Raw genomic sequence first — 72,089 nt, 5'->3', positions numbered from 1 at the left:
ACTAAGGCCTTCCCACGTGGAATTAAATCTGATGAGGGACATTGAGGAAAACAAGAAAGGCTTCTTTAAGTATGTCAGTGGCAAAAGGAAGGCTGGAGAAAATGTATGTCCTCTGCTGAATGAGGTGAGTGCCCTGGTAGTAGAGGACACTAGGAAGTCAGAATTGCTGAATACCTTCTTTGCTTCAGTCTTCAGTGCTAACACTGCCCCTTGGGAATCCTAGACCTGCAGGTAAGAGAGAGAGTCTGGAGAAAATAAGACTTCCCACCAGTTGAGGAGGATCTGGTCAGAGACCATCTAGGCAAACTAGCTGCACAAACCCATGGGCCTCGATGAGATGTACACAAGTGCTGAAGTGACCACTCATTATCATCTTTGAAAGGTCATGCAGAATGGGAGAAGTGTCTGAAACCTGAAGGAAAGCCAATGTCACTTCAGTCCTGAAAAAGAGCAAGAAAGAGGACAGGAAAGTACAGCCCTGTTAGCCTCACCTCCATCTCTGGGAAGACGATGGAACAGCTTACTTTGGATGTCATCATAAAGCAAATGGAAGAGAAGAAGGTTATCAGGAGTAGCCAACATGGATTCACCAAAGGGAAACCATTCTTGACCAACCTGGTAGCCTACTATGATGCCATGACAAGCTGGGTAGATGAGGAAAGAGCAGTGGATGTTGGCTACCTTGACTTTAGCAAGGCCTTTGACACTGTCACTCATAACTTCCTCATAGGAAAGCTTAGGAAGTGTGGGATAGACAAGTGAACAGTGAGGTGGATTGAGAACTGACTGACTGGAAGAGCTTGGAGGGTTGTGATTAGCGGGCATAGCCTAGTTGAATACTGTAGCTAGCAATGTTCCCCAGGAGTCAGTACTGAAACATCTTCATCAGTGGCCTGGATGAAGGGAAAGAGCGAACCCTCAGCAAATTTGCAGATGATACGAAGCTGAGAGAAGTGGCTGAGGCACCAGAAAGATGTGCTGCCTTTCAGTGAATTATGGACAGGCTGGAAAGTTGGGCAGAGAAAAACCTTATGAGATTCAACACCTGTGGAGGAATAACCATGTGTCAGTACTGGTTAGGGATGGCCTGCTGGAACAGAGCTCTGTGGCAAGAGACATAGGTGTTCTGATGGACAACAGGTTGGCCATGAGCCATCAGTGTGTCCTTGTGGTCAAGAAGGCCAATGGTATTCTATAACACACAAAAATGAGCGTGGCTAGCTGGTTGAAGAATGTGGTCCTCCCCCTCTTCTCTGTCCTGGTGAGGTCAGAGGAGCGTTAGAGTACTGGTGAGGCCTGGAGTATTCTGCTCAGTTCTGGGAACTTTTAGGGAGTTTCCAGCACAGTGCTACCAAGATTACTAGGTGCTTGGAGTATCTTCTTTATGAAGAAACGGGGAGATCTTATCAATGCTTATGAATATCTAAAAGGCAGAAGTCAAGTGGATGGGGCTATGCTCATTTCTGCAGTGTGCAGCAACAGAATAAGGGGCAATGGAAACAAACTGGAACACAGAAGTTCCATACAAGCAGGAGAAAAAATTCTATACTTTGAGGGTCACACAGCACTGGATTAACTTGCCCAGAGAGGTCGGAGAGTCTCCTCTGGAGATAGTAAAAATCTACTTGGACACTTTCCTGTTTACATGCAAAAAATAGTAAGTCAGACATTAAAATGAGAGAGAACAGGAGAGGTCAAGGATGTTGAGATTAAAACATGTTCATTCTGAGAGCTGAAGGAAAAAGGTGAAAAGTAGGAAGAAGAAAATCAGCAAAATGAAGACTGTGACAAGAAACTTCACAGGTAATTTAGAAGAGACCAACCTATAAGGAAAACACAATGAACTCAAGTCACTTGATTTTTATCCCTTAATAAGCCTGTCATTACATGTCTCAACAGTCACATTGGGAACTCTGCCTTATTTGCTTCCTTTGCGGCTCAACTCCCCTAAGAGTTTTACACTATAACCTATACACATTCTAAACCCTGATGCAAGTTAAAAATTTTGATAATTGACATGAAGGATGCTGACAGTGTTTGAACTGTGTTAACAACAAATTTACAGTGGTTGTTGCACTAAAATGCACTGATAGCTCTGCAAGCATTTCTTAAAACCTATGAAGCCACAAAACACCCAATGGGATATAAGTGACTCCTCGAGATTGAGGTCATAATCTTGTTAATACCTAGGATATCCACTCCTGATTTCTCTTTCCTGCTTGCCAGCTACTCTTTAAGAACTCTCCTTCCTACCTACTCACCAGCATTGTGCTTACACATTTAGTGTTTGCATCAAGTCACCTCATAAGTTGCCAGCAAAATCTTCATTCCAACAAGGAAATTGTATAGATTTTGATCAAGTAAGCAATGCGGTAAGAACCATGAGAAGAACTGCTACCTAAAAAAGTTGTTTGAGATCTCACATAATGATTATTATCTGAAAAACAAACAAACAAACAAACAAAAAAAAACCCACCCAGAAAACAAAACAAAGCAGAATGGGCTTGAGTAGAACTCCGTACTGTCAGAATTGTACCCACGAACAACTCAGTATTTGCTGACTTGCTCTTTTGCTTTTTACTTGCAAAGAGCGTAGTGGTTCCTTTTCTTTTGCCTTAACAAGGCAATTTCATGGCACCTCTGAAAAATTTCTTAAAGAGGCAGGTAAGCTTCTGTTTTAAGACAGTAAGTACGTGAGAAGTTCTGAAGTAAGTAGCCACAAATAAATTTCTCAGTCATGTTACAAATAGGCGTTTGGTGAAGGATTACTGTTTGGAATTAAATAAACTTCTGAAAAACACTGTCCAGAACTGGAATATCTGAGCTTCCAACTCCAAGACCTCCAGAGTCACTTCAGATACGAGAAGTCACCAGGAAACAGGTGCAATGTAGAGAATACATTTAGAACAGAGAGAGATGAAGGTGTTATTTTGTTTATTGATACACCAACGCTCAAGGTTTTTAACTAGCCGACAGAGGAAGGGCAGGTGGCAGCGACCCATCCAACTGTCACTCTGCAAGAAGCCTGCACAATCTCTCTCCCTCGGGCCGGCCAGCTCAGCCGCCTCACACGCAGGCGGTCTCCCCGCCGTCCTCCGGCCGCACCGGGCCACGGCGAGGTCAGGGCTCGGGGCGCCGCGCAGCCGTTCCGGGCGGCCCCGCCCGCAGTTGTTGGGCGCTGCCCGCGCTGAGCGGGCCGGCCCAGGGGAGCGGGGCCTGGGGGCGCCGCCGTGCGTAGCGCTGCGGGCGCCTCCTCTGAGCTCCCTCGGCGCCCGGCTACTCACCATCTCCTGCCTCAGGAGGCGAAGTTTGGTCTCCAGACGCGCGAGGGCGGCGGCGCGGCGCCGGCCAGGGGCCGCAGCGGGCTCGGCGGCGGCGGCGGCTGCGCGGCCCGGGTGCTCCTCCCCGCGCAGCGGCCGCGCCAGGCTCTCAGGCACTTTGCGTCCCAGCTTCTGCTCGACGTCGCGGAGGTCGGGGGCCGCGCCGGGCTCCATGGCTCGCCTCGCAGGGGCCGCGGCGCCGGACGGCGTTAGCGCTACCCGCGGCCGCCCGGCCGCTCCACGGGCGCGGAGGCGCGGTAATCCGCGGCAGCGCCGGGGCCGGCGCCCGAGCCGCGCGGGTGACCTGCCGCAGACATGAGGTTTCCCCCCGCCTCCCTCCGGCTCTCTTTTGCCACCAAAAATCTAGCGAGCGGGACCGAGAGGAAAAACCTCCCCCGAAGTTACGGGGTAGGACGCGCCCCGTCCCTGCTCCCGCAGCGGAACCGCGGTACGCCCTGGCGGCTGCCCGCCCGCCCCGGGCTGCGGGATCCGAGTCATCGCGCGTCCCGGCCGCCTGCAACTTTAAAGCCCGCTGGCAGGTGGAAGAGGCGCGCCCCGGCCCTCCTACCGTAATGCCTAGAGAAGAGGCGCGGCTGCGACGCGGCGCCCCCGCATGGCCAACGGGGCAACTCGGGCGGCGGCTCACGGTGGCGCTGAAGGCGCTGGGGGACTGCGTGCTGCTCGGGGGAGGGAGGGAGGCAAGGGGAGCTTTCTCAGGTACGGAAAAGTGAAGTGAAATAAGAAAGGAAAAAGAAAAAGAAAAAGAAAAAGAAAAAAAAAAAAAAGAAAAAGAAAAAGAAAAAGAAAAAGAAAAAGAATGGAAAAAGAAAGGAAAAAGAAAGGAAAAATAAAAAAAGAGGAAAACAACAAGAAGAAAGTAGAAGAAAATGAAAGAAAAGGGAAAAGTAAAAGGGGAAAAGGAAAAAGAAAAGGGAAAAGAAAAAAGAAACGTCCAGGTAAAAGCAAAGTAAAGAAAAAGGAGAAAAAAAACCTGAAAACAAAAGGATTGAAAACTATAAAAGAAACAAAAATAAACAAAGGCAGCTTGCAGTGCTCTGTGACCTTAGATCACTTTCTTACAGGGCTAGGAGTGTATGTACAGAGTGAATGTTATTCCCAGTTCTTGAGCATGTTTCACTGCAGGAAGGCTGATTTCTCCTTATTCCACCACACTATTATTATTTTTGTATCTTCTTCCCTTTAAAAAGCAAAGTGTGTTAACTGCACAGGTGACTCTAACTGATAACAACTTATGTACTAGCCATGCTGATAGCAGAGCTAGAAGCACTGTGTCATTCCTTGGCATGATGTATTGCTCTGTAACAGAGTTCCAGCACTAAAAAACTTTACACAAGAATCATGCCGTGTGACCAGACCCATCTGTGGGGCTACTTTCTACATATTAGGGGTGTTGAGTGCGAGGCCAACCACAAGAAGTGGTGTGGTGAACTTGGGAAAACAAAATATTGTTACAACAATCTAGATATTACTTGTCCACTAATTTAATCAATACTGTAAGAGTTACTGATCAGAGAACTTTGGAAGGGTTTGGTACAGTAAAGCAAAAATCCTGTTGGCATGAATGAGAACTTCTCAGGTGCACTGATTTAAGGCCTGGACCTTTTTAGTCAATATAACAACACCATCTGGAAATCCTTTAAATGAGATTTAAGCAAAGACATTTATTACCCCTTGTGTTTTCTAGGACTGTTAAATTCAGATGACAGAAAAAGCTCACATTTTCCTGTCAGGAAAGAAAACCCAAAGCAACCACAAACAGAGAATCAGAATTGTCCTTACTCCTTCCCCCTTCTCACAATATGTGTTCTAAAGATCTGTTTTAATTTCTGTCTACTCGGACAACTGTTTCTGTATATACTCTAATCAAAATGGTTTGTACTGTTTTGTAAATTAACAAGGATTGTGCTGAAGATCTTCCTATGTGAACTACGAACATCTCGTTAAATGAAAGTTTATGTTACTGTTGCCACAGTACTGAACTATGAAAGGAGGCTTTGTTATATGAGAAACTCATTATAAAAAAAAAAGTATGGTTCAAATATATTTGAACTTTTATTTTAAAATGAAAGTTAAAATATGAGAAGAAACTATCCTAATTTTCATGTTAATTTTTAGTGAGTGTTGCTATATCCAGATGAGCAACATTCAGACAGTCTTACTAAAGTAACTTACACATTTGTGAATTTATGCTTTACTGTCTTGTGCTGTGATTCTCACCCCTTTGCATTAGTATAACAGTATGCAAATCAATGGCTTTACTCTTAAATTACAAAGATAAACATTTATGCATATGTTAAATCCACCCTCTCAGATCCTCAGGGCTATCAGATATATTGGTAGACGAATCTATTTTTCACGGAAATACATAGATTTTTCTTTAAGTAAACAAAAAATTGTCTAAATTGCATTTTCATCCACTATCTTCATTTTAATATTATTGTTCTCTTCTGCACTGTGCACTTCACTCTTCAAGTGAGATATGGCATTGTTTTGAATCCTTTGCTCTTTGAGTAAGGCCATGTAGAGCAATGTTTTCAGTGTTTTTAGCTCACCTAGCTCCCTCTATCACTTCTTTATTTCTGTATCCAGAAGTCTTGATATTTCGCTCTTTCAAAGAGTGAATTTTTATGTACACAGGAAATGAATCTATTCAGTCTCTTGATGGATAGGCACTCAACTGTCAAAACGTTTCCTCTGCCTCTCTTACTGGATATAAAAGCCAAGGAATAAAAGTTAATTCATATTTCTGTACTGAGCACTGCTTCAGACTTCCCTTAAGTCAAACCATGGTTTAACTTTTTCTAAAATAAGAAGTTGGAGGGTGGGTATTCTGTTAAATACTTTGAAAATAAACCAATGGTTTACAGAGAAGAAATGATTCTTCTCTGTAGTTTTTATTGACATCTTAAGTCTATGAGATCTGGAACATGATACTGTGTTTGTCCAGATGGATGAAAGTATTGTAAGTAAACCCTAGTGCCATCATGTAGTACCTACATTTTCCAAATATTACATTATTAACCTGATTTTGTGAACCTTAGGTTCATGGGTGGCCAGGTTGCTGCTTTTTTTATTTCTGTGACCATCCTTCGTAGGATTTAGCACTTAAATGATTGCTGAGTCTGATCACATAGGAGGAGTATGGGCAAAGGTCACTGAACAAGACAGAAAAGAGCATTGTAAGGAGAAAGAGTTTTTCAGTTTATGCTTACTTTTCCTTTCTATAAAAGATAATGCTTATCAAGGAATACTAGAATGCAAAGTGTAAAAGGAGCTGCAAAACAAATGCAAATTCATTTACAGGCATGTAATGCATAAGGGATGAGCAGTATCAGGTTATTTATATCATCAATTTTAATAATACATATATTTATAATACATTTCTTTTTAATTTGTAGTAAACAAAGTATTTAAGATGTCTTAGGGCTGAAAAGTAGTTGGAATATAATCCTGCAGTACAGGAATTTTGTTGAAGCCATATGCAAAAGGGGCATGTATAGTCAGGCCCTCCCTCAGCTAGAGTGCTATCCAAGATGAATTTGACTTAGTGATGCTGTAAATATTAGCTCAATACAAAGACTGCTCAATGGTTTCCACTTAGCTGGATGGACAGTCAGATGAATCTGGACCTTGGACCACATAAAATGCTTAGCCATACTGAGCCAGTGCTCAGATGTTGTCAGCATAGGTTTACAATTTTATGAAAGTTATTCAGGAAGAATATCTTGGAAAGTGATCAGCAAGTGTCTAGGGTCCAATTGGGTTTTCTGCTTCCTTATTCTGCTGATTATATCAAACATGTTCCTACGGTACAGCAAAATGTTTGGTTGATATTTAACTTGAGGTTACATCATATCACATCCATGGATGAGTAAGGACTGGGAAAAAAAAAAAAATAAATGTCGAGGACAGTCAGTTTTGTAGTGGTTATTTTCATGATGTAACATTTTTTTTAATTATTATTATTATTTTTATTAAATGGTTAAATGATTCTCAGTAATAAAGGATGCTTCTTATAAGTGTTAGAATAAGACAATGCTGTGTATAATGAGGAGAAAATGTTTTTTTGCATTGCTCATGCCAAAGAGCTGGGAATCCTGATGAATAAACAATAACAGATGTGTTTTTAGTAATCTAGGTTCTGAACAAATCCTACATTTTCTCTGAAGTAAATAAGTTTTACATCAATAATTTTTGTTAGTGGACCTTCCCTGGAAGGTTCAGAGCTACTGAAGTGGGGCCTTTGTCTTCTCTTCAAAGGTTGTAGGAGATTTAAAAGAGTTCCAGGTACATGAGAACACAGGGTGTGGTAGACTGGAGTCCTGCCTTACCTGCTTTTAAGCAGTTACCTCACTAATGATGATATTCTTTGTCAGAAGCTTCTAGGAAGCAATCATCATTTGTTTATTCAAACCAACACCCAAAGGAGGGTGAGGTGATGTTAGCTGGGTGTTCATTGGTCATGCTTTGGTGCCATGTTGTATGATTCCTACTGGGGCATGATAATGCTGAGTTTCTCAAATAGGTCTATTAGGAGAAATGAAGGTACTTGAGAACTAAAGAAACACTGCAGATGAGTAAGGCTGGATGAACTAACAGCATAAGCCTAACAGTAACCACTAAGGAGCCTGCATTATTTAAATCCACCAACTAAGCCTGGTTCTTGCTTACATAGCAGGAACAGGTCATACTGATGTTAGTAGTTTCATCTGGGAAAATGCAAGAGGAAGTACTTGGATAGTACTCCCCGAAGCAGGCTTTCCCCAAATTTAAGACTATAACCACTTTTAAGAAAAAGAACTCTGAAAGACCTCAATGGCTATCATGGGCATCCTGCGCATAAATATGCTATCTCAGTAGGAGCAGCTGGAGTACTGCTGCAATGCATTGCTCTCTGGTCAAAGTCCTCTGAACAGAGGAACATTGTTGCAGGTGTGGAGGAAGGAGCAGAGCATTTCATCTCTGTCAGTTTTCACACATTGTCTCAGTGATGCTTTCTAAAAGTGATTATTTCCTTTTTGCTGATCTCCTTACCATGGGCTAGAAAAAGAGAGCAAAAATAAGCACTCAAGAACACAGTTTCATATTTTGTTGGCTTTGTTTAAAGGGAGGAGGTGAGACTGCTACACTTACTGTTTCACTTGCTTTTAAAAGAAGCCAAATGAATCAGAACTGAAGGCAGAGAAGGTCCAAGTTTTTAAATTTGTTCACAGCAACTTGTATTCATACATCCTGCTGACTTCAGAGACATTAATTACTGCATGTAAAGGACATACAAGAATATCAAATGCCTTGTTATTCTTTCTCTAATACTTTGTACATGTACGTATATTACTTCATTAACTATTACAGCCACTGAGTAGAGATTGTAGATATCAGTCATATGTAGGTCGCTCTGAAAATAATGCTGCTTACTTATTTCTATAGAAACGATGACAGATAAAAAGAGTAAAACAACACTATTTGATAGAGAAAATTATCCACTACAAAACACTTTTTTTTTTTAACGTAGGATCCACCATTAGCTATACATTTTCTCCAGCAATGAACAAGAGCCTGCATGCCTCGCAAAAATTTGTAGCAGGGGAGGTGACCCACTGTTGCAGTCACCACTGCTGAAACACACCACCACAGATTCACCGTGCTCACATCCACTGCTTGGTCCCCAGAAACATCCAGCAAGTGCTGATGAATGTCAATGGATGTCATTGTTTCCGTGTGGAGGAACTGTTACATACCTTCACTTCATATGCACTATTTTTATCAAATGCCATCTGTCAGACTGCCCTTCTGCTGCCATCTGTCACATGGTAACAACATGTAATGAAATGTTGGTGGTAAGGTTCATCCTCTGCTGCCATATCACCAACATCTGCCTTTGATGTTGTGGGCCAACATAATAAAATAAGAGGCATTACTTTCAGAGCAGCCCTCATACGTTTCAATCTTTACTTGAAAATATATATACTGAAAGTGAACTTCATCTTTGATTGCACTTAGTATAAATGCCCTAGGGGGTTAGGGGGCATGGTAGGCATATATCTCAGATGTTACTACCCTCAATTGTATAAGGCTTCAAACAATCCTAAAGACAGTAGAATAGTGGGCAACCCAGGAACACGCAAGCATCACAACAACCTCTAAGTTCAGTGGTTTAATTTTTTTTACTTTTACCCATATTACAAAAATCATAATGTTTTCCTGCCAAATTGTAGATCGTGATACAAAAGTTTTAAATCTAATGACAGTGCTACTTGCAAGAAAAGCCTAACACAGTCACTGATAGAAAATCTACTCCTGTGAGCTATATTTTCAGTGCATAAACAGAACTCCTTTAAGTGCTGTGAAATTCATACTTTGGATGACTTTTATAAAGAAAATGAACAGGAGAACTCTAAGCAATGCTACAGTCCAGACTGAAGGCTTTTTTTCCTGGAAAATAAAAAATATCCTGTTTCCCCTAGAGCTGTGCTCAAATCCTCATATCAGACTCAAGTGTTTGATTACATTATATCTACAGCAGAGAGCAGTGGGATCCGACACATGAGGAAGCAGTAGAATAGCAGCATCCTGTGAATCGTGCTCAGCCCTTACTGTTTTGACATATCACAAGAAGAAATGTGAGAATTGCCAAGGGAAATTTCTAAATTTCTCAATTGTCTCATTTTTGTTCAAATGTCACAAATTAATCATAATGCAATGGATGAGTTTGAGGACAGCCTTTGCTGTGAAAGAGAGTGTTACTGTTTTATTCCAGTGCAATTTCCAGACAGGGCCACTTTGGAATTTTGGAGCCATTTTCACTTTTGCTGCTGAATAAGTTACACGCACACAAGCACTACATGCTTTATTCTGATAAAATTCTGGCCTGTGCAGTGATGTCTACAATGAAACATATCTAGCACACTAGAAAAAACCTGAGAGGATAATTTTTAGTTTCTGCCATATTGAAGTAGAAATGTTGCTTGAAGATGTCTTTGATCCTGGAGAAGAAAGAACAATCAAGAGAACAAGCTAGGTGCATCAGCATGGCACAGATAGCCTAAAAATACCGGGATTCAAGAGACCTTCTGAACACTGGGAAAATTACTTGAGATCTGTTTGTATCACGTCCCTGTCTGTAAAATGAATTAAGTGGGGGATGGGTGACCTCATTTAGGAAGCTGATTCTAGTTAGGGTAGTTCTTGCTTGTCCAGATGCAGAATAATTAAGAGTGTTGTTATTGTAAGATATTATCATTTGGTTTCAGGTTGATTCCAAAGCAAACAAACAAGCAAATAAATAAATAAATAAATAAATTTAATCTATCTTTGTCTACAAAGTTAAGGATTTTCAGTGATACTGAAAACTCACTCTCCCCTGTGTGGCCTAGAAATCCAGGGTCTTTACTCACATAATTCCCACAGATTCCAATGAAAGCATTCCATGTATTTCACACAAGAGCCAAAAACACCCTTGCAAATGGTAACAGCTTTTGTTTAACTTGTACGAGAGAAGAGCAACTTCCAGTCCTTCTAGCAAGTTATACTGAAGCAATAAAATCCAGTATGTTTCTCAGAACTTTTTGTAGCACCATGCAGAGGAACTGTTCAGCTGACTGACAGTTTAGTAGGGTAGTTTCAGAAACTGTACTCTTTTGCATGTTCCTTACTCTAAAAACCAAAGCAAATAAAACAGAAAATGTTTGGAAGAACCGGCCCTGTGCACCTTTCCCTTCCACCACTATTCATATTTTTCTTCTTGTTGTAGAAGTGTCAGCAACCTTGCATTCTGTTTTCAGCCTTACACAGTTGAGTTTTGGTCACGTGCAGTCCCATTCTTTTACTTCTCTGAAAAACAGCTGCTTTGCTTCAACCTCCATTTCTGTATTACCAGCTTTCTACATTACCACATCTATTGCAACTGCTTCTGGTCTACTATAAGTGTAGGAAATATTTAACTGTAGAAAGATTGGGAAAGTATACTATGGAACAAATATGCTCATGTAAATGGTTCTTTTGCTCACCATCTCCAAGACTGGCACACATGACCAAATAGTAGACCATCTAGTGCATGATGTTTTCACTCCTTTGAATGAAAACATTCAAACTATCTGTACTACAATTACTTGTACAACAAGTAATCCCTCCTATTTATTTCCATAGGTAATTACAGCAGCTAAAAAGAATGCAATAACATTATTTGATAGAGCAAATTCTCTGCTACAAAACAGCTTTTCAACATAGTCACCACCATTACCTATGCATTTTTGCCAGTGATAAACAAGAGCCTGCACGTTCATTAAAATCTGCATGGTCATCCACAGTGTAGCATGTCTTTCACACTGCTGCTGTCACTGATGAAAGTCACCACCCACTTCATCACTATGCTCACATCCACTGTTTTGTCCCCATAAACATTCAGCAAGCACCAGTGAATGTGAATGGGTGCAATTTTTTCAATTCTTTCAACCCTTTGCTTCAAATACTCTTCCATGTCAGATGTCATTTTGTCAGACTGCCCATCTGGTGCCATCTATTGCACAGCAATAAAATGTAGCAGAATACTGGTGGGAAGGTTCAGCATCTACTGCCATTCCATCAACATCTATGCCAATACCACAGGCTAACATAATAAAATAGGAGTGTCAACGGTTTACGGGCTGGTTCGGCCCGGTTCCGTGACTAGAAGGGCGGAGGGATCCGCGGATCCGCGCCCCCGGAAAAAAAAAAGAAAATAAGGGACCCCGAAATAATTGAAAACAGTGGCAACAATCTGAAGTAAAACAAAGTAATTTACTAAATATGGTATCAACAGAATTTTATAAGGAGAGAGAATGTGAAATTGATGGTGGATCGGCCTTACCACAACGCTGAGATGAGAAGCGCAGGCAGAGAAGCGCAGGCGAGAAGCGCAGGCAGAGAAGCGCAGGCAGAGAAGCGCAAGCGAAGCAGTGCAGGCAAAGAAGAGAGCATCAGGTGACCTTGCTGGGAGTTATATCTCCTCGCTGACCGCAAAGCCCCCTGGGGAAACGTAGCTGCTCTTCTCCTCTGGACAGGCACCCGGAACTTGAGCATCAGCAGTCAAACCCCCAGTGCATTGCATGATGTTATGATGTGGAACACCGATAATGAAAAATCATGAAACCATGACAAGGAGGCAATACTTTGAGATCTGCCTTTGTATATTACTGAACTTAGTGACTTGACATCTTACTTCAAGTATTGGGAAAAAATAAACATTTTCTGCTGTGACAACTACAAGTGAAGGGCCTCACTAGACTTGAGTTTCTACTTATGATTTTGCCCTCCTGCCCTACTCTTTGGTAAGAAATAACTTCTTTCTCTAGAGGATGTATCCACTTCAGTAGCAGTTCCAGAAATCAAGTACTTAGAAGTTTGGAGAGTGTTGCAAGAATATATATAAATCTGTGCACATCAAATCAAATTGTCTTGCTCTGTACTTTCTTTAATTCTGTGATTACAAGCTTTATTTTCACCCACATCTGACCTCTTCCCATTCAATTACTTCTTGATTTAACCTTATTTCTCTCACCAACATCTTTTAACTCCTATACTCATCTTACTTATTTCAGTTTTGCATTTTTGCCTTGTTAGAATTGATCTCACTGCTGAATGTCTGATTTCCCTTTAATTAAATCTCAGTACAAATCTAACAATATCCCATTTCTCCTTCTTTCTCCTTTTCCAGTTAGAGATGAGACAGCTGTTATATTCTCCATTTTACATCCCAAGCGTTAAGAACCATTATATAAGGTCAAGGTGCCCTTTGTTTTACATCTTGCCTTTTCTGTTTGCTTAATCTCAGTTCTTTTACACATCGGTTTCCAGCATTTGTTGTGCTCTGAATCTCCTTCACTTTTTGTCTGAGAGCTCTTGTTTCCCTTGTCTTTCGCTTGACTTCTTCCCTTACACTCAGTCTCTCTCAGTCCTTAATCCACATCTGATTTATGATTATGGACATTATGTATTATTATATAATTGTTGTTGTTATTCCTTTTGCAGCATATAATACATTTTTAATTCTCTCACTTCCTGAGGTTAACTATGATAGGCTTAGTAAAAAAGGAAGGAGAGGGTCGTTTTCTGCTTTCAGACCTTGCACCTGACTCCTCATAATACTTGCTAAAAGCAAGCATTCAGATCTGTACCAACAGTCAGTCACCAATGTAATTTTGCATATGCCTTCTCAATGGACATATGCAGGGCAAGGGGATAGATTAGGCCTCTCTAGCCCTACTCTCTGAGGGAGTACTTTACATGAGGAAGCATATAAGCAAGCATAAATTACTGATGGCTTTATGAGTTCAGAGTGGAGAAAGCCAGAGTGCACAGGTGAGTTATTGTTCTCAGCTGCAGTCAGGTTTATAAGATATGGCAGTATATTATACATGTTTTAACTGGAAGGCAAAGAGGTGCTAGTGGAAAGGTGCTAAAAGAAAAGCAATAGTTTCCAAAAGGAAAAATTAATGCATCTGTCTGTCTAAACAGAAGAAATGTGCTTGTCTCCTCCCTCCCAAGTTCATCCCCACTCTTTCCCTTATTTTCTTCCGCAGATAAAAAGTGTTAGATTGTGTTTTATAACTCTTGATTGAATTTTCATTTCTATCTCTACCTCGTCAAATAAGAAGGAAAAACAAATAAAATAGATTTCACTTATCATTTCATTAGTTGCCAGGAAAATCTACCCTTTTACTAGATGTCAAGATACAACAAAATTGCCTGAGGCTGTTGCAGGTGGAGAATGCTCAGAAGGCCGAGAGGGCATATCAGTGCCATGACCACTGCTCTCTGGCAAGCCCATTTTATTATTCCCTTCAGCTTACTTCCTGTTTTAAGGATGCCAATATTGTCAAATGTCTGGTGAACTTGTTGTTTTAGTACTGTGAAACAGAGTTTGTAATGAATTTACAGAAACAAAAATCATGCTGCTATACATTTATCACACAATCTTCACAAATATCATTTATAAAATAAAATAAAATAAAATAAAATAAAATAAATCCTCCACACTGGCATCAAAATAATCACAACACTGACAAGGATAAACAACTTACACACACTTGACACCTTGCCCCTTCATTGTATTACAACAGCACAGATTCTTCACCAGAAGCCATTGCTATGGATTCATGGATTTAGGAGTCATGGTTTGACCCTGCAAAGTATTACAACAAAATAACCTAAGGTATTGCTCTATGATACAGAGGATTACTAAGGAGTTGACACAATAACTTCTCAAAAACAAAAACTTTTTTGCCAATTTTATGCATATATTTTCATATTAATCTACAGACATTTGCCCAAGTTCAATGGAGTTACAGAAGAAAGGTTGTGTTTTAAGAGAGGGCTATCATTATTGCTAGGCACAGAACTTAACTGAAGACAATGTGAACCTAGTGAGAGCTTCCAGAATTGCTAAGTAGAGCTTATATGCTCACTAAATTATTCCTGGGAGAACAGCCATTTTTGTACTCCAGAGAAGTACCAAAGGAGCCAACTACAGTTAAGTTCAAGCAGAGGTCAGCTAGGTCCAATATACTGGGTACAGAATAGAATCTACAATGTCTTTTTTTCCTGACAGACCTGAGTGGAAGCATCTTATCATATTACACTGAAGTGAAATCTATTTGGAAAGTGGTAGCAAAATAGTTAAATCACGTCTGAACTGAGAGATGAAAAGAGAAAGCATGGGATGCAAAATGATAAATACAAAGAACAGCAACAAAAATAATACATACATGCATGGTGCCAATCCAACCAATAAACAGAGAATAATACAAGACTATAATTATTAGACTGATTCATAAGGAACATCTGACTTGCAAAGCCATTCAAATTTGTTCTGCTTCATCTTGGTTAGACAGAGGAAACTTTGTGGCTTTATTACCCAATTACAATATTTTACTACTTTCTGGCATGATTAAGATGTTTAGGATCTTGAAAGTTTTGTTTGACGTGAAAATGAGTCATTTGAGGGCGTATATTTTTGGTTTCAGAGAAAGCACAGTGAGCAAATTCCTATTTTTATTGTTCCTGTAGTATATGTGAAAAGTATTCCATGTTAGTTGTGTTAAGAAGTGGAAGATAGGGTTGTTCTTGCTCCATAATTATTTATCACCATCGTTATGCTCATTTCTAGTCTTCAAAATAAAAGGTAATTCCTCACAGCAGGAGTTGGGCAGATATTCAAGGAGAAAAATGACTGAAAAAAAAAAAAAGAAAGAAAGAAAAAAAAGAAAAAATGAACCATAATTACAATAGACAAAACTTCATCATCAGAATTTATACAGTCTCAAGTGTAGCTAAGACATACTGTTGTGAGATTCCATCAACTCAGTCTCAAGATAGGGTACCCATCAGTTCCTTTTATGTAAATATATTATTGATTTCTAAGAAGTCCCAATGCACAGAATCTATAAGAGATACTTTGAGACCCACTGAGACTGTCTAAATGCATCTGGAATTGTTTTCTATCATGCACCATCCATGCAAAGCCTGCTGGATGCCATCATTTAGCAACTGTCTCCTTGATTCTCTTTCTTTTTCTACCTCACAAAACTACAGATCATTTGCAAAACTACTTCCTTTGCTATTTTATGTACTCAGAGCCTTGGACAGGTCTTGCAGGGCAATGGCTCCTACATGATATCTGAAAAGATTGAGTGTGTTGCGATCCATATTTAGTTTTACTAAAAAAGAGTTAGTATATTCTTGGCTATCAGCAAAAAATCAGTGTCTAACCACTGAGAGCGAGGGTGCAGGAAGGAAGACTCAAGGGTACAAAGTGCTCTTTATAGTACCAGAATTTGTACAATTTGTAAAGGAGTATATTTTACAGTCTATCTCCAAATATATAAGTTCAAGTATGACAGCTTCTCCCCCTTTATGTGTGAGTCAATAAAGAGGTTTCATTTTCAAGAAATTGTATTGGATACATTTATTGATTTATTTTGTACTACATCTTCTGTGTTCTGATATAATACTGGTATTTCAGTAATTAAATATATTCATTTTGGTCAGTAAGTTAAATACAACCTTGAATTTTCAGGAATTTCATAACGTACATTAAACTTCTCTGTTTGCTGCTAAGACAAATCTTAATTCTGCAGAAATTTCAAGGTGATAACAGAAGTGCTGTCTCTTGAGCTAAGAAAGCAGTACTTTTCTTGAGAGCACATTCCTAGTTTTGCTACCAGTTCTGTGTTTTGTAAAGAAGTGAAGTCTCCTGAGGAGAGGGTAGCAATCCAAACCCAGACCTGGCACAAATCTTCTGGGCTCTCCTACGAGAGATATCATATTCATTGTTCAAAGTACAGTGCTTTCCCAGCAGTGGATGAGCATGGAAGGTCAGGAAGTGCATGTAAAGAGGGTCATGAATGCTGTCCTACTTTATCTTGCTGCTGAAAGATTCACTATTGACATTATTTATTTAAGATGGCTTGTGCGTCGTCTCCCCTTTTCTCCTTTGTACCCACTTGATGTCAGCTAGTCTTTACTTATTAGATAAACTATGCAGATGTTTATTCACTGAAGGACTGGCTATGCAAACAGTCTCCAGACTTTACAAAAACACCATGGGCTCTACTTAGAGTTACAGAGATAGAGAACACAAGATAGATGTCAGTGAATGTGGTGCTGAAGGCTGATTCTATTTGTTGTTGTAAACAAGCAATGTTCTCACAGCTGCCAGGTATAGAAAATTCCTTTATTATAGACAGCTTGGAGGAATGAAATAAAGTAGATCTATTCAATTATTGGCAGGAATGACTCCTTGTCCTCTCCCAAAACTATTATTTTAAGTGCTGGAAAGAGAGGAAGTAGCTCATTATTTTAAGTAGCTTAAGTATGTTTCCAACCCTCCTGTTCCTGCTGGGAAAATATTAAACATGGAACAAACACATTGGGATCAATAGTTTTCCTGCTGTCAGCTTCTAGCAGGAACTTCATTAACATTTATGGGCAGGAATCAAGGGGAAAATAATACCTAGGCTGAATTATCTCCTGCCTAGATAGGTAAAGCATACCCAAAATGTAACACATTCCTGATTTGATTACACACAATTTTCAGCTGATGTTTTTCAAATTATACGCTTGTGATGTAGAAACACCAAGCACCGCCATGCATAGTGTCTATTCAGCTCAGACAAAATATCCTTATCTGTCAAAAGAATACTTTGTTTTGATGTGAAATGTAGGTCTGTTCTGATTGTAGTAAATTTGAAGCAGACCTCCAGCCTCAATTTAGCTTCAGCACTGTGGCTCTATTTCATCATCCAATCAGTAAGTTCAACCAGGATTGCCTGTAGATCCAACCCAATGGCCTCCTCAAACTAATTTTGCCTCCCAGTCTCAACCTCATCCCCTGACTGAATCTTATCCCTAGTAGTTAGTCATAAATGATCTTTAGCCACTCACTTGACATTTTGAAGTCTATCAGTTTCATTTGCTCTGTTTCGTGTTTCACGTGCTATCTACACTCATGATGTAGATTTTACTTTTTGTTGTTGTTGTTGTTGTTTTGTTTTCCATCTCCTAAATCAAATTCTGCTTGCTCAAATTCCACCTGTCAGATCAGCAGATGATTTCTTACTGATCAAGTCCTTATATCAGGATAAACCAGTAACTATCAATAGTTCCAATGGATTTTATCACCAGATTTATTTTCTTTAATATTGATCTAATCTAAGTTCATCTCTTTCACCAGACAACCCCAATTCAGACCAGGAAACCTGTTTCAGAGATTAGCATAGTACTTGTCTCCCCCTTAAAAGCACTCACTTCATCACATACTCATCAAATTGAGACAAGACCACAATGACATATATTCAAATGCTTCTTTACGACCTTAGCCACCTAATCTTCCCAGGCACCTTCACCAGGCACAGAATTAGATCTGAAAGCTCTTCTCTTTAAAAAATAATTCTTACCACTTTTCTGTCCTACCAGCATTAATGTTAATCTCCATACTATTATTGCTTTAGTTAATCAACTGCCTAGAAACTTACCTTACACCTTTACTCAAGTCAGAGTAAACTCACGAAATCATTTGAGTTGGAAGGGAGCTTTAGGGGTAATCAAGTCATAGAATCATAGAATCGATAGATATTCATAGACCTCAGAGAGGTCTCCCAAAGACTTATTTTCTCCAAGCTAAACAACCACGACTCCTTCAATCTTACTTCATAGGTGTGGTGCTACAGCCCTACTCCCCTGCAATTAATAGGGACATCTATGGACAGATCAAGTGCTCAGAGACTTGTCCAGTCTGACCTTGAATGTCTGTCAGATTGGAGCATCTACTACATCTCTGCGCAACATGTTCCAGTGCCTCACCACTGTAAAGAAAGTTTTCCTTATATGCAGTCTAAATCTCCCATGTTTTAGTGTGAAACTGTTTCTCCTTCTCCTGTCACAACAGACCCTGATAAAACTTCTTCACTTCTTTCTCATAACCTCTTATAACCTTTGAAGAGCCTCAGCTCTCTCAGCCAGTTCTCATAGGAGAGGTGTTCCATCCCTTGGACCATTTTTTGTGGCCCTCCTTGGACACTCACCAACAGGTCCATGTCTCTCCTGCCCTGATGACTCCACATCTGTATGCATCTCCAGGTGTGACCTCACCAGCACAGAGAATAAGGGCGGTATCACCACCCTTGATCTGTTGGCCACGCTTCTTTTGATGCAGATCAGGATATATTTGGCTTTCTGGGCTGCAAGGGCACATTGCTGGCTCATATCCAGCTTGCCATCCACCAATACCCTCAAGTTCTTTTCGACTTGGCTGTGAGCCCAATCCTTTCATTCCAGCTTTTACAGATAGTAAAGGTTATTGTGACCCAGGTGCAAGACTTTGCACTTGGCTTCTATGAACATCATGGTGACCCCTGACCCCCATTTTTCAAGCCTGTCTAAGTCCCTCTGGATGAAATCCTATACCTCAGGTTTGTAGTCTGCACCCCACAGCTTAGTGCCATCTGCAAACTTGCTGAGGGTGCACTTGATCCCACTGTCAATGTAACTGATGAAAATATTGAAGAGCACTGTTGCCAGTACTGACACCTGAAGGATGCCAATTGTCAGTAATCTTCATTCAGACACAGTGCCACTGAGCCAGTTTAAATCTCAGGCAAGATGCCCTCATTTCTTGTAGTCGCCTGTCAGTGTCCTGCACACATTCTTGATCATGGTAGATCTAACCTATCAACAATAATCTGTAATTACATATACGTGACCTGTGATATCATCTCCATGGCTTATCCTTAGCTGCTGGTGGCTATGTGCACTAGACATGCAATTATGTTGTTAACCTAAATGACTGTAAGCATTGAATTTGTCTGGGCAGTCCCTGTAAACCCTAAATTTAACTCCAATTGATTCTCTCCTTCTGGCTTTGATAGTTTAATTCAAAATCTGACTCAGGCACATACTCTGGCACGTTTTAATAGCCCATAATAGAACCAGTTGCCTAGCACAAACTGTAGCCCTAGTCACGTCTCCTGGAATTTCCTGGTTCTAATTAGTCTGCCTGCCTCAGGATGAGAGTCAGATTTCAGTCTGGCCAGGTGACTAAATCTCAAGTTCAGGTTTGATTTTAGGCTAAGGTTAATTACAGCCACTTGATTGTTACCATTGGTGATCTTAACTTTACCAGATGACTCTGTGCATGTCTGTCGAGCCCTAAATATAGTCAGAGATTTCAGACATCTGCCAAAGCAATTCCTGAGCTTAATTTTCCTATCTTTGTGAACTATAACTGCAGTTGTTCAGAATCTCCTATTTCCTGGCACAAACCCTTCTACGAACTGATCTGCTCTCTCTTAGGTTAAATCTAGCAGGGTAATGTCAGAAAGCACCCCTATCTAGGTACAGCTAAGGAAAGTACCAACTTTCCTTACACTAGAGCAGAATTAGGAATTTAAATTCTGTATCTGTGTTGAATGGAATTTATCTCCTGTGCTTCACAAAGAGGCCTCCAGAAGTAAGATCTGTGCTGATAAATAAGCTTATCAGCCAAGGATATGGAGAAGTGGAAGGAAGATCTACAGATTGGCTCTCTGTTGATTAGACATTTGGAAGATTTTTTAATCCAGATAGTAAAGGCATTTTCCTTAGTAAATGATTAATTCTAAACCCTGATCTATTAGGGAGTCAGTTAAAATACATATAATCTTGTCAAATTAATACACGTCCAAGCATTTGACTTACAAAGCCACAAGGCATTATTCTGAAGTTGTTCTAGATATTAAAACACTCTCTGTCTACAGATAGTTTTCACTGAAGTTCAGAAAGAAGTGGAATACCTCATTGAATAGTTTATGGCATTACAGATATCCTTTCAGACTCTCATACCTATGGATAGAGTAAGGCTGTAGAAAAAATGCAGCCATGATCTCACCTTTTTCCTGGCTTCTTGGTTTCAATCTCCATGTATCAAAGACCGATCTCTACATGTGCCATCAAAAATGTATCCATCTCTTGGGAAGTATCATCAGTGTAACCCCTAGACAGGTTTAAATGAAAATTCAACATCAGCGTCTGATTCTGGATAATAGAAATTCCCTTTTCTTTCCCAGACAGCACGAGTGAGACAGCAATACAATTTTACTTAACAGCTATTGGACTCCATTTGCTTGCCGGGGTTGGAAACACAGTGTAAGCCAATTGAGAAACCAGGTGTTTTGCGAGGGAAAGGGCTGGTGAGCTGGCGTGCGGTAAGCGCTGGGGCTGGAGCAGTCAGAGCTGAGTACCTCCTGCATCAAGCGCAGCCCTGCTCCCCGGCGTGCCGAGTGGAACTGAGGCAGCGCCGCCTGGTGGCGAACTGGGGGCAGGGCATCACTTCTCTGCCTTCCGCCTCCACCCCGATACGTCAGGCTGCAGGGGAAAGGAGTGGACTGGATGATCGGGAAGACATGCGAAAACACAAGGTTGATTTTCTTCTGAGACTTCTGAGAGGCTGTTGGCTGCAGAAAATGATGATTAGGATTAGGAGAGGTAGCTTCTGCTTGGATTAGGAATTTTTAGAAATTTCTCCCTCCCCCGCACAAAGCACATACATGCCAATCAATAAACAAGTTTATTTGTTATTCTAAAAACAAAACAGTTTTAGAGGTGTAGAAGAAAGAGCTAAAGAACTGCTTGGAGTATGTCTGTATAAAGCACAGAATTGTAGAAACAGAATGGTTGGAAGGAACCTTTAAGATTACCTAGTTCCAATCCCCTGCTACAGGCAGCAGTATCTCTCAATAAACCAAGTCGCTGTTTAAAATAATTCATTTGAATTTTAGCTCTCATTTCTCCTTATTGCCTCCCATCCTTCACTTGTTCTTCTTATTCATTTATTTATTTGTTTGTTTGTTTATTTTTATTTGTCAGCTCTTTTGGAAATAACTTTTCATGTCAAAACTTTGTATGCAACAGTTCTTCCAGAAGGCAGTTTTTTTCCCCTCATGTATGTGAGTTCAGCCATGTGCAGAAGGCCTGCTTTCAGCAGGGTGTGATGCCAATCACCACAGTCCTTCAAAAACTCAGATAATGAATGGGTGTTATACATGAAAACGAGTTTCCCCTTGAATGAGCCATCAGTAATTACTTTCTTTATCTGACCTTATTAACAGAGGTCTCCTGAGATGTCCAGCCATCCAACATTGACATCATCACTCTAGTTCAGGTGTATTCCACAGGCAGACTATTTGAAAATGTTTGAAAGACAAACTCTTCTCTTACCTGTGGGCTGACACATTTGTCTCAGCATTACTGGGCTGTGTCTGAGCAAGGGTTGAGACAGGAGGCAGAAAAGGAGGTTTTTACATATTTTTTTATGTAGCAAAAGGGTGAACTATAATGATTAGTCAGGGTATGTAGCTGCTGCACACTTGCGTGACTCAAGCAAATGACAAAACTGAGGTTCCTGATCCAAGGGTTCAATATGCAGCCCCTGGGGTTGGTAGAGGACATGACCCTGAGGTACTCAGCCATGGACTATTCAGGCCAGATAGCCACTGTTGGGTGATTACCCTTATCTCATCTTCCATAGTTAAGAGGACAGGCTCTATCATTCCTGTCATTTGGTTGACATCTAAAGGGCAAGAACCATTATTAACATTTATAGCCATTTGTCTCTAGTTCAGAGAGGTTTTTTTCTTCACTTTTTTTTTTTTTTTTTTTTTCTTTTTCTTCTTTTTCCCCAGAAGCAGACAGCACTTATGGTCTGTGATAAAGGTAGAATGTGAAGTACTCTACTCTTTGACTCTAAATCTTCTCTATTAGAAGAAAAATTTTAGAGCCATTAAAAGTGATTCTGACAGTCTTCAGATTGATGACAAAAAGAGAAGTTATTCAGAAAAGAAAACTCTATCAGTGATATATTGTTTCTGCCTCTTTTTTGTAGTCCGTAGCTTAATTTTATCCACTTCCAAATTAATTTGATTAATAATCACCATATGGTTTACAATACTTTTTGTTAGAATGTTACAAAGAGTGGATTTACAAGTTTTCTGCCAGGCTGTAACCTTTTCACTCACTTTTGCAGAGGATAGCACAGGATAGCAGTGCAGTGACATTGCTCAGATGGAAAAAATCTGTATCCAGTCACATTTGTGCCAGGTTAGTCATCATCAGCATCACTTTTCTGAATTCTTTCTTGAAAGCGCTAATAAAGTTTTGTTTGTTTGAAGGCTCTGCTGTTCGTTTATCTTCCAAGACTGTCAGAAGAAAAGTATTAGCAGTGTTAAAAGACAAACTCATCATAATTTTCCAATATCAAATAATATCAGTTTTTGCTAAACCCATGGTTTCTTCTTGTTTTCACAAGGAGGACCAAAATAAATAAATAAATAAATAACAATATCTTTTCTGCCTCTACTGGGTTAAAAAAAAAAAAAATCAGACTGATTTTTTTCTCCCCAATAGTTTTTGTTTACTTTTTGTCATGATGAAATAATTGTAGATATTAGACAGGCAATATTATTTCTTTTAAGGATTTGTATTTAAAATAGTAAGCCTAGAAAAATTTGAATAGTTTCAATGGGTTCCCAAGTACAAAGTACTCTTAGAGTAGGAAGCTGAAGAATACACATTAACAGCAATTTTTAGCGAATTGCTTCTAGAATTTAAAATCATTTTCTTTAAGTTTGCAGATAGGGAATTTTTCTGTCTCAGGATGGTTGTTTGGTGCGTCGCCACCCAGCGGCAAGTAGCAAATCCTGTCATAGCAGGCGGCCCTCTGCTGTACTCTCCCTTCTTGGGTGCGTGAAGGAATCTTGCTACAGGCGATCTTGAAGGCGTGGTGTAAGAATATTGTTCATAAGGATATATGAAGTGGAAATTTCAACCTACTTCAAAAACAATTGCTTTTGTTTTATGCTCCTTTTTAATGCAATTCCGTGGTAGCTGTTAGAATGGGTGACATTTTATGCTATGTAAATTAAAAAAGTAATACTGATGATCCCTGTCATCTACGTCCAGCCTAAATCAGCATTTGCTCCTTGGATTCTTGTGTGGAATAATCTTTCAATTGAACAGTTCTATTTCCTTTTGTTTTATTCTTTGGCTTTAACTATGCTGCTCATACTGCGAATCATTCCTATTTATTGATTTGTAGAAAGTATTACAGATAGGAAAAATTGTTCTTGGAGGCCCAAGGTGCCTTGATATTGTTTGGAACTACTTTTTTTTTTTTCTTCTTCTTCTTTTTTTTTCCCCCAGGTATATTATTGTGTGGTAGTCTAGAGACGAATATTGTTTTTCCTACAAACTTCAAGCTTAATAGCCTGAGACCATTTCAGTTACAAAACAACTTTCAGCTCCTCAACAAACACTTTCTTCCCCTCTCCCTTTCTCCCTTGAGATTTTTCTGGTGGGAAAAAAAAAAAAAAATAAAAATAAAAACATTCTTCAGGAGAAAGCTTTTTATCAATATCAGTAGTTTATTTTTAACCTTTCTGAACTGAAGCAAAATAAAACTTAACACCAGTAGTAAGCAGGAAGTTTGTGTGGACATCTTAAAATCTTCATAGGCACAATCCACAAATCAATCATGAGTAATCTTGCATTACTACTTCTGCCTTACGTATTCGTCTTCCTTGTCCACTCAAAGTACCATATTTCCCTGTTCTACTGAACAGAAGTATTGATTTCAGGAAGACATAGGACTTGTTCCGCGATGGGATTGATTTTACTTGTTATCAAATCCAAATCCATACTTGTCTGATTGACAAGGCTCTTAAAGTCACTTTGTATGTGCAAGCAAACATAGCATTCTGCATTAAATTATTATTTAGATTGCTTTATCTGGTCCTAGAATTTGGAGAGACAAAGGGAAAAAAAAATACAGGTAATTTGCAGTGGCTTATCTCATATATCTTTGAATATCAAGGATAAGAATTGCAGGATGACATTAAGTGATGCACATAGTTCTCTATATTTGAAAAGCGATACCTAATCAATGAAAGCTTACTTTCAGTTGGAATTCTGACTTTTTCATTCCCTCCAGAGAGAATCAAGAAGCAGATATTGTGGCTGCCATTCCCTTTACTATCTCCATAAAACAGCACCTGAACAAAGCACCTGCTGAGGCCAAGAATTTCTAAATTGGAGGTTAAATGAGATTTGAAGTTAAGATTAAATATTTAGAGAGGAGATTCATAAATTCAGATTCAAATTAATATTCCAATATTGATATTAATAATTCAAATTAATAATAATGTCATTTTTAATCAGACATCCTTGTCAAATTATTATTTTGTTAATAAAATACTTAGTTGTGATGTACTTTCTGAAGAATAAAAATACTGCAATGATTAACTAAATATATTTCAGCGATGTCTCTTGAGGGTCATTCCAATTCTATGTCAACATAATGTCATTTTTAACCAGCACTTCCAAACAAGAAGAGGTGAAACTTTCAGGTTCAGGAATATTTCTCTTGGGTAAAAAATAGTCTCTGTCCAAAGCAGAAATTCATCTTTTAAACTGAAGGGAGATACAATACATCTATTGAACAAACTATGCTACAACATGCGAACAATTACCTTTGCTATTTTCATGCTAGCATCAGACTAGTAGCATAAGATTTTCTCCACTAAACTTGTTTTATTTAAAAAAAAATAATATATTCCTCGCTAGCAAACTTTGCATGTGGGAAAATAAATCCATTTTACCAAAATATGGGGCAGGAGGGAAGATGTCATTACTGTGCCATCTCAGTTTCTCTTAATGATCCTCAGTTCATATAGAGATTTCTTCAGGTTTTCTTTATGAATTTGTGTGATCATTTTCAACACTGTCCTAGAGGTGACGACTAGCCATGCACTGATGTTTTGTTTTTTTGGGGAAAAGCTAAGTAAGTATGACTCAGTCTTTGTAATTCAGTAATTAAAAGGCTGCAGGGGCTGGTAGGTCTGGCATTTCTTCTGATACTGTATGACTACCTCCCTGCTCAGAGATCTCAGATCCCACTTTGATTCCTAGCATTTCATGGCTAAGCACATGATAATTTATCAAAGATTTCACTATCAATATAATTCCTGACTAAAATTTGTAAATTATAATATCAAAGGAAGCTATTAAGTGTAGTAACACAGTGTAACTTTGATAAATCCACACTGTATTTTATTCCAATTGTATTATCATGTTTATTATTATTATTATTATTATTATTATGTAGTGTGTCATGATATCGATTCTAAATTAATAAGCTTGTAGTTGCACAGAACTTTTCTACCTTACCTTCCCCATAAAATATCACTGTTCTCAATTACATAATCATTAGCTGATTTGATAAAATACTTCAAACACCTTACAGATGTGCTTAAGTTTTTTTGTAGTTCTTGAACAGAAGTTCAAGTGTTCTTGATTTTAAGTGTTCTTGAACAGAAATCACTTGCGGTCTTGATGCAGAAATACTACTAATAATTTCTTTATTGTAAGACAATTTCTGTACTCTCACTCCACATTGCCTATTTATTTCCAAGGCTAGTAAATTCACCTTACAGAAAATGGAGATTAATTATCACTGACTTAGAAAAATATACCTGGATCATTCTATCTTGGCTGTTCATTACTGTACTATCATCTATATAGTCTCTCTTCTTGCAGATTCCCTAAACCTTTATCTGCTTAAAGGTCTGGAAAGAATCTGAGTTGCTTTTTCTTTATTTTAATTCTCAAATTACTATCTACTTTTATTTTTTTTTTAATAAGAAAAATAAATTTCAAAAGACAAAACTTAGAGAACTAAGAAGGTAAAACTCATTAACATCCTCATTTAAGAGGACTCTTAAGAGGCCTAAGCATATATATTTTTTTCATGATGTAGTCACTGTTATCTAAGTGAAAGCAATGACAATATGGTAGTTTATTAAGCTAATAACTTTTTGTGAAAGAAAGCCCTATCACTATTTGCATCAAGGGTTTCAATTCACTTTACATCATACCAACTTTTTCATCAATTTCTGTGTGATACATATGTTTCTTATTTATGTGTAAGCTTCTGTTGAGCAGTACATCAGAGATCTTTGCTCGCATCCAATTCTGAGCTTCCTTTCAGTTTTTTCCTAGTGGAGCCAATTTCTTATTTCCGACGTCGCAGCTTCTTTTTTTGGATTGCCATCTCTTCAGCATTAACTTTGTTCTATTGTTTCATCACTTCAGCTAACTCTATTACAACCCCTATACTAAGAAACCCTCCCACGGATATCAAACCCTTCACAATGACTGCACTTTGAACTTCTTAGTTACTATATTTTCAAGTTCTTCTTGTCTCCTCTTCTCTTTGTGATTTTTTGCTACCTGCTCTTGCCTTCACAAAGCCAGCGAAAGACTAAAAGTTATCTAATTTCTGGTGCATTTTTGGCTTTCTTAATTCTGCTGGCAGTTTGAAATCTCAAGCCTAAACTAGATTTCCAGTCATATTAGTTCAGGAACAAACACCAAATAACTTCAATGGAAAGTAGGAATGTTTTTCACTAAAGCCAAGTGTAATTCAGAGTACTGCAAAAAATCACCAAAGAACTGACTTGTAAGATTCTTATCAAGAATGTGTAACTGACACAGTTCTCCACATTTCTTTTTTCTTTAATTCCCATGCTTGCTGTTTCTTTTCTTTATAAATCTTTCATAAATATCTGCCTTGCCTCCTTCATTTCTGTGTGGCAGTGCAACTAGTAAGCAAGTTCCTCTTAGTCATTCAGCTACAAGACTTATGACCTCCTCAAAATATGAGTATGTTTCCATTTTAAGTATTGAATGACTTTAATGTCCAAAGTCCTCTCCTATTTTGCCATGCCATTTTCCTTCTGTAATCAAGCTGTGCATTTCATTTCATCCATAGAAGTAAAAGAAATCTATAAGGAAAATTTTATTATCCCCATTTTATAACTGAGTAAAATGAGTCACAGTGGTAAAAATACATTAACTAAGAACATTCAATAGGTCAGTAACAGAACTAAGAAAAAATTCAGATCTCTTGACCTTGATCCAAAGTACATTGGATCACCCTATTTTAATCCTCTGAAATCACTGCAGTGGATGATTTTTTAGGCTGCTACTCAGTATAAACAAGAATGGCAGAAGCAGGCATTTAAGATGAAATCTGAACTGCTGTTTGTGTAACTGCTATAGTAATTGGCTGAACTGTAAGTAAATCGAAAACTGCAACCCAAAAGTCTGTTCTCCAGTTTACTTTTGTGACTTGAGGGTCACAGATGAAAATTTTCTGCCTAAATATTAGTTGCTTACATAAAATTTTGCTGTTGTCCATGTCTCCTGGTTTGTAAATTAAGTTTTGAGTGCTTTTTTTTACTATTTGTATCACTGTCAAGATATAAAATGTATCCCTTTGCATCCTCTGTGTGCTTCAAGCACACCTCGTAAGTCACTGTAACCATAGCGTTTAGCACATCAGATAGAAAGAATGTCTGGAAAGAGCTGAGTGACTCTTTGTTTTGCCTCATAACTTACCGACTAGGATAGCTGTTGCTTACTGTAGGAGTTCAACCCAGGAGTGAGCTCAACTTTATAGTTTGATGATTAGAGGACTGTGTATGTGGTATGGGTTTCATTAATCTGACCCCAGAAATGTCTCTACATATAAAATATGTGTACACAAATAGATTCTCTAAAGCCAACATGAGAAGGTGATCAGGTAAATTTTATCAAGTACGATGAGAGAGAGGAGGTGAGATGTGAACCCAAAGTTCCTCAAGCACTTCCTCAGGATGCAAAAGCAGGCTTCAGATTGTTATACGTTCAACAACATTTGAATATGACAGTTTTTCCAAATCAATTTTCAGCATTATACCAAGGGACTTCTGTTAACATACAAAATGTATAACTTTAAATTCTCTCAGAAGGAGGGAATTGAATTAATTTCTCTCATTGCTGTGGATAATATAATCTGTAAAGGAGATAATAGGAGAGAGAAAGTGAGTAGTTGAGTGAGTAATAATAACAATAATAATAGTTGTTAATAATGTTCATGATAGAAAAAAGGCTGCTAACAACTGTCCTTTCAAAGGGATGCATTCTTCAAGCAGTTGTGTTTGAATGCAGGGCTGAGGTGTCCAAAGGCTGGAGTGGGTTATCAGTGGTGATCTCTTTTCATAAAGACACTCAGAAACACTGAGTATTCCAAGAGGAATGATGGATTCCATGCATAACCTTCCTCTCGGCATTCCCTTGTAGCTCATGTCTAGCAAAACAGAAGCACATTTCTGCTAACTTAGCTGAGAATTCTGACTTGCATTTTGGATTGTGCTTTTGAATCAAGTTGCCTTTGATACTAAGCTCTGCAAATACTCAGTCCCATTCTTGACTTTGCCTTATGCTTTCACAAAAATACCCTGCAAAAGAATTCTGGATATAGAGGCTAAATAAAGTCAAATGACATTGAGTTTCAGCATGTTATTAAATTTTACCAGATCTTTTTCAGAAATGTACATGAAGAGAGCCCTGAAGAATGAGTGAAATTCTACTAAAGTCAACATAAAATTAGCATTTCAAAGGATGATTTATTGACATCCAAGTGCGATGAGGGTGGAGGTGAAGCCTGAAAAAAATATAATCAGGACAGCTGACAGTTTATGCTCTTTATTTTAAAGCGGTTGGATGACAAACATTTAAAAATATGACAATCAGTTTTAGTCACAGGCAAAAAATGCCATCTCTTCATACGACAGACTGGCTTGGTGTTGATATGCCATCATAATCATCTGAATAGTGTTGATACTGATCAGTGAGAAGAGGCTGATGCAACTCATCCCTATTCTTCTTGGCACGTACAATGCATGCAGCAGCAGCAAAGACAATTGCAACAAGAATGAGTGCAGTCACTATTGCAATAGTTATCATTTCTGTTACACGGAGAGCCCGACCTAGAGGAAGCAAAGCATAAGAAAAAATAATTAAAAGTAACTGTTATTAAAGGGACAGGCCAAAGCTCAATATCTGTCATGATTTACTGAATTTTGAATTAGAAGTAGCTGAAATTTTGTTTGTTTTTTTTTTTATTCCAAAATGTGAGAAATGGGCCTGGACTTCTCTTCTGCTATCTGGCTTGCACTTTCTCAAGTAACTTAAGGAAGACACATGGCACAGGAATAATGACATAATGCAAATAATACATACAAATAACTTTCTCAACAACTCTGTTGGGTAGTGAGAGCTGTTTGCAATGGCTAGCTATGAATTCGAACTAAATCTCAAATGCAACTGATTTGGAAGATCAGAAGAGCAAAGAGAAATAGGCCTTTACAAAGTCATCAAATATTATGTAATTTGAATAAATTTTGTTCACATTTTTTATATGATATATGAGATTTAAAGGAGAAAAATGTGGTGAGAGAAAAAGAGTTAACACCTAGATTGGATAGTTTACCTGGCCACTCAATGTCATAGCTGTATCCCAGGTTTTCTGGTGCAGTAACAAACATTTCATTATTTGTAACTGGAGGCCAGAAAGGCACCATGTTGTACTCCCGGTTATGTCCAATAGGGGCATTCTCCAGGGGATATGTAGAGATATCTAAATCAGAAATTTAAATCACATTTCTGTAAATAAAATTGAAATCATTATATCATTTGCAAGATTTCAGTTTTTTTAAATAGTGACTCAGGGCATTTGAGAAGCTTCTTTCTTCTCCTCTCCTGCCCCCTCGGTAAATTGTTAAGAAGTAGGCCTGTGGTAGACTTCTCATTTCTTTCTGCTTGAGTAGGAAGAGTACAAACATGAGAACAAGGAAACCCTTTTTGCTGTTATCTAATACTGCAACTGCGTCAAAGATCTCTTGAGCATTTCACATGGCAGCTGATATGATTTCCAGTGGAAGTTTTCTGGAATTTTATGGTAAATCAGGAAAAGGTCAGCTGAAAAAAAAACAACAACAACAAAAAAAAACCCCAAAACCCACAAACCAAGCTTCTATTCAGTAATATAATGGAAAAGCTTGTAATGTCATGTAAGTACCACAAAGACGTACAGCTTTTTTTTTGAGAGTTGGCATGGGAAAGCTCATGCTGCAGGTTGTGGAAGCTACACAAAGAAGCCTCAGTTCTGCAACAGCAACAGTGGGCTAGATTGTTCAAGAGTAATACAGTTCTTTGTGCAGACCAGAGCATAAATGTTTGAGTAACACAAAACTCTCTCCCCAGTTCACTGATGCCAACCTTTTTCCTTCATTCTTTTCGTTTTTGCTTCCTTCTTTCCTTCCATCCTTCTTTGCAGTTCCTTCCTTCTTCCTTCTCCCTTCCTCACTTTCATTCACTTTCTCCTTTATTCCCTTTCTTTTTGTATTTCAGAGTCGCAGGAGAATAGGCAGCAACAGTTACAACAGTTATCGTAATTTAGATATGAAATATCTAAAGAGGAATAGCTATAGATATTATGGTTCTGGAACTCTAGTAATGAATAAAAGGTGTGGTCAGAATCAGTGGTGAGGATGTGCAAGGCAACTGATTTTTTTTGTCAGGAGGAAACACAAATATTTACCCCTAATAGTAAGGGAAGATCCACAGTGCATTGAACTTAGATGGTTACACTGTCAGAGATCATACTTTTGCACACTTTATTTTGTTGAATTATGTCTGGCATCTGTTTCAAGTTCTTTCACAGACAGTGATTTGAAAATGGATGTCAGAGGGGTGAGGAAGTGAGCTTACTTGCTATTACTCTGTCTTCATTAAATTTATTAACTGCTAGAATTCTAGTCTGCTCTCCTGAGCGTGGAGACATCTTGCTGTCCCACTAGAAGCTCCTAATATCTTGTGACTACAAAGACAAACATTCTTTCCTCCCATCTCTGTCCATGAGCACATCTTACCAGCTGAATATCTTCTCAGCCACTCATCAAAAACAGCATCTGTAAAGGTGTGCAGGAGGACAAAAATAGGATCATTTGGTGATAAATGTGTTTGCCCTCCAGTTCCATTCAAAAAGAGATGAGCCAGGTTGTGAAGGCTTCGAACTGCTGGGTCGTATTTTCCTGAAGGATCACTGTACCCTGAATATGCAAAAAAAGAACAATACAGAAAATTCCAGTGAACATTTTGTTTGGAAGATGCAGACCAACTGGATATTATTTTTTCTCTGAAAGGCTTTCATTTGTTGTGCTGCCTTGTTTGACATAAATGAGTAGCTTATTCTTTATCTACTGGCATTTGAGAAATGTCCCTAGGATGCATAATTTCCAAGCGTAATTCCCATGTGCAACTTTCAGACTAAAATATGCTTTAAAAAGAATGCTGTGAATGTGGAGTGCAAGGCTGATGGGATCTAAAGTAAAAACAGCCAAAATAAAGCATATAATAACATGAACATTAAGTTTTATATTTTGAACCCAAACATCTCCTAGTGTAAGTGAAATAACTTTCAACTGTAGGATTAATTTTTAAGATGTTAACTTCTATTGAAATTTTCCAGCTATTATATTTTTACCAATCATTTCCTTGTGTTCTGCTAGCACACCTCAGAGAGCTTCACATGCTGTATTTTTTTTCAAAGAAGTGCCCTACAGAACACTATCGGTATCAACCACCTGGTAACTCCACTGCCATAGGTCAAGATCTGAAGCATTCTGAAAAACTTTCCAGTATTCAAGCAGGTCAGTCTTTCTGGAGGCAGATCAATAAATTGGCTGAAGCCATTCTTAGGTACTTAGAAACACTTTCCAGATGTGATAAGCATCCCAAACTTTTATATATACTTAAAAATTTGTTTCGGATATTTGTTTTTGCTCTCCAACAGCAAGAAAATGGAGCAGATCCTACTCTGTCATATGAATGATGTTCTTCAGGAGTGTCAGAATATTAGTATGTTTATATTAGACAGTGATCTGAACTGTCATTTCATAACTCTTCTTATAAATTTCAAAATTCCTTGCATAAGTCTTTCCATTTAAAAACTCTGGATTATTAAACTGCAGAAGAAAACACCAAGATGCTGGCTGAATAATGTGGCTCAGATCTTTAGACTGGATTCTATGCTGGGATATCACAGAATGGAATCACAGGATGGCCCGAGTTGGAAGGGACCTCAAGGATCATCAATCTCCAACCCCTCACCACAGCAAGAGCCACCAACCTCCATATTTAATACTAGACCAGGCTGCTCAGGGCCCCATCCAATCTGGCCTTGAATACCTCCAGGGACAGGGCATCCACAGACTGTCTGGGCAGCCTATTCCAGCACCTCACCACTCTCATAGTATAGAACTCCCCTTGACATCCAAACTAAATCTTCCCTCTTTCAACTTAAAACCATTTCCCTTTGTCCTGCAGTTATCTACCCTTTCAAAAAATTGATTTCCCTCCTGTTTGTAGGCTCCCTTTTGGTACTGAAAGGCTGCAATTAGCAGCCTTCTCTTCTCCAGGCTGAACAAGCCCAGCTCCCTCAGTCTGTCTTCTTAGCGGAGGTGCTCTAGCCCTCTGATAATCTTTCTGGCCATCCTCTGGACCCTCTCCAACAGTTCTGTCTTTCTTGTATTGGGGCTCCAGACCTGGATGCAATACTCCAGATGGGGGAATATCACCTCTCTGTCCCTCCTGGCTACCCCTCTTCTGATGGAGACCAGTATACCATTTGCTTTCCGAGCTGCAAGAGCACACTGCTGGCTCATGTTAAGTTTTTCATCCATGAGGACCTCCAGGTCCTTCTCTGCAGGGCTGGTCTCAAGGACCTCTCCTTCCAGTCTGTATGGATGCCTGGGATTCCTCTGGCCCAAGTGCAAAATCTTGCACTTTGCTGTGTTGAACCTGATTAGATTCACCTGGGCCCACCTTTCAAGCCTGTTGAGGTCCCTCTGAATGGCATCCCTTCCTTCCACTGTGTCAGTCGTACCATTCAGCTTGGTGTCATCAGCAAACATGCTGAGGGTGATATGTGTGTTCATACCCCAGTGACTGAAAATTTAAAGTGCAGAGTTTGAGAAAGAAGGACAGAGCTATATGGCTGAGAGAGAAGGACAAGTAAATTGCAGCATGTCCAGCAGTTAATAAAGGAGTCCTCAACTACTATTACTTCAATGTCATTCCAACATGTACTACCAACGCTTTTTCTTTCCTTTGTTTGTTATAATTAACATACAAAAATAGCTTCTGCGAGCACATTTGAGTTGCTTAAGGATGATAAAGCTTCTGCATCTTTTTGTGGTCAAAGGCTATCTGTTCTCCTTTACAGCAACTTATTACTAGGAGAATTGTATTCAGGATGGATCTTTCCTAGATTCTACTTAGTATATCTGTGAAGCACTTTTAGGGATTTTATGTACTTGAAGAACTGACATATAGTATCAATTTATTTAGAGTAATTATCCAGTAATTAATCCAGAGTTATTTCCATTAATAAGCTAATACTTGATTCTAAGAACAGTGTATTCTTACTACCCTGTAAACTATCTCCAAGTTTACTTTCAACAGGAAAAATGCTGAGTCTGCTCCCCTGATGTATTTGGAGCTGTTCCAAGTCCTTTTGTTTGCATTGCTCACCTTCTACTGTGTTACGGAAACTGTCTGTTGAATTCGAGTAAAAAGGAGGAGTGTCAAATATACCAACTTCCAAACAGAGAGCAACATCCTCAGGCTGTGGGAGACGTTGTACCATGGGCCGTGCAACATTTCCAGCAGGATTTCTGCGGATAGGACCACCCTCAGTGCCTGGGGGTGGAGAGAAGTGAGAAAACAAAAATGATGTAGAACACTAGACCGGAGGATGCATTCTCCTAACAATTAAATTGTGGGGAAAAAAAAGAAAAGAAAAAAAAAGATCACACAAATGACTTTTAAACTAAACCAAAAAGTCAGATCCTTCAATCAGGAAAATAACCTGAATCCTCATAAAGTTTTGTGTGCTAGCCTGTGTGTTAGTCCTTTACACAAGTGATTTCAGAAAGCATCTAGATGCCTCTTACTGAAATTTGTGGTTCTACAAGTGTTTTGGGAAAATTTCCTGTAGTTTATCATGTGATCTCTTGATGAGATCTAGAACGGTATTTTGAGGGATGTCCTCCTGGTAAAATAGCTAGGGAAAGGAGAATAGATATCTAGGTAGGCATTGAATTCAGTATTACTAATTAATAATAATAATTATGTACTATATAATAGTCTATTTCCATGCAAATACAGAATTTTTAGCTTTTGTAGCTGAGATGTGTGATAGGATTCTGTACCCCTCTTATGCAAAATACACTCCACATAGCTAACATATGTATTTACATATTTTTTCTCTTTAGAAATATAAACCTTGAAGGTTGTAAGTGGAGAAGTAAGCTTAAGCTTCAGCTAAAACATGACACTGCCATTTCAAATTATACATGGCACCAGAGTTAAGCAGGCACTGCTTAAGAACAAACACCTCTCTTACAAGGACAGACTGAGAGAGCTGGGGCTGTTCAGCTTGGAGAAGGCTCCAAGGTGGCCGGATAGCAGCCTTTCAGTATCTGAAGGGGGAAGGGTATAAGAAAGAAGGGGACAGAATCATTAGCAGGGCTTCTTGTGGTAGGACAAGAGGAAAAGTTTTCAGTCTAAAATGGGAAAGATTTAGACTGGATATAAGGAAAAAGTTTCTTATGATAAGGATAGAAGAAGCACTGGAAAATGTTGGTTTCTCAGAGAGTTGGTGGATGCTCCACTCCTGGAGACATTCAAGGTCAGGCTGTACAGGGCTCTGAGAAACCTGATCTAGCTGTAAATACCCATATTCATCACAGGGGATTTGGAAAAGATGACTTTTAATGGTCTCTTCCAACTCAAATGATCCTATGATCCTGTAATGTCTTAAGAAGTGAAGTCAAAGCATTAGGCTCTTTCTCTGTTATGAGCTATTTAGTGCCTCAGTGAAAGATAGGTGATAACTGCTATATCAGAAGATTGGTGCATGAATACTGAGTCAAAAATATCCCAAAGACTCTTCAAGTCTTTTTAAAACTTTTTATAGCTGGAAAGATCCATTGCCATGTAAAATCTTACAATTAAAGGAATAATAAACATCCAAAACATCTTTCACTAGTCATACTTACTGTTACAAATGGTTCCCAAGCTATCATAGTCTTCTATGCTTTCACACAGGACACGCCACTGAGAGAAGATTGAATTCTGGCTGATCAGAGAGACATCAAAATTGCTTCTAGCCCCCATCAAGTCATCCGAGCAGATATCACAGGTGTTTTGTCCTGTTGCAAAGTTCCAGTAGGGAAGGCCAAAAGTGGGATCCTGTAGCATATTCTAAAATACATAAGCGTGGTACTAGTAAATCTCTGTTACAGGCATCCATGATACATATTGCTAGAGGGATATTCAAAATCCATTAAATATATCTTAAAAAGTACAGGAGTACTTCTTCATGGAAAGGAGAAAATGTAAGGAAATTTATGGAAAAGCTTTCAGTAGCTTTTCACTTTGATACCTTTGCCTGTTCACCAAAACAAATTTTTAGACCACTGAACTGAGTTCCAAATCCCTCTCTAATAAAATCCCCCACTTCCATGAAACCGTATTGCTAGTAGTAAGAAACATCATTTAATATTCATACCCTATTTTTTTCCATATATTTTAAAGGCCTGACAACAGCAGTGATGTTTGTAGAACACTGAAAAAATTAACCAATTGCGGAATAACTGAGCAAGTAGAAAAGGAAGGAAAAGGAATACTGATCTTTCAGATAGTATTATTTGGTTCTAGTATGGCAGGGAATTTAACAACTCTGGGGCATTCCCTCATTTCCAGTGTGTATTTACTAGAATGTGTTGGCCAGAAAATTCAGTTTAACTAATGATCTAGTTTACCAGCACAAGCAATAATTGTCATCAAGATCTGGAACTCCTCCAGGCTTCTACATAATGAAATGCCAATGATATCACATGTGAATTTTGGTTTTGAAGGGAGTTTGACCTTCTAGAACGTGAAAGCGGCACCTCTTAAAACAGTGAAAATACGTGAAGTGATTACATGGGCCATTTAATCACAACCTTGAAAACTCAATTTTCTCTTCTTTAAAAAGAATGATAGTCAATCAAATATTATTTTTTATGAATAATTCTACACAAAGAAAGGGAAACAAGAGAACCACTTGTTTATGAAACAGAGTCTCACAAAACATTAATTTGTCTAACCAGTTGCACTAATTATAGAAATAATGCCATTCTGAATCTCTACAATACTTTTCTTAAGAATTTCTGCTGCCTTTGATTAGTTTAAGTTAGTCAAGAATCGTGATCTTGGTACAAAACTAGCAATTATCTTTTTTGGTCCAGTAAAATGCTTTCTATGGGCTAGTCCAGAATATGTATCCACTTTTATCCACATGTTTTACATAACATGTATTTTTGTTATTACTTTAATTGAAATATTATTACTATTAGCATTTTTATAATGTCTATCTAAAACTTAAATACATTCCAGTAAATTTGGTATAACTTTTTTGATACTGATATTGAAGCAAAATTTCAATGCATGGTAAAAGCTGCTATAATTTTTGTCTACTATGAGATAATACGAGAATGCAAAATTCATCCATACAATGCACAGTAGGAGCACATGACTCAACATTTATGCCATCCTTACCTGCATGTCTCTTTCAAGTTGCAGTAGATGATACCTATGCCATGTGACGAAAGCTGGTCCCTCATGTGAGAAATCAACTCTTTCAAAGCTCTGCTGCCCTGCACCAAGGAAAGTCTTCCTGACAGAATAATAATGAGACCACACAAAGTAGTTATAAATGGAGATATTTTCAAACTGTGGTGTGTTGCCATCTGGTCCAAATATTTCTTCACGTCTCCTTGTGGCAATGACAATATCAGGGTGGATTGTCACCTTGGCTTGGTGAAGAGCATTCACAAAACGCCTTCTCTCTTCTGTGCTAAGATCCAAAAGATTCCTTCTGACTACGAGGATACAGAAAAAAATGTTAACATAGACTTGGAAACTGAAGTCTGATTTCGGAAGACTAATTCATTTTGTTCTTAATAAATCTGAGTAAGTCTCTTTCTCTTCAAGCACTCCTCGAGATTTTGTTGGGGCAAATCTTTGTATTGAATAGAAAATATTATCAGAAAAGTTAATTTGAGTGAAAAAAGTCTGAAACCTTACTCATCCCTTTTGAATGTCAGTATCTACTACTGTTAAAAGGAGTGGTTATATCCCCAAAATAATGGGGGCTGTTCTGGAAGAAATACCTCCTACTTTTATTGCTCTATCCAATAGCGGTATTGTGCTCCTTGTGTCCGCTGTAGTTTCCATGGAAATAAATAGGGGACATTAACTGCGGAGCGACCTATGTATTTTAAATTATTTTTATCCACATAGAAACTGAGAAAATTACAAACAAGGAGAGTGGCTGACTTTTTGAAATATCAGAGTATCAGTAAAGGAACAGTCATCTCTAAAGCAGTCTCACAGGTCTGAAAAGATTTCATGCTATGTCTGGACTGAAACCAAGATACAAAAACACAAAGCTGTTCTTCACAGTGAATTCATTTTCAATATTAAATGTACTATGCAATCCATAATAGCCAAATGAGTTTATATTGATAAAAGAAACAGTATGTCTCCAGCATGAATAAAAAAGCTGAGAAATAAATGTAATTCACTGTGTAAAAGGAAGTTGATTCAGTGAAGGGTACTTGAGCCTCACTGAGGTTTATAGAAATGCTGTTCTCAAGCATGAATTTCCTCCAAGGACTGAATTCTGAAACTTGTGCTTTTCTTGGATATCCTAACTGGTATTTTTTGTTGTTGATTTCAAGTAGGTTCTCAACATATTATTTTCCAAAATACATGTATGATCCTCCATAATAACATTTTTGGACTATTACTAAATTTAGGCATGGATAGAAGATTAGAAGATTTGAAGGCACCAAAATGCATTTTAAAGCTATTTTATACAGACATGTCAAAATAATCCAATATTTTTTATGTCTAAGCAACAGAGGCCAGCTTTATGGATGGACAGACGATGTGGCCTCCATACAAAAGCATAAAACATTATAAGTTAATTTTTCATCTTTAAATTTATATTATTATGCACAATAAATGTGATTTGTCTAATATTTTGGAGAAAAATAAAGTTCTTACATCTACTACAGTTGCTTTTAGTTTGCCCTCAGATTTACTGTTCTAAGTTTCTGTGTGCTAACATTTTGTTGTTGTTGTTGTTGTTACTTTTCGGAGTTATTGTCATTGTTAATAGAGGCTAAGAGAATCAGAGGGCGGCATTAGACTTAGCCACTTCAATATATGAGTCATGTATTCTGCTGTCTAGTTTGGTTATTGGAGCTCAAAGGATAAATAAAATATTAAGGTCTTTCCCATAGCCCTCTATAAAATGCTTTTTGGAAATATGATTATTAATATTTGAACTGGTAAACTTTAATTTGTTAACTGTTGCTGGAGTATGTGCTCACATTCATGAAGAATTTCCTATTTGGTGAAAATAATGGCAGTGCTGAGTTTTGATTCTGCAAAGGGCATTGCACTTTTATGTCAGGGACCTGTTGCTTCTCATGTCAATGGAATCCATCATTCATTTGAGGGATTATGAATTTTACAGCATCTCAGTGTCATCTATAAACTTTCACTGATAAACAATAAAATCTTGTTCACTCATATGGCTTTTCAGTTATGAAAAAAGATATAGTATCATCTATTCTTTCTTTCTTTCTTTTTTTTTTTTTTTTTTGAGATATCTGTTTACTGATAGCCAAAACTAAATTGAAACTGCACAGTGCTCAGAAAGGCCCATTAGTCACTACACTGTTTCATCTGAATATCTTACAGTTTTGTGTTAAGGCTTTTAAAGATATTGGTAGCAACTAGGTAAGTAAAAACTTAGGTGAAGTGTGTAGACTGGAAATATATTATGGGACTGTGAATCAGAAGAGCTGTTATCATACTTCAAATATTTACAAGATACTGATTAGGATTTATAGATATGTATTCCTAGATATCCTCACAAACACACATAGATGTCTATACATATGATTTTACTACTAAATAATTCCAAAGAATACAAAATTTTAAACGTGCATATGTTCTATTCTTTAGTGGTATTGGTCTTAATCTTGCTCTGACTACAGGTTTTTTTTCCTTCCTTTTACTGTGTAGTCAGTGTAGGTGCTTTGTACACAAGTTAGACGGCTCACTTAACATCTGCCTTAATAACACCTATAATAAATTTTTATACAAATATAAGGAGCATTTTATGTTTTAAAGAAAAAAAAAAAATCTAGATGCATTTAAAATCAAGATGCCTACAGGAAGTTTTTGTATCATATTTCTGATGTTCTTACCTATATTGATTTGCTGGCTACACGTAGGTCCAGTCCATCCAGGGCGACATGACCCGCAGTTGTAACCAGAGAAATTACCATTGCACCTGCAGGTTTGGTTGAAAAAGCGTATGGGCCATTGCTCGCGGTCATCCCTCCCATCATGGATGTACTGTGGGCCATGGGGTCGCGAGTCTACTGTCACCTGCACACACCGGCCCCTCCCTGTAGACACTCCACACTGATCGGTACCAGGTCCAAACACAGGGAAATAATCTGGGCAACACTTTCCGCTTCTCAGAGACTCGATTGTAGCGCACTGACGAGGGAACTGAGCTCCAGCTGGTTCAAATATGTTAAGAAGTAGTGGCAGGGAAAGGAACAGCAGCACGGGGAGCTGCATGGCAACAGGTTCAGCAGGGCTGGATCGTTCTGAGAACTTTGATCCGTATACACTTCTGTCTCCTCTCCAGTGTCAGGACACCCAGCTCCCTCTACACCAACAGAAAAACAGATGAAGAATGAAAATAAGCAATACAAACCTTCAGTCCATTCCTCTCATCTCAGCAAATACTTCTGAAACACGTACTTTGATGGCCTAATGAGAAAAAACAACAATTTCTACTAATGTTATTTCCTTCTCTAATTATCTATGAGAAAGATAGTAATAAACTGCAGAGATATATTTACACATTGACTTCTAAACAATTCCCAAATGTTCACTCATGTTGCATATCTGCCAGCCAGATTTACATCACTACCACAAAATACTTAAACTTCTCCAAAGCACCTATTTTTGAATCTTTTTTTTTTTTTAATTTCACATTTTTTCCTCCTGCATTTAACTAGTATATCCTGTTTTCTAGCTTGTGTTATCTCTCTGAATCTCTTGCTGTTCTTAAAGGCAGCTCCACTGGAAAATAAAACTACAATTCTCCACGCACTGTACCTCTTCTGTCTGAGAGGTGTCTTTCTGGAACCTCTTCTCTGCTGAAATCCTGTTGTATCTCTCTGTGTTCTGGGGCTAAATCTGTGTCTAACTCAAAATAAGCACTGCTAATTTCTTTCCTGTTACAGTCTGCCTGCTAATCCGTGTTCTACCAACACAGCATGGCTTGGCCTCACTCTCCTATTAATCTCCCTTTCTACTTCAGTGCCTTTCCCTGGACTTTAAGTACTTGAACAGCACATGATTTCTTTCATGCTTATCTCCTTGTGATTTTATAAGTTTTAGCAAAGGTCAGAGATAAGTACTTGAATTCAAAACAGAACAACTATGAAGGGTTTTTTTTTTTTTAATTACTTGCAAAGAAAGGTTCATTTGAAAACATACAAAGGACACTGGGGAAGTCTGCATGTACCAGACTTTTTTTTTTTTTTTTTTTTTTTTTTTAATACTTCAAATGTTATTTTCAAGATCAAGCTGAAGTAAATGACAAAGACATGTTATTTAGAAAATGAAACACATTAAGCTTACAGTTTTCTGTTTGACTATTTATTTTGATAATCAAATAAAAACACTATCATTATATTGGAATATTCTGAAATGTTAAATTCTGAGCAGGTGTTGTGAAAGATAGTTAAAAAAAAAAGAGAAAAGCACTCTCTGGACTGAACAAAACACTACTGTAATATTTGCAGGGGCCAAAATTATTCTCACTCAAGCCATTATTCTCTTTTTTATTTATCAGTAAAGATGGTTTTCAGTGAGGCAAGAATTTTTTGCCAAGATACGTCTTAACTGCAACCAGGACAATAAATTAACACTGAAATGAATACATTTCAGCTACAGTATAACAGACATTCAGCAGAAAACTGACTGCTTACACCTACTTCTGCAGAAGTGAAAACAGAAGAGTTCATCCACCTCTGATAGGCCACTGAAATATGTTTTGTCTGAGCATAGCTTATTCATGCCCATCAGCAATGCATGACAGCAGTGAACTTTGCCATTACATTTGGTGTGTAATCAATCACTCTGTAGCTTGATTCAGTGTAGTACCAATGATTTTATGATGTTTCTTCATGCCTCCAAATCTTTAACTGACTATCCATCTCCAGGAAGGATTCTCTGATAGCCCTTATATGAAACTCTGCTTTCCTATCTTTCGTTTTGTTTTTCTGTTAGAGCTTACTTTTTTTTTCTTTTTATCACTTTCTTTTTTTTCTCCCTTTCTTCCTTCCCCCTCCCTCCCTCCCCCCCTTCTTCCGCTTCCTCCCCTTCCCCCCTCCCCCCCTCCTTCCCTTCTTCTCTCCCCTCCATTCCTCCTTCCTTCCCTCCTTCCCTCCTTCCTTCCTTCCTTCAATCCACCCTTCCCTCCCTCCCAAACCTCCAAAAAGGTTTGTTTTTATATATATATATATTTATATTTATATTTTTATATATAAAGCGCCTATCACATGATTGATAAAAATTCTTTGGAACCATTTTGATGGCAGGGGTAAGAACAGGAGTCAGCCTGTTAGTACCTCAGCATTTCTGTTTCCAACCTTCCTTTCTTCCGTCCCTCCGTCCGTCCCTCCGTCCGTCCCTTCCTCCCTTCCTTCCTTCCTTCCTTCCTTCTTCCTTCCTTCCTTCCTTCCTTCCTTCCTTCCTTCCTTCCTTCCTTCCTTCCTTCCTTCCTTCCTTCTCTCTTTCTCTGTTTTCCCGTTTTCTTCTTTTAATAGGAAAAGTCCCTGTGGACTTGAAAAAGGGAAACATTACCGTTTTTTGGAGAGGGAGAAAGAAAAATCCACAGATACAGTCAGATTAGCATCACATCTGTGCTGGGCTTGCTTAGGTTGAAGATGAGAAAACTCTATGGAAACCTCATTGTGGCCTTCCGGTACTTGAGAGAGTTTAGAATGAGGAGGGAGACTGACTTTTTATACAGTCTAACTGTGATAGGATAAAGGGAAGTGGCTTTAAACTCTAAGATGAAAATTGGATATTAGGAAGATATTCTTTAATCAGAGGATGGTGAGGCACAGGAACAGGTCATGCAGAGAAGTTGTGTATGTCCCATTTCTGGAGGTGTTCAAGGCCTGATTGAATGGGGCCCTGGGTAAGTGTATCCAGTTTATCAGGTTGGAACTGGGTGAGCTTTCAGATCCTTTTCAACCTATGGCTTCAGAGAGGATCACAAAGATGATAAAGGGCCTGGAACATCTCCCATATGAGGAAAGGGTGAGTAACCTGAGTCTATGAAGCCTGGGGAAAAGAAAATTGAGAGAAAACCTGATTAATGTTTATAAATATTTAAAGAGAGGTAGAAGGCAAATGGAGGAGACCAGACTCTTCTTGATGGTGCATAGTGAGAGGACAAAGTGTAGTGGCCTAAAATTTGAACATAGGAAATTCCATTCAAATATGTGGAAGAACTTCTTTATGTTAAAAGGTGATGGAGCACTGGAACAGGTTTCCCAGAGAGGTTGTGGAGTTTCCTTCTATGAAGGATTCAAGACCCATACGGATGCCTATCTATGTGACCTATTGTAGGGTATCTGCTTTAGTAAGGGGGTTGGACTCAAAGAAGTGTTGAGGTCCCTTCCAACCCCTGAGCAAATCTGAGATTCTGTGATTGTTTAATAAGAAAGTCAGTACTATTGTTAACAAAGATATTTCTCTCTGTCTGTATTGCTATGCATAAATTAAACAAGGTTCATAGGTAGTGCAGTTAAGATGTCAGTAGAAGAGTACTGGGAAAAAAAAAAAAAGATATTTCTGTCAATTGTTTGAAAGTAAACTTGTATTTTTCATGGAAAGGAATTTTTAGAGATGACAGGTGTGCTAGAGTTAAGAGTTTTTGATGGATCATGTAGTACTTTAAGACCTTTATGTCAACCTGAAAATGCCTGTACTTTTTGAGATCTGTCGTAACTGGTGATATTTACAGTGAAAAACATAGAAAGGCGTTTTTCTTTCTTTCAGACTAAGTGGGGCTTTCACATTCTAATTTAAACAAATAACATTTCAACTGCTACTTTACCATACACTACAATAAAAAAAAAAAAATACAAACCACCCAGAACAAATCAATCTGAAACAAACCCAAACCAAAAAACTAGCAATTTAAGACTAGATCTTCTCCTTAATGGAGATGCAAAAATAACAAATGATCTTCTCCTGTAAAGATGAGGAACCATCCTCTGAAATGTTTATGACAAATCAGTGAGTAGTACCCCATATTATGTCAGTTCTGTGGCTTATGTTCCCCTTCATGTAGTGATAATGAGATAAGTTGCACACTGAGATGAAAATCAGCTCTACCATTGATGAGAACATAGAAACTTGGTTTGCCATCTTTCCTTGGGGTGGTGTGTGTGATGCAGATGATAGATGATGTCTGATATCCAGAACTGGACACAAGGGCATGACTTCCTAACTTGGCCTTGGACCATTCTTGCTGCAATGGACTTGCAATGTGACTTGCTGCCACAGTGCCCTGGCTGTTTGTTGGGACACGACATTACCCTGCCTGCCTTACCAGCCTTTGCTCCTTCCAGACTTTGTCTATCTTCCAGGCTTGTGTCCCGCTGTAGGACTATCTCTGTGTTCAAAGCCTGATTGAAACACTACAATACAGATAGAATTTGGAACTCTGATCCATATTTACTCTTGAGCTTTACAGGACATCCCTCAGAAGCCCTGTTTGCCTGTTTATGTGTGTCATCAAATGTTAGTAACACATTGTAACATTGCACAATTAGGTAAGTGAAAGAAAGGCAGAGAAGATGAGCTCATGCAACACAAATTTGTTAAAGATATTAATGATTTGTGCTTTAATAATCCTCAATTGGATGCTCATGTTTGAAGGAAAAATTTCATATTTTCAGATATACATTGTATTACATACCCTGATTATTTTATCTTCATTACAGCAAGTTTGTATGTATCTTCTACAGAGAGATGACACTGCCAAAGTTTCTTGGATTATTAATTTTAATGTGATTTCTTATAAGTATGATTCTTTAAATTACATTATTGTAAAAAAAGCAAAAAAAAAAAAATCCTTAAATTTAATTTTAGGAAAAAATGAATGAAATTTCAGAAATGAACACATGAATATATGTTGCAGTTTTAACTATAAGGTTGTTCTGAGTCCATTTGTATTTAATGGAGGCTGAATAAACAATGGATTAAAGAAAATTTCTTCTAGGTTTCAGAAAAAAGTAGACATAAAATTAAGTCAGAGAAGAATGATTTTTGCAAAGAAGAATGTTATTGTTATGAAAACTCAACAGTCTGGACCTTGGATTCCTCTGCTGGTGATTTAAAACATTCTCCTTTTATTATAAAATCAACTCAGTATGAAAAAAAAATAAAAATAAATGAAAATAAACAATAGAAAGTATAGAATCCTCATGTAGCTGATTTTTTTTTCAATTGGTTTTATTTTATTCTTTGTTATTTTGCTAATTTGCAGATATAACTAACGGTAATGAAACCAGAAAGACCATTGCAACAGGATAACAAATCAATTTTATCATTTATTCTGTTTAGCTAAAGAAATCAAATTTTTGTATGAAGTGAACTCTGCAAATATTGGAGGCATTTGACCATATAGCATGTCTGAAAAATATCATGTTTAATGACAGAACTGTTGCAGAAGGATGAAACAATATATAAATGTAAACAATCCAGCATCTGAGTTTCCAAAGAAATGGTGATTTTGCACACAGAGACTGAGAGCAGAGATAAAACTGTAACAGCGCTAAAAGCACATTTTCAAATGAATTGCGTACATTTATGAGCAAATATGCTTACATTTATGAGTCAAGTCCGGGCTCAGAAGCCTTAATACTGAGATGGAAAAATGAAATCTCTCTGTTCACAGAGCCAAATTTTCCCACATATGGCATTGATTAGTGTCCATTGATAAATGCATACAAATCCACAATTTTCTTTTTTTCTTGGTCACAAGCACTTCTTTTTCCTGTTTCTGCCTTCATGTTAGCCTACTCACTTTAAAAGTATAGTTTTTCCTGAATTTTTCTAGGTCTTCTCTTTCTCCTTCATTCTTTCCAGTGCATCATCCTTCTTTTCTGTTTCCACAACTCTATTTTTATCTCTAGAATTTTTTTTCTCTCTGTTGAAAGCACTTGTCTATGGTCTCTGGGTTTCTTTTTATTTCTTATCCTGGAAGGTGTCCTGAATAACGCTTTTCCTCTGTCAGACTGTTGGGACATTTATGCCTTTCTGTCCCCTTTTCCTTGGCACTCCTCGATCTTGCTGAGGTAATTCCATTCTTAACAGGCTCTGACTTCCCTCTGATCAGTGCCAGAGTAATATCAGACTTGAATGCAGTGCTTAGTAATCTACATGCAGTGCAGTGTTTCTGTAGCACAGCCAACTTTAAACAAACATTAAGAAAGCACAGTACCAAGAATGATTAAACTCAAACCTTTGGCTCTATTTCTCTTGTTGTTCTCTTCTGTTCAAATTGTCTGTTCTTTATGTTCTTTTTCATCTCTATTTCTCTCAATGTCCTGTTTCATTTTTCTTGTTCTTCTAATGTCCAATTTGCAATTTTGATATCCGTTTATCCAGAGACATTGTAGGTCAAGATGATCTTTCCAGACCTTAAAATTTCACATTGTTTTTCCTTTCCTACTCTTGAATTTAATACTACCAATTATTTTTTATTTTTTATTTATTTTTTTAATAGGAGGAATTACAGGAGAAGAAGAAGTGGCTATTTAGATATTAGTTGCTGAAGCGCAAGAGAGCAGAATTAGAATGAGGGGATTTCTCAAGTCATAAAGAACTCGATATCATTAATCTAATCTCTTGTTCAAAGCAAGTTTGACACAGAATACAAAAAGATTGCTTGTCTGTATGCAACTGGATATTAAAAATCCCAAAGCTCAGCCACTCTGTGCTGCAGTTCCACTACTGGTCTCTCCTATCATGCGGTGCCTGTTATTTTTCCTTACACTAAATCAGAACATCTCTGGCTTAAGACTGTGACCACTAGTTCCTGTTCTGCCATCAGCACCATGGTAAAGCATGGTAATGTCTTTCTGAAAACGTTCCCTTTTTTTTTTTTTTTTTTTTTTTTGTGAGTCACCTTTTGCAGCTGCCTCCAAAGCTGTCCACATCTGAAACAGCTATAATCCCACAGCTTCTCTAATGGGGCAAGGGTCTTGATGACCACTTCTGAATTTATTCTAATTATATGCCTTACAAATGTTGAGTACAAATGTTGCCTGGTGCTTGTGGCCACATCATAGTCACGCTGCTCTGCTCTCTATTGATTCTTATTGCTATTTGATCACATGGCTGGTACCCACTGAGCTTGCTGCCTATATGGCTCAGGACCAGCTCCCTGATATCAGTTCAACTTTCCTGGGATGCAGCTCAGCCTAGATCTTGCACAGTTCCCTGTGATAATCTTGATTTCTTCCTCACTACTGTCCAAGTCCTACTGATCTGCAACCCAACTCTCAAGCATAGCATCTGGTCTTCCTTTGGTATTGTCTGTAAATCTGTTGTAAATGACTTCTGTTCCTTCCTCTAAGTCACTGGTAGAAATACTAAATGATACGTATCCCAAGATAGGACCTGTTGTTCCCTACTTATTATTTACAAAAACAAGACCACATTTTCTTTGTTTAGCATTTTTCTTTTAGTATTAACTAAGAGCAAATCCTCTTTTTGTTGCTTTTTATCTCTCTTGTAACATTTCAACTTTTCAGAGTTTTGATTTTCCCAATGCCATCCAGTGTGGCAGTACGTCTATTTTTTCCTTTGCTGTTCTCCATTTTTCTGCATCCAGTACATTTTCCTTTTCTATTGACTCTATTGGGAACTTTCTATTTTGCTAGTGGTCATTTTCTACCAAGCAGGTTAGTTTTTGTGATTAAAAGATGTTGTCTTCAGTACCCGCCAAATCGTTTTTTATCCTTCTGTACTCTTTTCCATGGGAATTACAGAATAACAGAATGGTTATGGTTGCAAGGGAGGGCCTCTGGGATGATCTGGTCCAACTTCCAGCTCAAGCAAGGACACCCAGAGCAGACTGTCCAGGACCATGTCCAGGAATCCTTTGAAGGTCTCCAAGAACGGAGAGTCTACAATATCTCTAAGCAAACTATTTGAGTGCTTCATCACTTATGCAGTAAAGAAATGTTCCTTATGTTCGGATGGAACGTCTTGTGTTCCAGTTTGTGCCCATTGCCTTTTGTCTTAGCTCTAAAAACCACTAAAGGAGAATGGAAATTTTACCACATCAAATACATAAATACCACAAGGAATAATTCGAGAAATTCAGGATCTGTATTCTGGTACTCTCATCCATCTTACCCCTCAAGACCTTGAACTCCACTGTTTCATGGTTGCTATAGCCACTGTTTATCTCATCCGCTATAAGTTCTTCCTTCCTAGTAGGTAAAAGATGTTGATCAGCAAGGGATATCAACCGCAGGCTCAGAAAAGTCATGGTAACATCCCTCCAGTATCCCAGTTCTGACTACCTGGCAGTCAGCAGATCACATGTAATAACATGCCAGGTTAACAGCCAGATGTTCCAATCCCTGGAAGAAGAAATTTTCAGATACTGCTATGATTCTATGATAACTCTTTCTACTACTATCAGATATTACAAGCTTTCAGTCTCTCCTATCTTGGAAGCCCCAGTCATCTCTTGCTCAAGAGAAGCCTTAGTACTAATTGATTTGTACCCACTGTATCCTCTTCCATCTCCATTTGTTTAGGTTAATAGATTTTAGTTTAAAGCATAAATCGAATTCTGAAGAATCTACTGTTGCTTGAATTCAGATGCTTCCATCTTGCATCAGCTCAGCATCTCTTGTCATAAACGTGTGAGACCAAAGAAGTAGGCATTTTATGTCAGAGTTCCTTGAAAGACAGCACTGAGAATGTATAACACATGGCCAGTTAACAAAGCATACTCTCCCTCTGAAATGAAGCTGGATCTGGAATAGAAGATATTTGTGAAGATGAAGAGTTCATCTTTTCTACAGGACATACCGATAAATATATAAATATAAATATATTCAGTATATATTCAAAATAGTCAGAAAGTTTGAAATTGGAAAACACACATCTGTTTGTTCAGAGTATGAAAACACAGTATTCATTCATAAACTCCACTCTAGAACACGTGAAAAGCCATATGATTGCAATGATTTTGCTTCTTCTTCTTCTTTTTTTTTTTTTTTTATTGCTGTGAACAGTACCTTGAAAAGCCATTAAAGGTCAGTGCCAGGAAGTAAATTCCTAATGAATGAGCTTCTACAGACTATAAAGTGGAAAACTGTTTTCTATTCAGGTAAACATTCTTTCTGTAGTTCTTCAGTTATCAGCTTGTTCAGTTTTTTACATTGGAATAAGAGATTACAACAGTTATCCAGACTTCAGGTGTCGTGTTTTATTAGCCAAATATCTGAGATACAGAATAGCAAGAATCCATACACAAATTATGAAATTATATGAAAAAAACACTACTGGCATTAACTGATGTAAATCAGATGCAATTATGTTTTCCTGTGGAAAAAAAAAACCTAATACAAGCTCATTGATAGAGAACTTTTACTTAGTTTAGCACATAAGATAGAGCTGATACAAGACGGACTTCTACTTGTCATCAAAAATACGAAAGTCCATAATCATAGGCTGCACATAAAAATCTCATTTCTCTCAGCAATATAAACTTTAGGTTTTAACAAATTACATCCAGACAGTGTTGGTGAATGCAACAATAAGCATTTTAACCTTAGTGGTCTGTTAAATATCCAATTTGTTGTAATGGTAAAGATAATATGCCTGACTCAGATAATATCAATCAACATAGCTCCATTATTTTCAGTAACACAGAATTACAGTGAACCTTCATTTACAGTGAAGACTTGGCACTTTTGTGTGGGTTATGTTTTACTAGTTCACTAAATGCAACACTACAAATGTTTTACCATTTCAAACAATTGCAGAGATTACTCCAACTATTTTGTCTTCATAGTCTATATTTCTTTCTTTTATTTATGGAATTTAAAATAAAATCAATGGTTGACATCAAACTCTAGATACTGAGGCAGTATATCATTGGCAATACCATTCTGAAATAATGAAATAACAGTCAAATATTTTTTGCATGATTCAAATTTTATCTGAGTTTTCCATATTTTACTTTTATTATATAAAATATTATACTTTTAAAAGTATGTGTGATATACAGTAAGATTCAGTTCTGGATTAATTAATTAAATAGCATTAGCCAATCATCTGTCATGAGAAATAACGTTTTTATCTTCATCCAGCAATTTGAAATGTAATAAATTACTTAACACTTTGTTTTAGCAAGTGAGGCTAATTCAATCTCCTCAGATGGAAAATTTGTATTAGTTGCCTTGAAAGAAAGACACTGTTAATTAATATCTAGAAAAAGATGAAGCTGAGAGCAAGATCCTCCTTCAAATTTTTCCATAGCTTAATTTTATTTTAATGTATCAAATCAAGTTTAAACATACTTTAGGTTAATTGATATTGCTTTCCTTAAAGTACTGAATTTTCATAATTATCCTCATAGGTTCCATAATCACTTAACAGCAGAGTAATTAAAGTCGTAGAATTATAGAATTCCTAATGTTGGAGAAACCCTTAAAGATCACCTAGTTCCAGCCTCCTTGCCATGGGGAGAGTTGCCACCCACCAGATCAGGCTGTCCAGGACTCCATCCAACCTGGCCTTGAATGCCTGCAGAGATGGGGTAGTTGCAGCTACTCTTGGCAACCTCTTCTAGTGCCTCACCACTCTCTGAATTAATAATTTATTCCTAATATCCAACCTACATCTACCCTCTTTCAGTTTGAAACCACTCCTTGTCTTATTACTACCAGACCATGTTAAACATCTGGCACACTTCTGGCCCACTCCATTCTAGTACTGGAAGGCTGCAATGAGATATCCCTGGAATAGGCTGAACTAGTCCAACTCCCTCATCTTTTCTTCATAGAAGATATGCTCCAGCTCTCTGATCATCTTTATGATCCTTCTCTGGATCCACTCTATTGGTCCTTCCTGCATAGGGGCTTCAGGCTTGGACATGATACTCCAGAAGAGACCTCACAAGGGCAGAATCGAGGGAGACAGTCATCACTCCCCTCTAGTGGCCATCTCTCTTCTGCTGCAGCCAAGATTACTGTTGTCCTACCGGGCTGCAAGCACACATTACTGACTCATGTCCAGCTTTTTCATATCAAGACTCCCAAGTCCTTCTCCTCAGGGCTGCTCTCAATGAATCCTTCTCCCAGTCTGTATTTGTATGCAGGATTACCTCAAGCCAAGTGCAACACCTTGCATTTGGCCTTGTTAAACCTCATTAGATTCTAATGTTTCCACTTTTCAAGTGTGTCCAGGTCCCTCTGGATGGTGTCCCTGCCTTCTATTGCATCAACTGCACAGCTCAGCTTGATGTCATCAAGTCATGCCTACATAAATTGTTTTAAATACTATTCCACTCAGAAAATGAAAGTTCACTATACTTAAATATATGTTATAGTAACCAATAATTTCTGAATTTTCTTTATATTCTCCATATTCTCTAATTTTTCTTACTCTCAGATGGTATAAATGAACTTAAATCTGACTGAAGGCAAAATTGCCCTGCAGTGGCTTCTGAAAAGTGCAGAAAATCTGGTCTATGTCTGTAGTTCAAGAGTTCACCTTCAGCAAGGAAACTTATATAAGTGATTGGAGTTTTTATTACTTTCACCAAACACAGACTTAGTGCCTAGAGAGAGATCTGCAGTTTCAAAATGATTCAATAGAAGTGACAAATGAGTGCCTACAGAGGAAAAAGTGAGATCTGGAAGAGTGTAGCAGATAGGCATAAAATGAAAATAAGTGGCACTTGTCTAAGAGTTTGAAATAGCTCCAAAATAACACACATCACCACTGCTTCTTGTGGATATATGTTAGTTTTGAGAGCAATATTTCAGTGAAACAGTTGATTGACAAAAGCACAAGATTGGATACAGCTTCCAGAAAGTAGAAAAAGTTTTTTCCTCCTGAATTTACAGAGTGATTCATACAACAAGCCTGGAGACACGAATTTTACTTGAAAGCGACTGTTGATTAAAGTAGACTTTTTTAGCAGTGTAAGATAAAGGAACTAAGGCCTGCAATAGATCCAGGCACAGACCTGAGGTGCTTTGTGCTGTGAACACATATAATAAATATGCAGCTTTTATTGTCATGTTGCAATGGCAGCTGGGCGATGGAAACTTCTGAACTTTAATACTGTAAGTGGTCTGACACACTTTCTCTGGGTTGCTCACCATAGACTGGCTGTTGATGAGTGTGTCTGCAGATAGAGACTGTACCATTCAGGTGTCCATCCTCACCAATACAGTAAGCCTCTCGCCTTGCCCCATGGTTTCCTCTATCAACCTGACAACAGGGTTCAGCAAATTCCCCCTCCTCTGCTCCCACTCTGAGGACCTATTTATGCTTTATTTTCCTTGAAGATGCCTTCTTGGCAAGATCCTGAAATATTGAAGAAAACGGAATTTTCTGATTTAAAAAAGCATCAATAAAAGAGCCACAATACAAACAAACCTAAAATAAAACAAATACAACAAGCTAGCTAGTTCAGATTATTTATTTGTCCTCCTTCCTGCCCTTTCAGATCAATCATCTTCAAGGTCAAAAATAGAGTGTGTTTAACACATTTTATCATTTACAAAGTATCATGAAATTGAAGGCACAAGAGGCTGGGTCATCTGACAAAACTATCACATTTCCAGCAAATTTTACTGTTTAGGATATATCCATGGATGTCCCATAAGTCACATGATTGTACGATATAAATTTACTGAGAATCTAGTCCTCTGTACTTCAAGAAACTGAATATGTATTTCTCTTTTCTGAAGTTATTTATTTGTTTATTTATTTTATTTATTTTTCACTTGAAATCTAATCTTTCAGTGAAGTAAAAGACCTGCTGAATAATACTTGCTCTGACTTGGAATTTTGTTCCAGACCTTGAAAATGCATAGGTTCTGGTTGAAGACTCATTTTGCAGAAAAATGTGTAATTCCATTGGTAGTCTCTGATCTGTAGGAAACAACAACCGAGATAAGCAATAATAATCAATACACATTTCATAGATTAATTCATTTTGTGGAGAATTATTTTATCAAGCAAATTTATAGAATCTTAAAATCATAGAATGGCTTGGGTTGGAAGGGACCTCAAGAATCACCAAACTTCAATCCCCCTGCCACAGGCAGTGCTACCCGCCTTATTATTATTATTACTAGTAGTAAAATATCTCAAAAGAATACTTATTGTAAAGTAGGTGGAAAACTGAAGCTTAGTGCAAGGAAAGTCACTTATCTATTAATAGAAGAGACCTAGCTAATAAATAATTACTGACTTGAAAGTCAGAGCTTTTCTCAGAGCACACTGAAAGTAATAACAGTTTTTCTTTTGATTTGACCAAACTGTAGCCGAGATCCATCATAATTGTCAGAATTTCTTAATATACAATTGCAAAAACTTTGCTCTAAGGAAACCAAGCTTTACAAGTTTGCTTAAGGGATTTGGAAAAAAATAATTTAACATGTAAGAATGAAAGTACTGAAGATCTTTTGGTGTTAAAGGAACTTTGTGGCTTTTTTTTTAAATATCTATTTTATATATATAAATATATATGTTTATATATATTTCTAGTGTCATGTCAGCAGCTTAAGAAGTGTTTTCAGCTACTAAGGTGAACGTTGATGCTGCCGCATTGGAAATCAAATCAAAAGACATGAATGAGATGCTTCCTGACTACAAAAAAGTGAATTGCCTGTTATTTTTGGATCAGATCACAGAATTTAGTCAAAATGTGTGAAGAAAAGCAAGACAGGCTGCTGTGACCAATAATACTAATGACAAAACAGCTGCAGCCCGTTCTTTAAGACTATCATTTACCACTGCACAGTGTTAATTTTTCTCTGCTTGAAAAGACATCTGCAGATCCACTTTAAAATATAGATTTGTATTTATTATTTATTAATATTCAAGTTCTTGTTACAAGAAAGAGTTGCATTAGAGTTCTTGATGAATGTTATTCTGAATAACAGTATTACACCCATTTAATGCATCTTAGTATTTTCAATCAGATAGGATAGTTCCCTTCATTTCAGTATGCAAATTATGTCATTGTCTAGCCATTTATCTTTAAATAGGACAGTATTTCATTCAGGTAATGACTGAAGTCAATATATGTAAAAACTGATTTTAAGGAGTACTATAGTCCCATAACTAACTCATGTCTTTGGGAATTTGAAAATTGAGCAGTTCTGAATATCCCACTAATGCTTAATAATATCAAGGCCCATGATCGAAGCCACAATTTTGACATACATGATTTGTAGAGTATATTCATACTCTCTTCTAGTGTATATTAACTTTTGTTACTAGTCTGAAAATCTATGAATTTTTACATAAAAACATTATGCATATGATACGCAGTATAATTTACTAGATGCTCTATGCATTAAAATCTAAAAAGGTAGGGTTACAGATCTAACTTCTTTACATACTTAATCTCTTACTGTCTGCTAGCTGCTTTTCAGGTTCTACTTTGGCTGTACTTGAAAAGAATATCTCCCAGAGCAAAACTGAAAGAAATGCTGAGTCACTTTCCATTTTGTAGGGAGTTTGTAAAAGGCAACATGATGAAATATTTTTGATGATGAAAATCGTATCAGTTGCTCAGAAACCCTTAAGTAAGTAAAGATGTAAAAATGAGACATAATGCATCAAGGCTAAAACCTAGGGAGCCTCAATTTTCCAAAACGTGCAAAAAACAAAATCTGATTCCAGTATGGATGAATAATACTGTACGTGCATTTTAATCAAATATCACAGAAGACTTCTACATGCCGTGAGCAATGATGCCTGCAATATATAGAAATATTTAATGGCATTGTCACAAACATCCTTTAAAATTTTATATTATTATCTATCGCCTAGAAAGTTCTTATGTTTACTTCGAAGAAAGTGGATGAGAAAAATATTCTAGAGAATTAAAAAAAAATGTGTTGGGCAAACAGTTATCAAATATCATTGTCCTTTTATTTATTTATTTATTTATTTATTTTTTAAACAGGATGTTTTACTATCAGCACACTTCCAGCTTAATGGAATCCCAAGAAGAGAATTCCCAGGTAGCCTTTTTTTTTAATACCAATATTTATTTGCTGTTCAGCCTTGCAAATTTCTTAGCACAATCAAAATCCATTTTCAATGAGTTTAGCTACTTAAATGTGTTTTCGACAACTTTTCAGCAAATATAAAGAATCTTTCCTTTCTATCTGTAAATAGACTTGACTGAAGGGAACACAACCACTTTCTGTCTAAAAGATGTTATTTAGTGTAGGAAGTGTAACACAAGGTTCTCCTAGTAAACAAGTTATTCTGAAGGAAATAAGAATAAAGAGAAAAATGAAGTTCCATGCTAACATTGGAGTTTCTTTATTTTACCTAGGTCTTTTTAAAAGGACTGTAGATTCTTGAAGGTATAATGTCCTTCATCACCCAGATGAAAATTCCTATCTCCTTTTTAATCTGTGATATTTTTCCCCATGAAACTGCAAATGCATTGAACATGTTTCATATTGCTTTTCTTGAAACAATGTAGGCATGGTACTGAGCTCATTAGTAAAATGATCAATTACTTTTTTTTACAGGAGTATACTTGTCATGCTAGAAAGGTGTAGTTCAGCTGGATAGCAGAATAGTTGCTACCAGTCTTTTTAACAGACATTGAAGCTAGGAGAATTTGAAGAGAGTCTACTGAAGAATCAGTGAATACATTTTATGTTTATGTATTGAGGATTCTGCCAAGCCTGAATGATAGCCTATGATAAAAAGCAGAAAATGTTTAAGAAAAAGTAGATGATGGCTGACCCTGTGGGCAGATGAAAATAGGTGCCCTGGTCATTTGCAGTAGTGAATGAAATATGATCTGTATGATGGGAAAGTGCAGTGAAGACTCTTCCAGAGAGAGAAAATTACGTTGTGTTAGGTATGTCAGAGAGGTCAATGCATAGAATGAAAATATTTTGGCATGAATTTAGCAATCCCCATGCGATACCTGAATATTAGTCTGATGGGAATATCTTCATGTTATGAATTAAAAACCCTGACTAATTGTGACCCTGAAAAAGGCAGCAAATAGTATATATTCTGCCCATGCACAGTACAAGACAGACTGGTTCCAAATCTTCTTTAAATAATATTTCCAGAATAAGATACAATTAATATACAATAAAAGTAAAACTATTTGTTTAGTAAAGGCTGATTTTTGTCTACTACAGATCAAACTGTTACCATGCTCTAGTATAAAGCCATACATGTACAATGTATTTATGTTCTCTCTTCCATTTCTATACAGACAAATATGCATTATTCAGAAATGTTCTACAAATCTTCATTCATTTCCAGATATCAGAGCTGTTTAGCTCACATATCCAAGAATAACTGCTTTCATTAAGGAAGACAGATTTGTTAAATAGATTGTAAGTAAATCCTGCCAACAATTTATACTCAAAAGATACTTTAAAATTAAGTATAGAAAACACCTGATTTTAAAACATTTGCAATTAACACTTATAACAAGGTATGATATTCAGGAAACAATCAAGCAGACAAAAAAAAAAGTTTCAGAACAAAGATAATAGACTTTGCAGATGCTTCCAAAAAAGCAAATTGTACTGGACTTCTTTGGTTGTAGAGTGCTCTGAAAGCAGTGAAATAATTTTGGCAGCAGTGGTCCTTATAGTAGACCACTGACATGAAGGAATACAGCCATGGTTTTAGGTTGTTAGCTGAAAGATATTAAAACTGGATGATCAGATGGATATTGCTAAGTCTTTTTTACAATATTTCACTGACCATTTGCTTCTATAAAACAACATGGCCAGAAAAGTAAAGACAAATGTAATATATGTATATGTACTTTTTATTGATACTGGAGAAAGAAAAAGGATTTCTAACCATATCTTGTACCACCTTTCAGGAAACATATTTTTTGAAAGAATGTGTATTTAGAGAAACTGTTAAAAACAATTCAATCAATACAACAGAGAATAGAACTATTACAAACCTGTCTGAAAACTGTGAATTGAATATCTAGGGAATAAGAAGAAAAGGCGAAAAAGTCAGAAGCATGGGTGTTTTTATCCTGCACTTCATGAAACCTTCCTTATTGAGATGTCCTGGGAACAGCTGAAGTGGTACAGATTCCATTTAGAGCACCTCTGCTCCATTGCCTTTATCCCTTCAAACTGCAATGAACTCTCATAGCTGTATTTCAGAAGTAGCTCAGCTGATAGTAATGGGCAACTATAGCTGTGAACAGCAATTTCTGCAGAGAGGGCTCTAACAATTGAGAGCTACTAGTATGCTTGAATTTTGGAGTTTCTGTATTATGGGTTAGAAAAAAAAAGCAATTTTCTGTTTGAAAGGATTGAAGTTTTTTGATTTTGTCTGTGAGCATCTATTTCTTCAGATTCTTTCTTTCTTTTAAGGGTTGAATGAGTGAGTCATATGAGAAGAAAAACGTTTACTAAGGCTCAACATAATGACCAATGTAGAACAGGCACCAGTGATGATATTTAAAACATCTATTTGCAGATGTTGAACTAGTACCTGAGCTGTGTACCTCACTTAACAAGAAAAAGAAAGATCCAGAAGCAATGTGTTCTAATATAAAGTTATGAAATGGGACAGATGAACCATGTTCTAACACATTTCCCCCCCACACTTCCTACAATGAGACCTGTATGCAGGTAATTGGATGTAGAAGACTAAATTAGACCAGCCTTGAACTGATTATCACTTTTATCCAGGAAATCCACCATTTATTTGCACTGTGCATTTGACATTATTTTGAATGTATTAAAAAAAATTGATTTTTTTGCAAGATAGTGTTTTTCTTTTCCTTCTATTAGAAGATATTTTTAACATTAGATATAACAATTTTCCCTGCAGTACAAGCAGAGATTCAAGAAGATCCATCAGCATGTTACCTTCAGTAAAGCCATGCAACATTTTCTATATGTTTTGTGAAGCTGTAAACCTAGACACAGTCTTAACATTTTTATAAATGTTAGAACATTTTCTTCCCATGCTCAGAGGCAGTACAGGGGAATATTTAAGACTTGTATCATAACCATAATGTAATAGTTTGGATTACCATTGACAATGATTACATCAGACCTGCTAGTAAATGTAACTTAGCAGGTCCTGAGAATGCCTTCTTTGAAAAATGTAGTGATGAATATGAGCAATAGATGACAATCTTTTAACAAATTCTTTTACTTTATTTCACAAAATAATTTATAACTCCAATAATGACTGATAATACCCACAATGTAAACTTTAAAGACTTTCTTTAATGTGGTCATGTGTTATGTATAGCCCTGCAGTTCATACTGTCTTACTTTAGATATAGGGATCTACCTGTAGCCAGACAATATGCTGGTATATCAATTCATGAACTCCAAAAATAGGTAAGCTATTTTACAGGTATTGCATATGAATTTCCAAGACTTTCCCAAGTGTTGCTAAGTAGTACACACTGGAAATAATTTATGACAGAACTTGGAGCACGTCCAGAGGAGGGCCACTAAGATGATCAGAATCTCTCCTATGAAGAAAGGTTGAGGGAATTGGGCTTGTTTAGCTTGGAGAAGAGAAGGCTCTGGAGAGACCTCATTGTGGGCTCCCAGTACTTCAAGGAAGCATATAAACAAGAGGGGGAATGGCTGTTTACGAGTGTGGATAGTGATAGGACAAGGGGGAATGGTTTTAAACTAAGACAGGCGAGATTTATATTAGATATTAGGAAGAAGTTTTTCACTCAGAGGGTAGTGACACACTGGAACAGGTTGCCCAAGGAGGGTGTGGGTGCCCCATCCCTGGAGGCATTCGAGGCCAGGCTGGATGTGGCTCTGGGCAGCCTGGTCTGGTGGTTGGCAACTATGCCTGTGGCAGGGAGGTTGAAACTAGATGATCATTATGATCCTTTTCAACCCAAGCCATTCTATAATTCTATAATTCTATCTTATGAGTTAAAAGGTCCAGAAAAATTATCTTGAATTTTAGAGGATAAAAGATGATTCCTAATGGAGGAAGTGGTACCAGAGATTTCAAAGACGAATCAGATGTCCTGGATGAGTCCTCAGTGTTGCAGATGCCCAGTTTATGCACTGGAGTCTACTCTGTTTTGCGTGGATCTCTCTAGAAAAAATGGACAAAGTGCTTTTCTGGGACTGGTACAAATGCAAGCAAGATTCCCTCATGGGGCAGAGATTCAGTCTTCTGTGACAAATTCATGTATTGAATTAGAAATGTTAATAAATGTAGAGCTGCTTTACTTAAAATAAAAAATATACATAGTTCAAACCGTGAAGACATTCCTTTGAACATTTCTCCTTTTTATACCAAGTCACATGAAGCATATTAAAAACTGAGAATGTTTGAGTTGATAGAAAAAAAAAAGAATGACTGCTTTAGTCTTTTTCCCACACTTTTCACACAAGAATCACTTTTATCATGTTCTACACATAATAAAAAAAAAATATCTAGGGAAAATAGGTAATATCATTTATTAGACTTATTAAGTATTTTATCAGACAGTTCTTTTCAGCATGTCTAAACTCTTCTCTGGCTAGCAAAGATGTACAGGATTCACATTTTCTTAGAGCCATAAAATGGGTTGGAAGAGACCTTAAAGATTGTCTAGCTCTAGCTATAAAATTGAATAAATTTTTTTTTGTTTCATTTGTGATGAAGTAGATTATATTCATATCTCCTTGACCAAAGCAGTCATAACCTAACAAATTATGATTTGCAGTGTAATTTCATTGTGAAATATCCACGTAATTCTCAATAATTTTCAAGAATTAAATCTATTCACCTTAAGAAATGAAATATATATCATTATTTTTACCGAAACACTTAGTAATAGCAGAAAGATTGGGAAAAATAAATAGGAGAATTGAACATTAGACTGAATATATCCTTAAATAATAGGGACAATGATTGATATTAATAATATGTTTAAAAGATGGAAAGAATTGCTCTTGGAATAGCAAAATCTTAGAAGACTATTGAAAAGAAGTGTAAAATGTAGGATAGGATAGTATGTACCATATGAAAGCACTATGATTCTCTGCTTGTCTTAGCAAAAGCAAGAAGAGAAAAAATAACAATGCTAATTTAATCACCTGTTTAATGTCCTGCACTGTTTTACTTGTAAAATGTATTGTTCTCGGCAATGAATAAAATCTGAATAATTAATTAATGGATGCAGACTCTTTTTCACAAACAATTTAGTTGCAAACTCCCAGGAAATTTTGTCAGTTATCTAAGGAAGCACATGACTAAGCCTTATCTACCCCTTCAAATCAAAATGTAAGCAAAAAATCATGCTGGCTTTGCACTGGTTTAACAGCTGACAGCATCTCATGTGTCTCATTCAGCTCTCCCATCTATCCACTCTGCATGTGATTTCTTCTCTTTATCACTCCCATGTCCAAACTGAGACCTGAAAAGAGGAGTTGTACAGAGAAACCACTAGAACTAATAAACATTGAAATAGCTTTCTAATAATATGTAACAAATAATAAGGGTAGAAGAATCTGGGTGGCTATTTCCATAAAATATGAGCATAACAAACTTCGAATAAGTAAGACCTTTTCCTCATATACACTGACAAGATTTTTTACTTTTTCCCTCTTCTAGCATTTATAGTTTCTGTGTAAATTGATTCAGATTAATGCTGAAACAGCTGCAGAATCCAATACAAGCTAAAACATTACATTAAAGCCATTACAATATATTTGAATTGGAGAAAGGCATGTTTTGTACACTGGTGCTTAGCTCTGCCTCATTTTCCATAATGAAAAATTGAAGAGCTTAAAAATTGCAACTGCTGATTGCTCCACGGCATTTTTAGCCTTGTGTGTGTGTGTGTGTGCAAATGTCAGTACATCACCCTGTTTTAAACTACTGAACTCAGACAGAAAATATAAGTGCTCACTGTAGAAATTAAACGTTAAAGGTTTTTTTGGATCATGTGGTGGCTCGAGCAGGAGATTGGAATTCTTACAGGTATTAAGACAAATATGGGCAGGCATTGACACCAGTCATGAGTTTATCTCATGGAAGAATTTTATTGCAGAACATTAAACAGGAAACATCTGAAATAGGCTTTTACATTAAAAAAAAATAATTTTAGCGCAGCAATTTAGAAGATATTGTTATTTTCCTTTATCTATTATTTACTTTGCGTTTCAGGCAAAGATATTTCTTTTATGCCCTATGATAAGGTCTGACACACTCCTCATAAAAAGGTCTCTATCATCAACCCAAGTCATCTCAGGAGTGGAAAATAAAAACTGATTTCCAAGTGATAAAATTGAATTTGGTTAAACTATGATTAAAGGCTTTTTGTTATCTGGAGCTAGTTTATTCCAATTCATAAACTGCACTATTTTTCTTTGAATGGCACTGGGGACCTGATTTTCAGAGATATTGAGCTCAGAATTTTTTACTTAGCAGTTTGATTTGCCCTGTCTTTCTTAAGCAACCTTTAAATAAACTTGCAATGCAAATATTGTATATTATTGGCAATGGGCCTGCGTATATTTGAGACACAAATTAAACTAGGCTACGAAAATGTTCATAGTAAACATCTAGTTAAATATTGAGATCCTATTCCTATATGAAATGGGGTTGCAAAGTCTATGTTTACATTGTACTCAAGAATTCTATATTAGCATTAGAAGATGTCAAATGCATGAATGAAAAGATTTTGTTTCAAAAATACTTTTAAAAAAGGTTAAAAAAAGTCATAAATTGCAGTGTAGTAATTATAAAAGAAAGAATATAGAAAATAATAATTATATTATTATTATATTATATTATATTATTATATTATAATTTTTATAATAATAAAAAAGTAACAACAGTAACAGTAACAATAGAAGTTTAATCTTTAGCAAAGGCAGAACAAGAAAACTGACCATAACTTCTTCTAATCTTACCATGAAGGATTTTTCATTTTTTCTCAAGAAATTTTCAAGATCATGAGTTAATTGGGGAACAGAATGATGTACTGAGCTTATCCTACCCAAAGACACAATCTTTTATAGAAACCACGAAACAGATTTCCTGACAAGAACACACACACACACACAAAAGTACATTTATGTAATTTCTTATAGGACCTGCTATGAAACAAAAAGACAGAACTCAGTCCGATAGTGGCCTGAAACAAATAGTGTAGCAGAGACCAAGACCAATATATTTATGCAAATCAGAAATTCTTGTACAGGCTAGCAACACCATACTTTTGTTGTCTGAACAAAGAATACCTCTATGCCTATGAACCAGAAAAAGTCAATATCAAATGTCTTTCAGTTTTCAAAACAAATATAAATATGCATGAAAAACATTTTCAAAATCAGAATAAGAAAACTAAGAATTATGATATGAATTCTGAATTTTGAATATAAACATTCAGAATTATGATATGATTGCAATAGAAAGAAGTTATGCTTATGGGAGCTATAAAAAACATGGATTTTTTTTTTCTTTTTCCAGTTAAAAATACTTACAAAATTGAGACAACGTTTTCATACTCTGAGTTCATTCCTTTACACAGGTAAGATTTCACCAAAACGGTTTTATTTGCTTTATTGGTGAACATATGCTAGATTACACTCATCGTTGTTTATACTTATAACTCATTCTTACTCAAATTCTTCCTGAATCCTTGTAAAAACAAATGTATTAACTTAAAGAACACAGAGAATAGCACTGTGTTTAACATTTCAGATATTTTATTCTGAATTTCTCTTTGTCAGTATTAGCATTTATTCTTTATAAATGAAAATAACCTTACTTTGTATTTTTCACAAATTTTTAGGCTTGTTCAAATTGTATTCGTAAGCAAGAATAATGTACTTTGTGAATTTGCTTTGGATAAGAAATAGCAATGTAAATTACCTGCAATCTCCTTCTCCTTCTTTCTGCCTCTTTTCTTGATCCATGTGTAGAGAAAAAAAACAGCAAGTTTCTGATTTTTAGAAAAATTTAACTACATACTCTGAAAACAAACTAAAATTATTAAAGTAACGTATAGTATATAAAAAAGATAACTTTCATTTAATAATTAGATCTAAATTATAAAAATAAATTAATCTGTTAAACAATTTCTGATGTACTTATCTTTTGGGGTAGAATCTCATTAACTCATTTTTTTCCCATTGTGTGATATTAAAGAGTTTGAATAATAAACAAATTACTTCAAACTTGTCTGTATATTTCTTCGTCTTTGAGACAGATTTCTTCATTTTAACATCCCTAACAGAGCTTCTTGTTATGTTCCATAGATTTTCATATTTCCTTTAGGTTCAAAACTTTCTAATGATGATACTATACTAGTATTATTTTCTTTACATGGAAGAAACACTCTTATTTAAGGAAAAAAAAAAGAATATTAAGTAGTTAAATAAAAATAATTGCATGCTCATTTTTTTAAAAGTTCTGTGTTTTATGAATTTTAATAATCATTTCTAAACATCTGTAATTATTTGATCCATCTTAAGTAGTTGGAGTAGGAAATATTTTATGTATGGACAAAACCCTATCAACTGTAGAGAGGAATAAATCATAGCTTATGATTTGATGTGGGTACTAAATAACTTGTTTACTGACAATAAATTAACACTTCATAACTTGGTAGATTTTTCTTTTCAGCATCTACAGTGTTTCTTCTTTATTTCTTAAAATCCTCTTCCTTCACTTCAATGTTTCTGTTCAAAAATATTATTTTACTGTCATTTCTGTTGCAAAAGAGATGGATTATTTGCATCTTACTTAACAGTTATCTCAGATTATTTCAAAAGAAATGAATCTAAATTTCATTTGGACAAGACTTTAAATGTACTATAAGAAAATGAAAATCTGCATCACATGCTTCTGATGTGATCTCAAGATATTAACCTTTGCTATTAAGATGAAAATTATTAAAATCTCAATATACACATATATATGCAGAGCAAGAAATGAGACCTGTTATTTCAGTACCTTGTAGATGCTGCACTTTTCATGTAATGGTTACATATAAACAAATCCTCCTTTCAAGCTGAATGTGTTGTATTTCAATCTTCTTAATCTGACGTGGCTCCTAGGAAATTTTGAAAGCCGTGACCTGAGAGCATCATTGTAATTATGTAACCACTTGGCAATTTTTTGAAGTATATAATCTCCAGTTTTAGACTAACACATATCTTTGCATTATTATTTTCTGGCACTGAACTGATTCTCTGGAAGACTAAATTTCTTTACTGCCTATTTCATAACTATTTGACTACATCATTCTCATTGCAGCCAAATCTGCCACTTATCATCACATCCACAGCACATCTTTGTTAGCGAACAGTACAACTAGTTTATATCACCCTGGATCACGAAATGATTCCCAGCACCTTCTAAAATTCTTGATTTCTTTCAGCCCACTGTCCTACCCTGATCCTAGACATCAAGGAGTCCGCCATGAGAAACACGTTTTGTGACAGACATTCTCTCATGGTTTGACATAGGCTTTGTCTGCTTCTTCATCCTGGTTGAGTGAACATATTCTGACTATGATGTCAGTCTCACTGGTGTGTTCTTCAGACATATTCCTTTGTGGTAATGCCTCATTTCTTGCCTATCCGAGAAAAAAGACCCATTCATCCAAACTGATTCTTCACACTGAAGACAGCATCTCTTTTCATTTTGTTTCTCTTGCAGATATTGTACCTGTCGTACACTGCATTTTTTCTAGCTGTCAGTTTTTCAAATAATATTCCAATTGTGTGGCTGGAGATGTACTCCCTCTATCTTGTTTCCCAGGATGCACAATTCCATAAACATGTTCTTGAGATTGGTACCCTTTCATGCTGTTTCATAATTTCTGAAGTCTCTCTTGTTGCCATTGCTTTACATGCCTTCTTTCCATTCATTTCCACAGTTTATAATTTCATTTGATTGTGGTTTTCAGTCTTATCCTTCCAGGCCTGCCTCTGGTCAAAAGTGCCCTTGCTTCTCATTCCGTGAGCTATCACGTCTCACCTCAGCTGTCCCTGTTCCTCTGAGAGACATCTGTGATCACAAAAGCCAGAACTTTGTTGGTAAACACAGTAGTATAGTCTTATACAGACCAGAATGATCTTTCTTCTTCATCTGCTATCAGGGCACTGAATCTATCAGATAAGCGCGAGAAAGCTTAGTGTGGAGCAACATCAAAACTGGCTGAGCTCAAACTACCCATAGTTGAAGAGGAGTGGGTGAATGACAGTGGTGGTGGGAGAATTCCTCTGTATAGGGGCAAAAAAGCTATCTGCTGACCTATGTTGCTGTCTAGGAAGGTTTGCTCCTTTCTGAGATCTTGGATCTGGGATGCTGCTAATGCTGCTGATATTTTCCCAAGTAGTTCTTTATTTTATGCATGTATACATAATTATATATATATTGACCCATGGAGGATCCATGATGGGACAAGGATAACTATTAGGGATCAAAGGGATGTGAGACTCCAATGTGGAGTGACAGGAGACATCAGGCACATAGTCCTATCATCTATGGCGTTCATCACTCTCATTGGAAATGCATAATAACCTGCAGTGAAACTATGGAAAGTTCCCCTGAAGAGGGAATAGGAGTTTATACAAATCTTTATCCATTTAGTTTGCTTTTCACAGTTCCTGAGTCAGTGGAGGATTATGAAACTGAGTGATGTAGTTTATACAACTGAAAGACAGAATAGCATTTGAAGTGAACTGGACCAGCTCAAAAGGAGGGTCCATGAGAATATAATTAGGTTCAACAAGACAAAGCACAAAGTGTTGCACTTGAGACCAGGTAATCTCAGGTATGTGTACATACTGGGAGAAGAACTAATTGAGAATAGCTCTGAAGAGAAAGACTTAGGTGTCTTGAGAGATGTGTGTGCTTGCAGCCTGGAAGGTCAACAGTATCCTGGGCTGCATAAGATAGTGATGGCCATGGGTTGAGGGCGGTGATTCTCCCTCTCTACTCAGCCCTCATGAGGCCCTAGCTGGAGTACTGTGTTCAGATCTGGTCAGGAAAGATATGGAACATTTGGAGTGAGTTGAGAGCAGGGTCATGAAGATTATCAGGGGATTGGAAGTCCTCTCATATGAAGATGAGCTGAAAGAGCTGGCCTTACTTTTCTGGAAGAAGAGAAAGCTGCAGGGACACCTCATTACAGTCTTCCAGTATTAAAAGGGAGATTATAAATGGGGGAAAAATCAAATTTTACATGCTCTGATAGTGATAGGAGAAAGGGGAATTGTTTTAAACTAAAAGAAGGAAGATTTCCAGATAGAATGAAATTTTTTACTGAGAGGGTGATGAGATACTGGCATAGGTTGCCCAGAGAGATTGTGGATATCCTGTTCCTGCAGGTGTTCAAGACCAGGTTGGATGGGCTCTGGGCATGCTAAATGTAATGTTTGATCTAGCAATTGGCTAAATGTGGCAGGGTGGTTGGAATCCAGATGATTGCTGAGGTCCTTTCCAAACCAAGACATTCTACAATTCTATGATACTATGGTTTATGTTAACTGGCAATAAATTAAGTAAAATAAATTCACCAGTGTGCAGCTGATGATGGATGAAATCAGTTCAAATGTACAACCCATTTCATTGCAGGAATGATTCTGTGAGGTACCAGAATTGAAGTAAAATTTATGGACATTTTTTGAGAAATAGAATAATTTTAAAAGACTCTTATTACTTGAAACATTAAAATTTGGACTCAGCTGACACATTGTCAAATAAAAAATATCCTACTGAATTTCATGAAGCTGAAGAAATTTACGTCTACTTTATTCAAAAATTATTCTTTCCAGCCTAGAGAAACAGATTCAAATTTCTGTTTTCCAAAAACTAAAAAATAAAAGAGAGAAACAAAAACAGGGATAAATACTATACAAAAATTTATACAAGCTCATTATAAACGATGGAAAGAGACAGATAAGAACTTGGCAAGAGAAATTGGAGCTACTGAGCAGCACCGAAAGGTCTTTGCTGATGACATTAGCAACCCAATTTTGCTGAGTGACTGATCAAGTGATATAAAGCAATAACAGAGTCACTGTGAAAATATATCATGAGTTGCTATGCGAATAAAGAGCATATTGTGTTTGTCTCATATGATATGAAGATCATTACCTAAGGATAATAAAGTTCCATTTTAATATGAAGAATAAGTAAAAAAATTATAATACTCTACACAGCAAAAAATATTGTGATAAGAAAAATCGGTGTAATTATGCAGAAAGTTAAAAGGAAGGCCAAATATCCTATAATAATATGTCTAATGTGAGACCACAAGACTGAAGGGATTCATGACCTTTGTCTTGGTAAAAAAAAGTTTTTTTACTATTTTTAATTTAAATAATGGATTTCATATAACAAAAACACTTTATGTTAGTATGTTAATATTTATTAAGTCATGGACATAAATATAGTTGAGAGATCCCTCTATGTCAACTGCTGCAAGTGAGTGTGACGCTGTTTTTGTACTTTTCAGTCCTTCTTTTTCTGAGCTTCTCATTCATTAAAAACATACTAACTTACAAGGGAGTTTCTAATCAAATGTGATTTTCCACACAGAATTTGTAACCCGTGAAAGACAAGAAGTAAGGAAAGAAGGGAAGAAAGGGAGGCAGAGAAGAGAGAGAGAGCGACAGAGGGAATGAAGAAAGGCAGAAGGGCAGGAACACAGAAAGGAAAGCAAGGGAGGATTTTTTTTTTATTTTTCTCTTGTTTTTTTTAAATTCATCCTTGTGTATAATATTTTCCCAATACCATTCACTATGTACAGTGCTCCAGAGATTTGACAGGTACATAACATTCTGGCTCTTTATTGATTTTCTGGTTTACTACCATACTGGTGGTGGCTTTTTTTTTTTTTTTTTGGTCTGTGTGTGAGGTTTTTTTAGCTATTCATTTCCTCTAAACAATACTCCTTTTTCAGTTGAGAACACATTGCACACAGAAGTCTACTAGGAAGATTAAGCTTCTTAGAGCTTTGTAAGTTTACAAGAGATTTACAATTTGAATTGGTACTTTGTTTTCTGGCCTCTGTGTAGGTTGAAGGAATACAAAAAGAAATAATTTTCAGATATGATCATTAAACATTCTTTGTTGATAGTTTCTTTTCATTTTAAAAGGAAAAGACCAAAGGCTAGATACTTCTGCTCTGACTTAAACATAGCTGATTTGCAAGTACGTTATCCTTGGGCATTTGCTTGCAGAAGCTGCTATACTGCAGGGAAGCAGGAAGAGACAGGAAGGACAGAAACTAATAAGGGAAGAAGTGACAGAAAAAGTGAAGAAATTCTGTCATCTTTTAGAGTAGAAATAAAGGGTAGACAAATTCATACAATAAAAAAGTCTGCACCATACTTCTTTCATATTGTAGCAGTCTTCTCACCCATTTAAAGATAAGCATATCCCAGTTTTTCAAGCTTTCCTGACTGAATACTTTATTTATGGATATCACTGAGTAGAAGAAAGAAGCAGTGAGTCTTAGTACATTGTACGGCTGATGCAGATCAGAATACAGTAAAATCATCAGATTTCATGTTATGGGTAGCATTAATTTGCAGGATAAAGGTAATGATCATCTATAGAATACTCTATCCAGTACCTAGTATCAGCAGTGCATGGCAAGAAGTGCAAGTCTAGAATATAAAAAAATATAAAACCAACATTGGCAATAAGAGTAGTGTTTTCAGAATATAAAACTCTTTTTGCTTCCTTTAATTGTTTGGCCACCATTTAGAGAATTAACATGAGTAATTGTTTCCAGTTCATGATCCCATAAGTACAGGACTATGTAACTGCATAATCAAGATATCTGTAAGCAGAAAACTTTTACGGACCTTATGGAAATATTTTTTTGTTCTTACTTGTAAATTTATTTCATTTACATAGACTCAGAAAAAGGGACAAAAACTAAATGCTTCTGATTAAGAATCTCAGTGCTACACAGGATTTTGCTAGCTCTTAATAATCATGAGATGATTACAGTGAAATGCTGACAAGCAAAGATAACTTAGCTGAGAGTTTGTTCAAAGCATTCCTTGATTGTCTCCATATAGACAGCCTTTGGGCTTTCATAATTGAAAATACACAGAAGAAGGAAGGAGGGACAATTTTCCTGCAAAAGAGAATAACATGAAAGCAGATAGACACTCACTCCAGTTGATGTCATTCCTGCTATGGAGATATTTTTTTGTCCTGTAAGCAGCGTGGTTTGCCTATAAAGCAGATACTTGTACTCGTTTATGTGTTTTTTACTGCCTGAGAGGGCTTAGTTATATAACCTACCTCATCTTTAAAGGGCAGCTGGTAATGACTAGCTTTGTTGTACGACGCAGCAACTGGTAAAAGCTGGTGATAAATAGTTGGTCATCTTCTTGATGACCTAAGATACTCTTGTGTTTTTTCTTCACACAGATTCTGTAGATGAAAGACTTGCAAACAGAAACTATGGTAGCCCATGTTGCACTGTGGACTTTGTATGAAGAACTTCAGGGTCCTGTTAAGTGCTTGTATGCCAGTAGCAGATCTGAATATGACAACCTGCAAAATGGATGTGTTTTGACAGAGACTTTCCCAGATGTAGTGAATCCTTTGTGCCACTGTTATAATTTGGATGAGGGACACGATGCTTAATACAGTTCGCTTTGGTGTTTCTTGGAGATTCAATGGAATTCAGTTTGGGAAATGATAGCACTACAAACAAAATGTCTCAGTGTTTCAGTAGTTTAGTTTCTCTGCCATATGCTAAGAAGGAACGGGTCTCTGACTGTACAGCTTTCTGCTAGCATGTCAGTTCAGATGGTGAGTTGACTGCGTGACCAGGTTGCCTGACACTAGGATGCCCTCTAGTACCTTGAGTGTTGCAGCCACCCTCTAATGATACGTCAGGTCTCTGGCTGTGTAGCTTCAGGTCCACCTGACATATCTGGGAGGTGAACTTTAACTCATATGCCTGGCATTATGCTCCCTTGCGGATCCCATAAATATCATGGATCATGTTGTACCATCTTTTAAGTTGAAATGTTTTTTTTCTACCTTATGTAATGTTTTCTGTGGTTCTATGCAGCACTGTGAAAAGTGCCTCATTTCTTAAGGGCCTTGGCCTTTCTGTTAGTTTTCTGGAGTTGGTTAAACATTGCCCTGGGGCTACTATGTGTCTGGAGTCCCCTTCCTATTCTCTTCCTTGTTGCCTCTAAATCCACAGATGCAAATTTAGCATAGCTTCAGCTCCTACATTCCTTTCTCAATGCAAATAAATCATCTATAATTATGAACTATTACTGCTAGAAAACTTTTTTTTAACCAAATTATTTATGAATTGATTGGACATTTGATGCCCAGGAGGTTGCTATCTCTGGGAAGTATATTATTTTGTTTTTATATGCCCTATACTATTTTGATGCAGATGTTACTGTACTGATTTTAATTTTGATCTGAGCAATTTTTTTGTTTGTTTGTTTGTTTTTTAAGAGAAGTGGAGGATAGAATCAGGAAGGTGCATCTAAAGATATATATTTTTTAATTTATTTGCTGGTTATTTTGGGGAAAAATTTTATCTGAAGAATTCAGCAGTGAAGCTTGCACAGTTGCTGTTGTTCTTCAGGTAATGGGAAGCTTGTATTCATTCTTTCATTTACATACATTCTTAGTTATTTTAATTTTAATTGAGTCATTTATTAATCTTGCTGTCTGAAAAGCAGATTTGTTACCTGATGTGCAATAAGCCAATCTCTCAGATGAGATACAGATTTATTGCAAAGTTGAGCAATAAATTTTTTATCACTTTCGTCACTTGACCACTAACCTGGTACAGCCTCCCTAAATTGATCAGTTAAATATGACTAATCTCCCTTCCTGCAGGCCAGCTAGACACACTAATTAACTATGTTTTCTCAAGATAGTCCTATCTTCAAAGACAATTTTTTGTCATTTCATTGTGATTAGGAGTTTCTCTACTTAATCACTTTAGCAGTTTCAAAGATGGTCACCTTGACTTAGATCAAAGCACATATTTGCTATATCTAAGGGTACACAGTGATTTGTACAAAGGTTAGTTCTTACTAACTAACTTACTAAAAAGACAGTAATCTTTTTTTTTTTTTTTTTCCTAAAAGTTGCTTTACTTTTCAACAGCCTTCAAAGAGGAACTGTGAATACACAGCACACTGAAACTCAAGGAAACAAATCCTGGAATACAAGTAAGAAAAGCATAAAAAATGTAATAAACTTCAGTGAAGAAAATCTTTAGATGGAATAAATAAATTAAAAAATGTAAAAAGTGTATTCATACAAATTGTAAAACTTTTAGTATTTTAATACTTTGCACAAAGCTCCTCATATATCCTTTTATTTCTTTCTCTATTAACTGTTATTGTATGCCCTAGAAGCTGTGTTTCATGAAAACTGTTGAATGGCTGTTTATCATTTCAGATGTACTACATTCTTTTTAAAGGAGAAAATGTAATTGAAATGTGTCTTATCTTTAATACTAACTCACTATTAATGAAACACGTATAATACATTTAATCTCAGTGAAGGTGCATACTTTGCATAATATTAAAAAAAAACTATGGGGGCTGCTCTGAAAGTAATGCCTCCTATTTTTCATGTTGGCCCACAGTGTCAGCGACAGATGTTGGTCACATGCAGAAGAGACTGAACCTTCCCCCCAGTATTCCCTTACATTTTGTTGCTGCATGATGGATGCAGAAGAGGGGCAGTCTGACAGAATGGTGTCTGTCATGGAACTGCATATAAAGCAACGGTTTCTCATAGAATTACTCCATATGGAACAAATGGAGACCAATTAGCAGATGTGAGAACAGTGAGGAAGTAGATGCTATCTTTCAGCAGTGGCAATAGTGA

The 72,089-nt window shown here is 37.0% G+C and overlaps 2 protein-coding genes and 1 long non-coding RNA gene across 3 annotated transcripts in view; all 3 read right to left on the bottom strand.

Annotated features, from left to right (window-relative positions):
* LURAP1L (leucine rich adaptor protein 1 like) overlaps positions 1 to 3,874 on the bottom strand; it is a 21,431-nt gene extending 17,557 nt beyond the window's left edge. The window contains exon 1 of the mRNA XM_085213060.1: positions 3,285 to 3,874. Coding sequence (XP_085069186.1) covers positions 3,285 to 3,494 — 210 coding nt within the window. The 5' untranslated portion in view covers positions 3,495 to 3,874. The remainder of the gene's footprint in view (positions 1 to 3,284) is intronic.
* A 9,778-nt stretch (positions 3,875 to 13,652) lies between these two features.
* On the bottom strand, positions 13,653 to 21,114 carry LOC146542191 (uncharacterized). The gene is made up of 3 exons (XR_014880465.1): positions 20,955 to 21,114; positions 20,740 to 20,844; positions 13,653 to 15,546 (listed from the first exon to the last, which is right to left on the bottom strand). It is a non-coding gene; the product is annotated as an uncharacterized LOC146542191 (long non-coding RNA).
* An 8,299-nt stretch (positions 21,115 to 29,413) lies between these two features.
* Positions 29,414 to 41,232, bottom strand: TYRP1 (tyrosinase related protein 1). The gene is made up of 8 exons (XM_010725651.3): positions 41,046 to 41,232; positions 40,118 to 40,590; positions 37,392 to 37,714; positions 35,849 to 36,053; positions 34,320 to 34,487; positions 31,658 to 31,837; positions 30,217 to 30,363; positions 29,414 to 29,713 (listed from the first exon to the last, which is right to left on the bottom strand). The coding sequence occupies exons 2-8, from the start codon at positions 40,497 to 40,499 to the stop codon at positions 29,508 to 29,510; spliced, it is 1,611 nt and encodes a 536-aa protein (XP_010723953.2). The 5' UTR covers positions 40,500 to 40,590; positions 41,046 to 41,232; the 3' UTR covers positions 29,414 to 29,507.
* Positions 41,233 to 72,089: the final 30,857 nt, after the last annotated feature.

Source organism: Meleagris gallopavo, chromosome Z, assembly GCF_905368555.1.
Source record: "Meleagris gallopavo chromosome Z, MGAL_WU_HG_1.1, whole genome shotgun sequence".
In the NCBI taxonomy this organism is placed as follows: domain Eukaryota; kingdom Metazoa; phylum Chordata; class Aves; order Galliformes; family Phasianidae; genus Meleagris; species Meleagris gallopavo.
The sequence above is the reverse complement of the archived record's forward strand: the minus strand, read 5'-3'. Positions and strand labels throughout refer to the sequence as shown.

Coding starts and splice junctions, on each gene's coding strand:
- TYRP1 (XM_010725651.3), bottom strand. CDS start 40,499: ATGCAGCTCCCCGTGCTGCTGTTCCTTTCCCTGCCACTACTTCTTAAC. Junction 30,364..31,657: donor GCTGAGAAGATATTCAGCTG/GTAAGATGTGCT, acceptor TTTCTGATTTAG/ATATCTCTACATATCCCCTG. Junction 29,714..30,216: donor CTATGACATTGAGTGGCCAG/GTAAACTATCCA, acceptor TGCTTCCTCTAG/GTCGGGCTCTCCGTGTAACA.